This window comes from Mytilus edulis, chromosome 3 (genome assembly GCF_963676685.1).
Source record: "Mytilus edulis chromosome 3, xbMytEdul2.2, whole genome shotgun sequence".
NCBI classification, from domain to species: domain Eukaryota; kingdom Metazoa; phylum Mollusca; class Bivalvia; order Mytilida; family Mytilidae; genus Mytilus; species Mytilus edulis.
This window is the reverse complement of record NC_092346.1, coordinates 52565454-52637542: the sequence shown is the minus strand read 5'-3', so window position 1 is coordinate 52637542 and position 72089 is coordinate 52565454. Positions and strand designations below refer to the sequence as shown.

The 72089-nt window shown below is 32.2% G+C and overlaps 1 protein-coding gene across 1 annotated transcript; it reads right to left on the bottom strand.

The window, feature by feature from the left end:
• Positions 1-20893: 20893 nt before the first annotated feature.
• On the bottom strand, positions 20894-60062 carry LOC139516793 (peroxisomal ATPase PEX1-like). Its single transcript, XM_071307100.1, has 20 exons — positions 59887-60062; positions 57927-58061; positions 54380-54463; positions 52541-52652; positions 49446-50491; positions 48738-48861; positions 47569-47794; positions 45222-45457; positions 42418-42588; positions 41854-42008; positions 41162-41339; positions 40617-40801; positions 34630-34764; positions 33827-33891; positions 32365-32424; positions 32140-32222; positions 31785-31888; positions 30371-30745; positions 29808-29998; positions 20894-22482 (listed from the first exon to the last, which is right to left on the bottom strand). Exons 1-20 carry the CDS (start codon positions 59983-59985, stop codon positions 22389-22391), a joined length of 3858 nt encoding a protein of 1285 aa, XP_071163201.1. The 5' UTR covers positions 59986-60062; the 3' UTR covers positions 20894-22388.
• Positions 60063-72089: the final 12027 nt, after the last annotated feature.

Genomic DNA, 72089 nt, shown 5'->3' with positions numbered 1-72089 from the left:
GTGGTCGTTACAGACAAACGTTCACGTAAATTGTCCCAGTCAATGGATGAATTTAATGTGTCAATCAATGGCCACAGCCACACTGTTTTGAATTTCATTCTAACACTACAGAAATGCCAGGCTCTGAGGCCAGGCTCACATATTCATTCGCGCCAATTCATAAATGAATGCACCGCGGCGACCGTGATTTAATTCATGCAACAGAACAACTATCGCAACGATTTATACAGGTAAAACAGTTTTACTTTTTAGTTCATGTTATTTCATTTTTCTTAATAAAAATATAGATGGTAAAGACAAGATCCCGATAAAAAAAACTTAAAGGCAATTATTTTTTATTATTATCAATTTCAACAGCTCGAATATCGGCTTCTTCTAGCGATCTTGCTTGATATTCCTGCTGATAAAGTCAATATAAACAAATAATGCCATTGTTATATTTAATATATCTTTACTTTTCCGGGTCAGGCTGATCCCCGGTTACGGAATATAAGGCATAAGGTATAGAGCATAACATCCCGTTTTAAAAACTTTTATTTTATGACTTTACTTTTTGAAATTTGTACCATCATTATATAAGGTTAGACATTCAATCCTGATTTGTAAAGCTAAAGAAAAATTCTGACATGAAGATAAAGTTGTCTATAAAATAAATCATATCTAACAGAAATTTTGGAATATTCACAAAAACAATTTCGTAATTTTTTATTCATATAAATGTACAAATGTTGATAATCTAATTCATTAATGTTATTTTCTTGCTTTTATAAAATGCCTTTAAACCTTTTCAATTTGATGTTCAGAAATGTTTCCGCTTTGACATGTAACAAGCGCCTGAATCACAATGCGCCAGTAGTCATGTCAATGCGTTTATTTAGGTAATTGCGAATAATTGAAGACTCTGTCAAAATAGTTCCGTTGGAATTACAATAAATATTTGTGGGTTGAACACCCAATTGAATTGCAAAAGCAATAAGATAAAATTAGCCGATACATTTAAGCGCAGACAGTTAAAAATTGAATGGCAATAAGTTAGACCAAATTGAATTAACTATACCATTATATACCATAAAATGTTGGCTTCATTAGTATGCACAAACCCATCACTTCGTTTTCCATCTATTATAGAATAATTCCGGATCATTCGAGAGTTTTGAAAAGTAATCTGCGTCTTTACATGATTGACTTTGTTTCCCAACAATGATTGGTTGGTGGTGTTAGCCGGAAGGACAAGTGCCGCAAATATGGCGGATAATAATTTCATTGCAGCTATTCACCTCGAAGTCAGATTATAATTGCTGGGTTTGTTAAAATGGGTGTAATTGAGTTTCCCTTCTCAAGATGAAAACATAATTCTCAATAGAAACTATTTTACAGTAAATTAAAGATAATTTGTATGAAAGGTTCCCCAAAGATTGTTGAGGTTAATTATATAATGGTTCGTCGTTGCCCTTAGCGTTTATTGTTAATCAGAGAGAGAAATTGTATCAGCATATATTATGCTTGGTTTGATCTTCTTTCTTCGATTTCTGAGTTTTGTAACTGGTATAAATTCTTTCGGAACTATTTTGAATCTTAATTTAATTTCATTAGTCCTGGAAGAAAATTAAAGAGTTAGTAGGTATTCAGTTTTCTAAAATCTGTGTTTCAAGTTGCACAATGAATTGATGTCAACGTTGACAAAATTTAAGATTGCAAAATACAATAGACATAAACAATACTTTCATATATTGACGAACATCATTATAAAGCCATTATTATTTATTGTTGATGCAAAACTACGGGGAATTAAACATAAATGTTTACAAACTTTACAGAAATAACAAAATCATCAAAGACGGTTATAAATAATCATCATTTCTTTAATAAGGTGACTGATATCTGTGATATGTCCTCTTTGATATTATCTAAGTACAATGTGTTGATGGTAATAATATTGCTAGTTACAACTTGTGCTCATTTTGCTCAATTTACTCACCAGGTCAGCTTAGACAAAAATGTGTACCCGATGAGTCGTATAGACAAAACGCGTATTTGGCTTACCATATTTAATAACCCAGGTATCTTTAATTTGCACTCTATTTAAGTCTGTTGTGTCCCGGTGTGCTGTCGTAAATTCTTTGATGGTGTCCGTTGTATTCTGCGGATTACATGTTGTAATGTACTATGATATTTTTTTATTTATGTCTTTCTCTGCTGAGTGTTCTTCCGTTTATTTGTACTGAATTCCTGTCATGTATATTTACAGTGTTGTCATTTTATTGGTAGTTTAACATTGCCATATAAGCGGGAGGTTTGGCTATCCATAACACTAGGTTCAACCATGGAAGTATTAATTCCATTTTACTTCCATGGTTCAACCCAGCATTTTTTTCTCAAAATGTCCTGTCATAAGACAGGAATATTGCAGTTGTTATCTAAAGGTCCGTTTCTGGTATGTAGGCGTTGTTTTTGTTACAGTTCAGTGTTTTTGTTGATGTGTTGTTTTCCTCTTATAGTTGATGTGTTTCCTTCGGTTTTAATTTGTTAGCCGGATTTGTTTTTGATTAATCGATTTATAACTATTGAACAGCGGTATACTTCTGTTGCATTTATTTGATGAGTTTGTACAATTTACAATACCGGGTAATCCGTACACAATAATAAAGAATTCAGAAATCGAGAGGTAAGGCGGTGCGATGTTCATACGTTGATCTTTTGTTTTATTTGTCGTTGAAATGTTCATGTACCGTAGGTTTTCCTAAGTTGTTACAATTTGATCCAGACTATGCAATACCTGATAAATTTGAATGAGGGAACTTTCCATATATATTTACCTGAGAAGTTTGATTCAGGGTACCCGAATAGTAATAGTTTTATTTGGGCGGAATTAACTATAAGTCATTGAATAGTTACAATTTGTTTTAGGGCACTTTATCATTGGTTTAACGGAGTAGTAACAATTTGATAACGGCGACATTAACCTTTGTTTTCCTGATAGAGTAAACACAGGTTGATTCCGGCGACTTTACCGTAGGCTTTTCTGAGTATAGTTAGTTTAATTTATAGGTTTTCCTAAGCAGTTAAAGTTGGATTCCAGGGACTTTACTCGAGAAGTTACAGTTTGGTTAATGTAACTACCATTGTTTTACCTGAGTAAGTGTCAACAGCACGCCTTCAACAGTGAGAGAGAAAAAAACATACCGTATAGTATACCCCGACATGAACAATACGAAACAATTCAATTCAGAAAACTAACGACCTTATTTATAACAAAACGACTTACGAAAAACAAATATGACAGCCACGAACCACATACTCTTGACTTTGGGAAAGGTAAATAAAGAATGTGGTGGGGTTAAACATGTTTGCGAGCGCCAAACCCTTCCCTAGCATGTTACAGTGATGTAACAGCACACTATAAGAACATAGTTACAAAAATCAGTCATTAAAGACTGACCTCATCAGATCGATACAAAGCAGAAAAGTATCAAACAAAAACGTTCACCGAACGTGGCAGGGTATTTATCAATTCCTTATCCGTAACAATAAAAAGACATTACGTACAGATCTGAGTGTAATCACAGTTACTGGCAGATATAGTCCAAAGCCAGTTATAACTCATGAAACACTCATGTATCTCAGATTAAAATAAAGATCAGTACACATCAAACATCCAATGGATTTAGTGTAAAGACGTCATTAACAGTCAGAGAAAAAAAATAACTTGTGTACGTATATATTCTAATTGGTATGCCTTAGTAAGACGTACTCGTAATTCAAAAAGAGGATGGCTCATGAGGAACGAAAACAGGCGTAATATTTACATAGGACAAACATGAAATGATATTCTGCACATATCGAATTGATAGCATCTATATCCCGCATTTATCCTCTATGGCTTCCTATTATTTTCAGATCATGGACTTTAGGAGATACCGAAAAGATAATTATTTTCACTGATTTTTAATATTTTTCTCATTGAGGCCACTGATCTTTATTATTTTTGTAAGATTTGTTTAAATTGCAAGAGATTGCTAACAAACATAGTAAGCATAACTTATTTGTATCATGCTGAAAGCAAGTAGTATCGAAACCGTTTATTCTATATAGTGACTCTGTTTCGTGGCTTTAAAATCACAGCAGTCATAACAAAAAAAGTTTATCAGAAAACTTTCAATAATATATTGTATTTATGTCATATCATAATATTATTCACCACAAATTTTGAACAAGGCTCAAGCAAAATTTTGATTGATGAATTGACAGAATATTCCACGAACAATAATCAACACGGTTGTCGTGCAGAACATCTATGGTGACGTACCTAATGAGATAAATAAAGAGGCAGGATATAGTATGAAATTCAAAACAGTGTAGCTGTGGCCATTGATTGACACATTAAAATCATTCATTGACTGGGACAATTTAGGTGAACGTTTGTATGTAACGACCAATGCTCACTATGTACTTTTTAAAGACACTTAAACTATGGGGTCACCAAAGGTTCTCAACACCTAAATAAAGTAATTCGAAAAATTAATCAGAAATAACACGATATTTTGATTTATATCAATTATATAAATCAAAACACAAAGGTTATTCCTGATTAATTTTTCGAATTGTTTTATAATTAAAGGCGTTAAGAAACCTTTGTTGACCCCACAGTTTAAATGTCTATCGTAGGTACGTCATGAACAGTGGTTGTTACAGACAAACGTTCACGTAAATTGTCCCAGTCAATGGATGATTTTGATGGGTCAATCAATGGCCACAGCTACACTGTTTTGAATTTCATACTAAGCAGATTAGGTAGTCTTTGAAGTTTGGATGTTTTTTAAACTTAAGAAAATATGAAAAGCATCTAACGTCAAACTGGTCGTAATTATGAAGAAGAGAAAAGTAAACACTGCTTGTAACTTTTGGTGGAAGCTAATCATTTTAACATAAGTCCTCCAAAAGTGATGTGTATGTATTATAAAAAAAACGAGTTAATAAGTTTAATTTAAGAGTGCTAAATTGTGCGTCAGTTGACAACTGTTTAATATGAATAACGAAATACTGTGAAATTATTTTCGTTTGTGCATTTCTTTGAACTAAACATCTAGAGAGCGTTGATAAATGTATATTTCTGATCAGATGAATATGAAACAAGTGCATGTTAAAATATGACAATATTAATGTGTAATATAAAATATAAAGAAATAATAATAACACTTCAAAAAGGATGTGATTACTTTTTAATTAAATATTCGGAGTATTTTTTAACACTTGTCAGTTCACATCCATTTTTCAACCGTTTTTGAGGATGCTAGTCAAAAACTGAATCTTCTTTTGAAATATGTTTCTTTGTATATTTTTTTGTGTAAACAATGTTTATTGTCGTTCAAATAGGTACAGATATTTAAATTGCCACGTAACTGAAGAATCAGGCAAATCGGCAACGGCAAATGTTAAGAAAATTTAAAGTGAAAACCGGTGTCTGTTTTTCTTCTTCTCTTTATTATGTAAAATATACGTATATTCTATTGACTTACATTTTTTTTCTGAAAAAGACTTTTAAATTTAAAAGTTACAATTTAAAATTGAATTTGCAAAGGACATAAAATTTGAATCAGTGAAACATGGAGGTCAGCAAATTTACATAAATGCAATTACTGTCAATGCTTGTCATTTCGTGCATATATAAATAGATTTCGAAAGAAAATTGAAATTTTTGCATGACAAATTGTTGCTAAAGAGAATTCATTTACAGAATGGAAAAGAATTCATAGAAATTTTATCTTTCAAAGAACTAAAATTTCCTTTCAAATTGTGTTGCTTTTACGTTTAATTTAAAGAACATAAAACATAAAGTAACTCTTTATTGAATCAAAACAGCCAAGCATCTTCTTCAATTACTGACAAATTGGTCCATTTCTATCGTTTATGTTCTTTTCAAACTTGTCTTTACTACGAATAAAAGAGTCAATTTGTTTGTTACAAAATTATTCGGTATACAATATACATCTAATTTGTTCTAAGTTTCGCATTTAGACGATAAATGAAACACGATTCCAACATTCAAATGCATTCATGACAAAGAAAAGAAATGAACAGCGTTGTCAATTCAAATTTCATTTTGGTCATAATCTGTGTTTTTCTCGTGTTTAATAAGTCTAATAGTAAATCCCAAATTCAGTAAATTGAATTGGCATAAATGGAACATTCAGAAATCTATTCAGACTCTCCGCAAGATTTCTAAAGATTCATTAGAGTCAGAAGAATATTGGATGAATTCTTTTCTTTGCAAGGAGAAAGAAAAGAGCGATAATTGAATGTTTCTATAGCTTATCTTGTGAACTTTGTCAGGCAAATAAAAGGGGTCCATAATCATTTAAATACTTCGTAAGGACCATGTCAATTTGTTCTCAAGATTTCTTAAAACCTCATAAAAGAAATGTTCGTTTCTAATGAATAGAAAATGACATCCATTGTCGATTTCATTAAGACTTCACTTGATATTGATGAGGCTGGGAATTGTGGTTTTTTTCAGCAAATGATTCTTAAGAGCCTTCTCTACTTTTACTAGCTCTTCTAATTAACCTTTTCTGACATTTATAGAGTATTTTTATAAATTGGCAAATAATTTATCAATAAATTTCTTACAAGCACGTCTAGCAAGAAGAACATTTGAATAGGAAGTGGTTGGACTAATTGTCTGAATAATATGGGCGCTGTCATCGGTATTATGTTTGGAAAAATACAAATCATCTGGTATCTTTTAATTCTTCATTCAACTTGGCTTGGAAAGAACATCGCATACGCTCTTTTATTAGATAAATGCTACTGGTGTAAATCAGCCTATTACTTCAAATTTAATTATTTAATTATTTAACAAAATCAAAATGCATGTCTTTTTACTAGTATATCCAAAGTCTCGCCGTATAAAAGCTATCGGCAGCAGTATTTTTGCGCCAATTACTGTTTTTTTAGGGGTATCATTTGCGCCAAATTTTGTTTTTCAAATGTATCAATTGCGCCAATATTCGAAACTCATTTTCGCCAATTTACCTGTACACATATCTATCATAAATATTAATGATTGTTATGTATTTATTCTTATTTTTGGCTTGAAAAGTATCATATGTTCGGAGATATTTCCCCATGAAGATGAACATCTGCAGAGAAATGACTAAAAAATGCATTAGACAGTCAATGTACAGAGAGAGATTAAAACTTATTGCTTTGCTGTATATTTAATAAAGATATATACCAATAGAGAAGAAAATGGAAGCATTTTTTTTTTACTGTTTTATGCATTTCAACCTTCAATGTTTGTGTTTTTTGGACAATAAAGTGAAGTTACAAGCTACTACATACATTAATTTGGGAAGTACCCATGCAGCAGCAGTGAGAAGAAAATATGTTTCAGAAAAGGAAACATTTGCCGTGAAAACTGCCGGTTCCAGTCCGAATAAAGGAGTAGGGAAGTCATTTTTCTCTTAATTGGCGCAACCGTATGTTTTATTTTTGGCGCAAATGATACCATGTAATTTTAAAACATGTGACGCAAACGTAGCATTGGAAAAAAAAAGTTTTGGCGCAAAAGGATCTCTCCCAAGCTATCATGGCACGATAGTAAGATAACACATTTGAAAATATATTCATGAGCATAATCATAGAGTTTTATGACATTTTGTAAGCAAAAAGAGTATGTGTGGAGTTGGTAAATTGACATATGGGGCATATGAATGTTTAAAAATATTTTTCTTTTATTTTTCAACTTTCCAAGGTGTATCAAATATAATAACCGGCAAAAGAAGAACAAATCGAAGGAATGCACTTTTAAAGTTGCAAAAATGTCAATAATTATACCTTTTTTCGAAACTCTGTGTTGCAAAGTTATTTTTAAATGACATACAAGTGAAATTTTATTTAGAACAGAAAAGAAAATGACGAGGAGTCACCGAACCTTTTTCATTTCATCTTTATATTCTATTCTACATGCTCCAGTTGTATGCCAAATTTTATGAAAATCCACGAGGTCGACCATTACTTACCTGTTAGAAAACATTATTGAAGAGGTAGTTCATATTTCCTCTGAATTTATTTTAAGCTAGGTCAAATTGAAACAAACTCTTTACTCTTATTTAGATTAACAGTAGCAAAGCTTCGTGTTGAAAGACTACACAAATCTTGGTATCATCAACTTTTGGATTTTTACCCGCGGGGACTTACCTCTTTGCTCCAAAAATTGTATAGTATTGCTTGTCTCAAGATTAAAGTATTTTTTAAATCATTAAATGAAAAACTAACATTCAGCTATGTTTTATACTTGGAATTTAAAGAACTGTTGACCAGAATTCAGCCGGCGACAATCGTTTTGATTTTCTAATTCCTAAAAGTGAAGATCCCTTTCGTCATGAAACACCTCGCCAATACTAAATTTCCTGAAATCGCTAGAACAAAAACAGGTGCTCTGAAAGTAATGTTCACTCTTTTGTTACGATTATTTAGGTCGGTCATGAATTTGTTAAATAGTGTCCTGAATTTTGTTAATTAGAAAACGGTGCTTGAATCCAGTGCCTACTATAAAGCAATGTAATAACACGTTCCAATTACTGGTATAAATATTATGTCATTTTGTTTGTATTCATTTTTGTAATGATGAATACATTTTGAGTTGTCAAATATTAGAATTTAATGTTACACATACTTTGTCCAACGCAAATTACCGGTAAATATTATGTCATATGAAAAGTTTTGAGTCGTTTATGTTTGTTTATTTTTCTTTTTTGTAATGAATAAATTTTAAATTTCTAAATATAAAAATAAATATAACACACACTTTATGACTCTTAATTTGTTAAAAGCAAATTGAGCACTTCTTTGGAAAAAAAAGTCTTTTATGAAAGCAGGACACCGGATAATATCTCAGCAATTCCGGAAATAACAATAGAAAGAAAATTGTTTTAACGAAATAATATACAATATGCTATGCAACAACTTTCGATGGGAAAATTGTTTGAGCTTTTTAGATGATACAATGGAGCATTCATATTATTGGTAAAAACGTGGGAAAACATCTTTAACTAAAGAAAATTGGCGATCTAACAGTGTGAGTTCATTTAGATGTTTTATAATTGTTTATTCATTTAAAAAGTAAACGTTGTCGCTGGGAAATTCCAGGAAACAAAGTCTCAAACATTATATAGGAAAATACATAACGAAATAATTTAAAATGCTACAGTCTTAAATAAACCGACAATAGTTTTTGTCAAAAAACACTTAAGTTTATTATGCGTCTTGGACCCATAAACAAGCGGGTTATATTAGAACATAATCTACTTGGTTGGATAGAACATCTTTCTAATATCTTATACTCGGTACAGGCATTTTCTTATGTAGAAAATGGTGGATTAAACCTGCTTCCAAAGCTAGCTTAACCTCTCACTTGTACGGCAGTGGCACCAAATTCCATTATATTGACAACGAGGTATGAAAAATCCAAAAACAGACATATTTTTGACACATTCTCCATTTTTATTCCCAATTTTATAATAGGTAAAAATGTCAAAAACATCAGTCAACATTGTGTTATAATCTTAATCACTAAAAGAACAAACAAATATGTAACAAAGAAGCACACAAAGGCATATAGACAAAGCATGATAAGCAAAAATGAAAGACAAGAATACAAAAATTTACAATAGATTACACAATGACGAGATGTATAAGTACAGAGCCACGTCGTATGTATCAAAGAAACACAAAAGCATATAAACCAATCACATAAGCAAAAATGAAAGACAAAAATACAAAAAGTATCATAGAACAATAACACAATGACGGAATGTATAAGTACATAGCCACGTCATACGTATCAAAGAAACACATAAGGCATGTAAACCAAGCACATAAGCAAAAATGAAAGACAAAAATACAAAATAACATCATAGAACAATAACACAATGACGGGATGTACAAGTACTGAGCCACGTCATATGTATCAAAGAAACACAAAAAGTCATAAAGACAAAGCACAAAGCAAAAATGAAACGGACAAGAATACAAAATCATCATATAGAACAATAACACAATGACGGGATAACTAAGTACAGAGTACCGGTAAATGGATATCACAAAAAAAACCAGACTAAACAGTAAAAAGTAATAAACTCATTTTGTCCTTAGCTCTTATATCAGCGGCCTTGCACTCGCAAAGCAGTATCATAAACAATATACAGGAAACCACAATACACAATAGTGTCTATTTTGTTAAGAATTTATTTTTCATTTTATGATAATTTCAATGCAGAATATTTATTTTTTTAGTCCAGGGGGGCTTCCCACAAACTACTACTTAGATAATACTGCTCAATTTATTTCAAATATACTCTGTACTCTGTTGCTATACCTGACAGTGATATCCTATTCCAATACACTTCTTTTAACACATTCTCTATTGTTTTTGATATATATCAATTATGTCAAATACTGATTCATATAATGCCTCCTTTCTGTCTCATGCTCATCAAAATTATTAATTAATCTGTTACGCAAAAACTGTGAAATATATAGTAAAAGTACAATTATTTTAATTGGTAGAAGTTTAAGCTGGCTGATTGGCTTTTCCCAAGCAAAAGTCTGAGGAGTCTCTAGATAATTTCCTTTTCTTTTATAAAATTTCTTTCTTGCAGATGAAAAAACCTAGACTGGTTAAAGGATCTCTAAAGTTTTTTATTGGAATAAGTATTTCATCGAAATAGTTTAAAACAAATCGAATAATTTCGTGAATTTCAAGTTCTATTCTTGCGGAAATTTGAAATCCCTCGCGAACTCTAAGTTGGAGTTGGAAACAAAGAACGATTTTGTGTTTAATGTCGGCTATTGTTTATCATGCATATTTAAACATGTCAATGTTATTCATATGGTGACTGACAGTCTTTAGTTAAATACCAAAAGAGCCGAATACATATAGGAAACCAAATAAGCAGACCGAAGCAACAATGATCATATGCCTTTCAAGCTTCAACATCTTCAATATTCGCAACAAAGTCGCTGTGCTCTTTTCTAGTCTCTTCGAGATACTGGGATTCAAAGTAGCAGGTAGTACTGTAAATAAAGGCAACAGTAGTATACCGCTGTTGAAAAGTCATAAATCGATTGAAAGAAAACAAATCCGGGTTACAATCTAGAACCGATGGGAACACATCATCTACAAGAGGAAAACAACGAAACAACAGAAACACTAAAGTTCAACAAAAAAGAAACGACAATGCAACACACATAGAAACGAACTATTAAATAACAACTGCTATTGGGAAAAAATATAAAAAGGTAAACCTAATCTTTTGTTTTAAACTTCCGATTTAAATTGGTTTTAAAAGTTTGTGCTAGTGTTTCTTGCCTTTCTTTGTTCTATTTGCTGTTGTCTGAGGCTGTTGTAGTCTGTAACAATCTGTCTTTATGATTTAGTGTGTTAGCTTGTATTGTCATCTTCTTCACTTTGCGCTTGTGGAACTTAAGATGTCGCTGATTTAAGTTTTTAAAATGGAATTCTTTTGGGTTAATTACGTATTCTATGAATATATAAATTCAACTTTTAGAGAAGCTAATTTTGAAATTATTCCATAAACATATTGACATCTCTTTCACATTCCACTGCAATTGAAATTCAGTTATAATAGTTACCATTGAGGCATTCAATAAGCCCATTTCTTAAATTACAGATTTTGAGGCAAAGACTTTGACATTCTATTATCTTAATTGGAATGCTTCTATTGGAAAGTGTAGATGTGTTATGAATCATGCTGGCGGGAAACTACGCGTATAATTGATCATCATTCTCTGGAACAATATTTCCGGTTCGTTTCTGGTGTCAATTTCCTTTATTGAATCTTAATCATCAAGACGCTTGGTCCATAGTCCTGAGATGTTTTAAATCTTTGGACGTAATGAGTCGTAATCAGAAGTCATAGAAGAGCGAAATGGATTTTGTAGGTTAAAACATTTCCAAATAAAAAGTAATTCAAATATGAATAAAGATGTTTTGTACAATTTCTCTCAGCGCTTTGAATTACTTAAATTGGTTCCAGAAAATGCTTTATTGCGTTGGGACAGTCCACCGTTGGGAATAAGTTTTGTTCGTTTAGAAATCAGTATGCTTTTTGTCGGACATTGCATAGGCGGATAGTGAATTATTTGTGCATTTGTCCACTTGTCCATACTTAACAATCTAATGAACCTGTGTGTCATTATGTGACATTATGTGTTAAATGAGTGTTTAATTTACTTTATGTCAAGTATAGATCTCTACATACAATCTATTTGTATTGATGCCTGTGCTTTTTGGTGATTTATTGGTGTTTAGTGATCCCCAACTATGTCTATGCATAATAATAGTCTGCATATTTGCAATTTACGACCTTCTACTTAACATCTCCGCTTTTTTTCTAAACATTATTTTACAATCAGTTGAAAGTTAGTTGCCTTATATTGAATCATTCTGACACCATTTAGCATATCACCAGTAATATGCTTGTATGAGCAGTTAATTAGTATTTTGATAAGCGTAATTTATGGAATTTTACTATTTTTTGGAGTAATTTTGAAGAGGTCAAAATTGTCAAATTCAATTGAAGTTATCGGTCATTTCCTTCATGTAGACTTAGCCAATGTTTTGTGCAACATTTTTTTTTAAAGTTGCTGTAGAGTTCCTTACTTATATGAGGGGGAGGACAGGGGTACCCTTCTCCCTTCTCCCACTCCTCTTCTCCTTTCTCCTACCCCCGTTCTCCTTTCTCCCATTAGAATAAAAATCTCCTTTTGAGATATTTTTTCTTGAAATATTAGATCATTTTTTAAAAGGAGAGATATTTTATTTTTTCTCCTTTCTCCAACTTTTTCTCCTTTTTCCCAGCCTTCCTCTCCTTTCTCTTATCCCCTTTCTCCTTTCTCCTACCCCCTTTCTTCCTGTCTCCCTTACCCCTGTCCTCCCCCTCTTATATAGAAGTTTAGTGGTTTTCAAATATTGTTGTTTCACTGAAGAGAAATTATTTCCAGAAAAGCCTACCTGATTCATCAAATAATAGTAGTGAATTATGTTATTTTTGCAAATAGATGACCATAGATCAAGATTCTGTTGTCCGAATAATTGCATCCCGATCCTATTGAATACGAATACGGTCAATGCGTAGAACAGGCCACAGACCACAATTAATTCCTCTATCAGTTCTTTATAACTTTTTGTCTCATTAAAAAAAATTGCACCGAATCTTTTTGTCAAATGTTTTGTGTGTGTAATGTATAGTACTAGTCCAAAAATATATCCAAAATTCAGAAAGATTGCAGTCACACATCTTACAAATTTAGCCAATACACATCCATACCCCTATTGACAAGTCAAGAGATGTTCCGAAAACTGTAAATATTACCTTTTTGCACTTGGCCTAATCACTCATTCCAAATCAAAATCAGTTAAAATACAACATCTAAAAATTTATTTCACCTTTCTTCTTTCATTTCCACCAAAAAAAATCTAAGAAATGAGTGAGGAAGGGAAAGAAAAAAAATGAAGAAAAAATACACTCTAATTAAAAGGAACTATACCAACGAAAAGCGGGGTCATTAATTGTGGTCTTGGGTCTATTACAGCTGGAATACTACTACATGTTGTCGATCTCTTTTTGTTTTAATTATGTTGTCCTATTGCCGTTTACTTCACACTTCCTTTCGTTTATATTTTTCTGAGAAGTAAGACAGTATGGAGGTTTCGTATATTAAAGCGGAAAATAAAGACCAAATCGGTTGAAAATATAGAATTAAAGATGGCATGGAAATTGGTTTATGCCTTTACAAAATTTGCAATTGCTAATACTTAGAAGTTCCTTTTTTAAATGCAAAGAAAAATCTTTTTTAAATGCAAAGAAAAATCAGATTTTTTTTGGGGGGGAATAAAATATCACTTACCTACGACATAACCCTTATTTGCTGCTCTTATTCTTTCGCTGATTTAGTCATAGTTGATATCAGATGCATTTGTCTTGTTTATCGGTCTTTTCTGGTTTGAAGGATACAAATATGCACTCATTGAAGTCTTCAATCTTACGTACTAACATGCTATTCAGACACATATTTCAGTTCCTTGTGTATCTCTATTAATTTGGATTCGTAAATATAGTTTTCAAGATTTTTATTTTTTGTGGGTCAGTGTTGTTCTTCAATCTGTGCTTTATACTTATTGTAGTTATCAAAACATTTTAATCAGATTTGGCTGCGAAATTGAATATTTAAATGCTTATAACAGTTAAAAGTTGTTTTGTTTTAAATTGGCTTGATGGTTTGAAGATTTTTCAATAAATGCCTGCCGAAAATAAAGAACTCTATCACATAAATTATTAAAACTTATTAAAACATTTATATTAGTGTTATACTAAATGTTTACATTTGCCGGATCACATTATCAAGTTGAGTAAAATTTAAACGAAATAATCTCTGACAACTTTTTTTTCCACATGTTTAAGCCGGCCAGTGTACCAGGAATAATTTATCTAACTAATTTTTTACCATCATTTTGTAAACAGAAATAGCATTGTTAGCTGGGATAAAAATAAAACTATACCAATCTTAAATAAAGCACTGGCTGGGGATAAAAGCCAGATTTTGATGACTATATTATTGTCTTGTATTATTTCATAATAATGAGTACCGAAAAGATATTTTTGATACATTGAATTTATGATTGCATAATATTTTACCGCATTTACAAAGACATGCGGTTCCTCTCAATTTAAGATATGTTTATGAATGAATGGCTTGATTATTAGTAGTTTTTCTCTTTAGCATTAATTTACCAATCATCACATAAGTGAACAACAGTTTTCATACTTATAATCAAAGAAGTCTTGCTTATGTAAAGGCTAATTTGATTTACTTGAACCCACAAGTAGATATTTAAACACATCAAATTTGCTTTTATCGGCTTTTTATTTTGAGATAATTGCATAAAAGTATATGTGTACGTTATGCCTTATTGAAGCTAATAGAGTCATTGAGATGTCCCGTGGATTGGTTCCGATAGATTTTCCGTTCTTGCACGCATTTGTCCTTTTATCAATGGGATTTCCTTCTTGATAACCAAGTGTCCTAAACAAATGGGCAAGGAAATTATAAAGTTGAATGAGCATGAGAAAAGCTTAAGTCAATTGTATATACTATTTGATAGAACCGTACTGTGATGTAATTCATTATTTCTTCACAGGTGCATTATCTATAATAATTGGGTATTCTAATTAACTTAAGTCTAGTGATCTGCAAATGCATTACTTTATTTATGTATCAAGAAAATGCTGCATACAAGAATATAAAACAATCCTAAGAAACCAAAATTATAATAGAAAAAAAGGATATTGAGTTTCCATTCATGACACAAAATAAGTGCATGTACACCAAAAAATACAAATAAGCAAAGGCACAGTGATTTTATTGCTCTTCATCTAAAAGCCTTCAACATGGAACAAAAATTCACCTCATCGTAAGGTTAGACAATTAGCAGTACCGCATACATTAGGATCGATGTGATATGCTGTTTAGTATAGAAAAAAAATTAAATGTGCAGCCATAGGTGCCTCTTTTATCGTAAAATTGTGTTAAGGGTATCCTGTGCAAAAACAAAATATAGAAACATAGAAAGTCAAATTAATGCTATCTATACTAGCGTTAACTTTTAATTCATAGTCTGAAGTTTTTTTCCTGTTTTGATACGATTAAAACCTGTGGATTTGAAAAAATACATGTAAATCACATTTTCTGTCCAGTTTTCATACATTCCAATGGCTTTGTTTGTTGATGTTTATTTCATAAGTGTAGAATAAGTACCCGTTGTCATATATCATATATGAGTTTATGTTTGCTTTGTTTGGCCTATGTTTTGGTTCATAACGACCATGGATATTATTCAGTTTCTAGCCAGCTTTTTTGTGTATTCTGCTGGCATTTAAAATACAATGAATGGTCAAAAATCATGTTTTAGTTTTGTTGACATAATTTTGCCTTTAGAAAAGTCGGGACAGTTTCGCGAAAATATAGTTTTCTGTCAGCTATCATGTTAGATACTAGAATGAAATTCAAAACAGTGTGGCTGTGGCCATTGATTGACACATTAAATTCATCCATTGACTGGGACAATTTACGTGAACGTTTGTCTGTAACGATCACTGTTCACGACGTACCTACGATAGACATTTAAACTGTGGGGTCACCAAAGGTTTCTTAACGCCTTTAGTTATAAAATAATTCGAAAAATTAATCAGGAATAACCTTTATGTTTTGATTTATATAATTGATATAAATCGATATAAATCAAAACATCGTTTATTTCTGATTAATTTTTCGAATTACTTTATTAAGGTGTTGAGAACCTTTGGTGACCCCATAGTTTAAGTGTCTTTAAAAAGTTTATAGTGAGCAGTGGTCGTTACATACAAACGTTCACCTAAATCGTCCCAGTCAATGGATGAACTTAATGTGTCAATCAATGGCCACAACCACACTGTTTTGAATTTCATTCTATGCTGATTTCTGTGATTTAATAATTGTGTAAAGAGTAGTTTCATATCCTACATGAGCAAAGCAGCTTTGACCTGATCATAATCTAGGTGTGTAGTGCCACAGTTTAGTTTTTTTATGTATTGTTGTATGGATGTGTTTGTATTTTACTCGTCTTTCGTTTTGGGCAATGGCGTTTCCCTTTGACCTATTGGGAGTTGAGTGACCCTTTAGCACCTGCGTCTCTTTCTAATAGCCAGTTTTTCGCCCATGCTATATTTTCGGTGGAAAAAACTAGATCGAACCCCCATAAAAAAAAAACCCGCAGAATTCTACGTTTGATTGTTTGCAAACAGTAAGTGGGTCCGAGATCTGTAAACATGTAAAAGATCATATTAATAGTAAAAAGAGTATTTTACACGATAGGTGTTGCTATCCTTGGATCTCTACATTAAAGGTTTGCTGAAAGGTGCCAATGTCATTATTCAAGTCGTCATTTGGAAATCCTTTGTTCGATCGTTTTTACTTTTAGCTACATGAAGAATAACTATAAGTTTATTGATTCTAATTTGTTTTTATATGAATTACTGAGACAAAAAGAAATATAAAACATGAGTTCAAGCTAAAACTAAAATAATTCGGTCTTTTCCGTTTCTGTTATAAACAGGATTGTCTTGTCACAGTCTACCAAGAAAGTATATGCGCTACGGAACTAACTTCTTTATGTTGGTGGAATCCTTGTATTTTGCATTCAGATGTTAACGAACTACCCTTTTCATCCTTATTTCAACCAAAAATAATTAAGACTGGATGTATTTATCTAATGTGTTTAGAAGACTGAAAAGAAATATATTTGTACGAGGCTTAACAATGCTAGACAAATTGATGTACAGCAGAAAGTCGTTTGATAATTAGAATTGTATTCAGGCTATAGTCATTGATCTATAGAGAGTGTCTTAGAAACACCTGATTCTCTTCAGAGTATCAAAATGCGTTTCCTAATTTGTTTCATTAATAGTTTTGTCTCTATCCCCTTTCAATTTGTAATAAAAGCCAGCACAATACGGATTGCCTTAGGTTTCTCCGGTATTTGCATCCGAGGTTTTAAGTCGCATTTAGCCAAAGAAATTATTTTCTTTTTTCACTCCGTATTTCATTTCCGCACATCAGATGGGGTTTAGTATAAGTAAAAGGATTAATGATCGAATTGTATCTAATAGAAATTTGATGCCATATTACAACATTTCTATGTGAATAACAATCGTACGACCAGACCAAAACGAAGTCTCACAATGGTCTTTAGATGGTTCTATTTAATCCGAATTTGTTTAGGGATAGAATATTCTTATTTTCCAAAGAGTCGAATAATAAGAAACTGATTGTTTTATTTAATAACAGGTCCTTTTTCTTGTGAATTAATCAGTTTTGTATTAAATCTCCAGCTTCCTCTATTTTTAATCAGTGGAAGACAATCGTGTTCTTTTTAATTTAGATGTGATAGAATTTTATGATAGAAAGAAAGTCTTACAAGTAAAGGGAAGATAATACAGCATCTAATCACATTATAATCTATGGTTTCCTGAACAAATATCTTTTGATAAATACTTTGTCTTTTCTAAGTTTTCTTGTTGAGGCAAAAGAAAATTGGAGAACGGTTTAACTTTACAATACCATTGTTGTTAATAAGAAAGAGCTGTTATAGTTTAATTCTGATTTATACAAAAAGCTATTATTTACTGTAAAATGGTTATCTTCATGATTAGGAAGAATGCTTATAAGTGTAAGATAAGCATGCAAAGTTTAATTATTTTTACAAATAAGATAATTAAAAATGTTAAATCCATTATCAAATTCTAGAAGAAAACCAAACAATTATTTATACGACACATATTTGATTTTACAATAAATTAAGGCTCAGAAAACACAGATTAACCATGTTAACACGACTTATAGTCTTGTATAAGGGTTGAAGTCCGTCTGTAAGAAAACGGTGATTTAAATTGTAAACTAAAGTAAGAGGGAAAATCCAAACAGAATGAATACCAAAAACAAAAAAGAGTCGGTTGCTAATAAGACGGGTTAAGTCATCTTAGTCAGCCCAATATAAACATACAAAGTTAACAAAAGGTAAAACAATACTAGCACAAGGCACATTATTCCTTATACATGTAGGTAGAAAATTTTAAGTATTTCAAAAGATTCAAAGTTTTGTAAACAGTTAAAAAAAGTATTCTGATTACAGAATAGTTTAAAAATAATTTTAAATGAATGAACGTATTGAATTTTTTTTTTTTTATCTTTGATGTCCTTTAAATTCACGAGAATTGAAATAAGTTTGATACCAGCATTTTCTTTTTAATTTTGTTGAACTTTTGGAAACTGGCTTGGCTTTTGGAACATGCGATGTATGAGCATTATATTTGACCGATGGTCACGATTAGAAGGTTTACTATTTGTATATTTTAGCAAAATATATTTTCAACATTTTTCTAATTTAAAGTAGCGCATAATCATCGGCTCAAACATTTATTAGCATGTTTATATCTTTCTGGACGAAAAATAATAAATTTCGGATAAAACAAACGCCGAATGCAACGACCATCCAACCAAGACATTCATGCTTTACATTGCAAGGGAATGTTATCCCTCATTATTTTACGGTATTATTAACAAGTTAGGTTGTATAATACTAACTTTGGTTATCACAAATCTATAATCAGACACTGCTACAGTATGTGAGAATACGGATAAGTAACACAATAGTAGGTTTTGAAAAATATAAAATCATTTGTGTAACGTCCAGTCATAAATATTTCAAGCGTATTCTGTACAAGAATAGATACAAAAGCTAACCAATTAGCAAGTTTATGAAAAGTTGAGCCGATTTTTTTTAGCAGATTATGATGACTGGCAGTGAACAAGAGATGCATAGAATCCAAACTTTTCCTGAACTATTGTTCTAATTTGTTTCAATGGGAGATAATCCAAATATATTATTTGCCCTGATGTTCTTGAAAATAATAGTATTGTCCTCTTTTCATAAATGACTAGTATTTGGATTGCTTCAGATCAAAGTTAAAATTCAATTAAGCTAAATATATTCTTGGTTTCAGCTTAAGTAGAGCCCAATAGAAGCAGTAGAAATATCGAGAGTCCAAAGAGATACATCTTCCATATGCCAAATTTTGAAATTTATTTTACAACTTTTTAATGTAAAAGGAAAATCATGATCTTGAAATCCAATTTTATTCATAATTGAAGATCAACATACATACAATAGCACAATGAAAAAGATTCAGAAACTAGAGGATACACAAGAGTATAGCAACTTTGCATTGTTTTGTCAACTGAAAATTCCTTTTAGGACCAATAACATGCCAAATCTACCCAGTACACAGCACTGTTTTTCGGAGATATGATATCTTCATGAACTTTGATACTTGGTTCAGGATATACATTGGAATATCTTAAACTAAAATCAGTAAAAGCAAATTTTGTCTACAGGTATCTTCAGATTATTTCACTTAACTTTCTATTTCCTGGACTACAATAGAAAGAACGAAACAGAAACAATCAAGTCATTGATATGGAGTGCAGATGTGTCTAAATTCACCTATTCTACTTCAGGCCTCACAGGCATAAAACTTTCGAGCATGATTTTTGTACTCAGACTCGGAAATCAACCAATCAAATTGCTGGATTTCATGTTTCTAGCATGATGTTTGTGCTCAGAGCACTGAGCAAAGTTTTATGCCTTCAAGAGCAGGAATTGCTCCTAGAACTGAATGTTGTAGTAAAAAAACATATCAATGAATGTTTAAATTAAGGAATAGATACATAATACATAATGCCATCAACATTGTATATAACAAAGCAAGTGAGACTGTATATAGTGTATTTACTCTTTGTTCTAATGTAATACATTTTTTGTAACTGTTTTCTCCTTGTTTTGTCTAGGAACAATAGCATCATACACTTCTTTCACATTATTACACTTGGTTGAACCAGAGACAAATAATACAATTGTATTTATATATGACTCTGGTTGAACCATGACAGCCAAATCTGATTTAGGGAGCTACCATTTGATTTTTAGGGGGGGGGGGGGCTAGGATGAAATTTGAAAAAAATAGGCAGGACAGGAGTTTTGAGTAAAAAAAAAAGGCGGGATGAGACACTTGCAAAAAAGAAAGTCAGGACCACAATTTAGGTAAAAAAAAGTCAGGATAATCTAAAAAAAAAATATGCAGGACCAAACAGAGTGAAAAAGAAAAAGGCAGGACAGAGATTACAGCTAAAAAAAATGCAGGACAAAATTTTTCATCCTAGAAAAATAGGTTATACATCTCTGTTTCTACTGCTATAAATAATTAATGACCAAAGATTGTGTTTTAACCAATTTTATTATCAAAATTATGTATCAAAAGTATTCAAACTTAAAAATTAAAATAATCAACATTGATAAATAAAATGCAATACAACAATTTTAAATAAACATCTTCTGATTATTAGAAAGGAATCATAAACAATAAATGCTGTATTTCTTAAAACGCTGACTAAGGGTAATTGATAATGTGGATTTCATTCTATTATTTCATAGTTATAGATTTTTCAATCTAAATTTCATAAATTGAATATACATGGCACTCATCCCTCTCCTTCAGCTAAAAATAGTATTTTGTAAGTTGAAAACTGTAGACACATACCAAGATTGCTAATGAAGATCATAAGCACATCTTACTTCTATGCTCAATGGTTGGATTTCTTTAGAATCGGGCCTAAAATTTACAGAAAAAATGCAAAGCAATCAGAGCTTATATTAAAGACTAGGATTTTTTTTGTACTAAAAACAAAATATCTGTTTTATTAAACATAGATTATTCAGTACAAAACAATTTTGAATGGTGAGGGTTTGGGGCTTGATGCCTAATTGTAAAATGCACATTTCTTGAAATTTATATGAAAGTGAGGTCTACAAGCATGACCCAGGACATACACTGTCCACACTGTATTAATAAATTTTAATACCATTAACACAAAATGTTAAATATAATTTTTAAAGTTATATTCAAGAGAGATGTGAATGATCATAATGCACATATGTACCAAAATTAGTTTTCCAAAAATAACTAAGCACATTTTTAACAATTGTTTGAGTTAAATACATGACATAATTAGTTTCCACAAAAAAACTTTCGTTCACATATTCAATGTACATTGTTTATCCATAATAATTCTAAAAATAAATAATCTGCATTTCTCAATTTCTCATTGCTATCAATTCCATAATGCTCCAATGATTTGACATGAACATGACAGTCACAGTCATAAGATATCTGATTTCCAATAGTCTAGCTACTGTGGATTCATTTATTTTCATGGATATCAATTTTTGTGGATTGAGGGAAACTTGCATTTTTGTGGATATTAAATTTTTTCGTGGTTTAGTAATCTCTGTATACAAAGCCTATATAAAATTTGTAATTCGTTGAACATTTGTATTTCAGGGTTCATCTGTACCCAAAAAACCTGTGAACACTGGTATCCAGCAAAAAATAATAAATCCAAAGTATTCTATTGATTTTGTAGATATTGACACTAAAGTTTTAAGAAAAACTAACAGACAGGTGCTTATAGGCAAAAATAAAGAAACAATCAGTAGGTACAACAATGAAAGTTTTCTACCATTTACTTTTGACTTAGTTAGCTCTTGAAACAGCCTTGAGTATATTTAACAATATATTTGTTCCTGGTTAGCTGTTCTCATAACAAAGATTTTGTTCTCATGCAGCACCAAAGAAGTTGCACTTGTCATGCACATCATAAAGAGATATCTTTTTATAATCTTCTTTTTCATAAAACATTTGTTCAAACAGTTCTCATGCACATGTTTGCTTTTGTCCAACTGCTCCAACAGCATCCATAAGACTTTGAGCAAAATTACCCCCTCTTGACGAAACAAAGTTCTCATAACTGAAAATAAAGAAAGACCAAAATTTATATTAATACATTTTGAATATTCATACAACTTTTAAATTTAACTGCACAACAGCATTAAATCCTCAGCAATCTTAAGCAATCCTAATAACTAGAGGCTCTAAAGAGCCTGTGTCGCTCACCTTTGTCTATGTGAATATTAAACAAAAGACACGGATGGATTCATGACAAAATTGTGTTTTGGTGATGGTGATGTGTTTGTAGATCTTACTTTACTGCACGTTCTTGCTGCTTACAATTATCTCTATTATATCTATAATGAACTTGGCCCAGTAGTTATGGTGATGTTAGTAAAAATTTACAAATTTTATGAAAATTGAAAAAAATTGACTATAAAGGGCAATAACTTCTTAAGGGGTCAATTGACCATTTTGGTCATGTTGACTTATTTTTAGGTCTTACTTTACTGTACATTATTGCTGTTTACAGTTTATCTCTAGATCTATCTATAATAGTATAATAACCAAAAACGGCAAAATTTCTTTAAAATTACCAATTCAGGGGCAGCAACCTAACAACAGGTTGACCTGATAAACAATTTTACCCAGTAAGATTTGCTCTAAATGCTTTGGTTTTTAAGATATAAGCCAAAAACTGCATTTTACCCCTATGTTCTATTTTTAGCCATGGCGGCCATCTTGGTTGGTTGACTGGGTCACCGCACACATTTTTTAAACTAGATACCCTAATGATGATTGTGGTTAAGTTTGGTTACATTTGGCCCAGTAGTTTCAGAGGAGAAGATTTATGTAAAAGCTAACGACGACGGACGCAAAGTGATGAGAAAAGCTCACTTAGCCCTTCTCGCCAAGTAAGCTAAAAATGTATATTAATAGAAACATGATAGAATCCATCAATAAAAAAGTCTTTTAAATCTGAGACTACTATAACACAGTATGTTATAATAGTCTCAGTTTAAATCCAATGAATTTAATCTTACTAAAAATTCTTTAAAAAAATAATTGGTAGTTAAAAGATTTTAAAATGATTTCTTCATTTGCAGAAATATAAACAAGTGTTTGTGGTATTGAAGCAAAAACATTAGAACCATTTAAAATTTTATCTTTTTTGCTATAAATGCTTTGAGATCAAGATCTTAACATTGCCTTTTCCAATATTTTTTCCATTCAGTTTTCTCAATAAAACAGTTGGATTTGTTTATTCAGACAAGAAGTAATCTTTTTTAATAATTCTTCAATTTTTTGGTCAATCAAACATTTTTTCCGCATTTCTATTGTTAAATTGACCTCTCTTCGACATCCCTCTTCACAAATTACAAGCCACTAATTCCACATTGTCATCTGATGTTGAATTTTGTTGTTTTCACAACAGATTAAGTCAATGGTATATTGTGTTAGGACAATGAGAGGCGACACAGAAGATGACATCAAATTAGATTTCATTCTTTGAGATGACACTTAACTCACAGGCAGCTTTGTTCCTTGATGAATGGTTTTGGCAGAACAGATGAACTCAGGATATTGTTTAACATATTATACCATCGGAATATAAAGAAATTTGTATGATTATATTATGTTTTCAGACTTTTTCTTATTTTGGTATTTGTCCAACCAAACAAATATGATTGCTATTCTGTTCATCTGCTCTTAGGTTAGGTTGTTGTCTCTTTGACACAATACCTGTTTCCATTTTCAATTACATTTTATTCTAAATTGTTCATCATTTATAATGTCTTGTCATTCTTTTCTATTTTTTCTTATTTTTTTTCTTATGTTCAATTAAATAAAATTTATAATGTCTTGTCCTTCTTTTCTATTGTTCTCCCTTTTTCCAATTTTCATATGTTTAATTACTAAAAAACATTTATAACACTAGGTACATTCAATATTGTTTTAAAATTGTATTGACTTCATTAAAATAATATTTTTTTAGATTAAGTCTAGATGCAAATAAATGCAATCAAACAATTTTTGTTTATTGAGAAATTTTAGGTAAATGTGAAAATTATCTGTTGACAGTGGTTTCTCCTTATGATAAAATAAATGGTGATTGCTTTTCCAACTTTTATTTTCCTTACTAATCTATGAATCCTATAACATTTTCTCATGCAATAAACTTCCAGTATTTATTTAATTTATCCTAAAACTTTCTATTTTCCCCCATATTATTTTAAAGATACAACAGCATCTGATTATTCTGAAATTTTTCTATACTCACATATTTTTATTTTCACATCTACAGCATTTAAAAATGTAAAAATAAGGAGACTTTCTGGGTCTATTTCTCGAGGTCTATTTCTAAAGAACAACACTCAGAGTTGATGATTTTAATTTTCTAACTTCCACATATCTACGACAAATTATTTAAATGTATATAAAATCATTTCATTGTAAGTATAAGAAGAAAACTCCTCTGAAATCCCTCTTCCTATAGCTTTAACAGTGATAAGTTACTGTTGAATACATGTAGATGTGTATATATGTTATTTGTTACTCTGACAATAAGTAGTGCGAAAGTATATAGTAAATTGGTATAACTCCCACCAAATAAGAAACTTTATAAAAAATAAAAAGTTATTTGTCCAAATAAAAGATGATAAATTTGACATCCATGTCACAAGTACACGTTGTGAAAAACTAACAACTAAACATGCTATTAAAATTCAATTAAATATTCAATGCAAAATGGGCTTTAGACCATACACAAGCAAAAAATTAATTTCATTTTTGACATTTTGCATAAAAATCAATTGTTTTGAATAGCAAACTGCATATTTCGTTATCCATGCAACACCCAAGTCTCCCGTTACTCAAAAAGAACATCTCAAATTATAGTTTATCACAAAATCCTTATTCAGTGTATCTTGCATTGCTTTTGTTATTCTTTTGAATATCACTACAATGGAGTAACAGAAAAATTTGTTTGGTCATTAACTACTTAAATACAAGTTGACAAAGCTTATTTCGATTAATTTTTTCTGGCTGGCTTTCTATATAACAAGGCAAACATTGGCGAGGTCTTGCAATTGGTAACCAGTAATCAGAGAAACACACCGGCTTTATTTAATTTTTGGCTTAACAAAGCCCTGTTGTGATTTTGAATTCAACGTCTATTGTGTAACATTGAATGCAAGCGTTTTAGCATTTGTTTGGCAATGCTTGCTATCAATAGAATTTTACAGTTAATTTTTGACTCTATTTGACATCCCTATTCACCATCACTCCAGGGTGTCAATATTTACCAAAAGCTAATCAAAAGAACTGAATTAAATTCTTTTGTGTTCATTTTTTCAAATAAGTTTAGACAAAATATAAACCTATTCATTGCGGAATACACATTGATATTACAGAAAATTAGCCCTATTTGTGAAATTTATCCATTCAAGCTAATCAGATATAAATCTTTAGAAAGAATAAAATTCACATTGTTAGCTTTGGTGATCAAATAGAATTCTACCAATTTTGACAAATTGATTTTTTAAATGAGTATTACAAATCTTTTATATTTATCAATGGTTTGTGAAATGCATCACTCCAACTTTATAATTAGTTTCAATAGTGATTATGTCAAGTCAAATTGAGTATCTGTTTTGGTGGAAAAAAATAACCCTTAATTTCACAACTGGAAACCGCCTGATCAAAAGAGTCTCAAACAAATTTGTTATATAAGCTACTTTAGAGTACAAGAAATTTCTGAGGAATACATGTTTTTTGTAACTTCATCATGATAAAGATACAAAGATAGATGTATCCTGATTCACAGTTTCAATTTATTTTTTAAATTTATAGACATGACATTCTTAAAAATACATAAAAACTTTAAGGCATGTTTTAGGCTTTATTCAAATTTAGTCAGCACATACTGAATGCTAATATAATAAGTGATTATGTGAAACCACAAAGTGAAGTGACACTTACATGAAATATTTAAGACACAAGTTTATTTCACAGAAAGTAATGAAGTACATTTAAACTTTAGCTAAAAATTTTGGAACACAATTGTAATTGAATTGAACGTGAATAACAGATATGTTGGGTAAAGAATTTTCTGAATTTGAAACTGTAAATACACACACCAAGAAGATATTTTGTTTAATTGATTGTTAAAATTTATTGCCACTTTCAATACTATTGGCTACAGCGTGGCTGTCAATTTTAATTTAGAGAGGAAGCTGGAGTGACCACAGAGGACAACATTACCTTTTTTAACATTCGATTTGTAAAAATTTTAATGTTACTGAACATCTTTATTAGTTATGAAACAACTAACAAGCTATCATTTGAACTTGGAATTATTTTACTTATGGAATTTTTTAATTCTTCTGCTTGAAATTTTTAATAAATTCCATGTTTATACTGTACTTTAATGTTCTCAACACTTTCTATTACAAAGAAGATAGTATATTTTCAATAGAATGAACTGTGCCGCACACTATGCTATCTATACTAAATACATTGTATGGAAAGTGTCATGAACGGCTCAAAACATTATAAAACCAAATAAACAAGGAATATATTAAAAATTTCAAGCACAAGAAACTATGCAAATTCCATAATCAAAAATAATTCCAAGTTCAAATAATAGCCTGTTAACTGCAATTGCAAAAAAAGTTCACAGAATTTGGTCATTTTGCATTTAAAGTTTTTTTTCTAATATAGCTACAAAGTTTTTGCAAAAACAGTAATTACAAGATATTAAATTGAAATGTTAAGGATTTAAGATGGATGTAGAATTTACCGGTACTTAAATTGAAAATATTTTATCAAAAACAAGATATTTTAATACTATATTCGTATTCAAATATGAATCTGACAATACAAATGTATTGAAATGGATAACAACTGATTCAGCAGCTGTTGATCATGATTTAAAACAACAGGATTTAATAAAAGAGAACCATCAATAAGTACAGAACAATACAATAACTAATTAAGGGAGTTCGCTTCTCAGTTTCAAAGTAATTAACTTTTCAAAACACTACCGGTAGTTTATGTAGATAGGGGATTTATAAAGGAATCCAAAGAGCAAAAAAATTATATAGGTCACCGTGCTTGTTTTCGAGATATTCGCCATTGAATTGTTGGCGGGAAAATATTCCCTCTGGACTTTTCATTGCTTTATCATTGACAAGTTAAAGTTCTCAAAAACTGTTAAAAAGTAATTAAAATTTTATAAGACTTTTACAGATGGCTTATCATTATACATGTAAAAGATTTACAAAAAGAAAAATGGGGGTCACTGGGCAAATTTGTTCAAGGCATTCAAATGGATAAAACAAGAGGATTCCGAAAATCTGACAAAAAATCTAAAACATGACAAGCCAGCTTCCTTAAATGCTTATGAGGAACAATTTTGAAAGGTGGTAAGAAACTGCAGTTTAAAAAGAAACATGACATCCTCAAACCCATATTTTTATAGAAGAGTTTAGTCTTGTATAGCTGCTATGACTAAACTTTGATATATAATACCATTTTGCATCTTCATTATGAACATTTTCTGGACACAATTAGATACATGATCCAACTGATATAATCTGAAACCCAAATTTGCTCAAATTTCTACATACAACTCCTGTAACTTCACCTTGATTTTTTTGTCCAGATTATTTGTCTCAATTATAAATTACAAACAAAACTGGCATAAACAGACTATTATTTTACTGACAAAATATAGTAAAAATGTATTGTAATAACTAATTAGAGTCAAGACACTAGGAAAGCTGTAATTGACTACTCATTTGAATATGACAGACATCAGCAAGAGCAAGAATTATAAAGGCAACTGCTGACCACAAACTCATTACAACTGTAAAGGATGGCAACACAATATAAATCCTGACCATATAATAGTGCAAACGGACATTTGTTAGCTAATTTGATGATGAGCAACAGACAAAGGCTGGTTATGGAATAATAACAACAGATATACATGTATATTAAATATTGAATGGTAAAGACAACCACATATCTGCTATCAAAAGGAGATAACAGTCGATTAGCAGTTGCTAGATAGTGACAACAGCCAAATGTTGAACTGGGATTAAAGCCATAAGCTAACTATCAAATGTTGACAAGTTATGACTGAACTGGTGGTAACAGCTTTATGTCAACTATTGGCTCAAATGACAAACAATGACTTATGGAAACATGCTTCCATATTGGTATTTTTCAAGTAGGTTTTTTCTCCATATGATTTTGATTTTGAATAAAACAACATATTCACCTGTGGAAAACGTTGATTCGAAAGGTTTCATATGTAACATTGTGATCAGATTTTTGATGTACGTGCAGAAGCTAAAAAGTCACATTATGGTAAATAATTTTCATTATACACATGGTTTTCTCTATGAATATGGAATAAAACAATTTCTTTCTATAGTTTCTGTAAATGTACGGTACGGAAAAACTGATATTCACATCGGACATTGGCCGCAGTGAATGTCATTTTTTTTTTACTTTAAAAGACAATAAAAACCTCATATTTACCTCACCAAAAGACAGAAGTTGTAAAATATAATAAGAAAGTAGCAATATTGCAATAAAAAAAAGGCTCATAACTGCAGAGTACATGTAAAAAACAAAACAAGCAACAAGTAATGTGTCTCTAAACAAGTGACAACAGACACACACAAGAACTACAATACTGATAAAATTTTACTACACAGAAGATTATAAAAAATAATCATAAACAAAAATTAATTGAAAGAACTATCAGTATTCAAGTAATGAATATGAATAACTTGGAATATGATTAAATTTGACCATTGAATTATGCACATTGAAGCAATGATGATAAAACAGTAGCTTCCTTAAATACTTTGTGTTTAAAGAAATATATTTCTATCCTTGTATCATTGTAATATTGATCTTACAAAGATGTCTATTCTTGAAAGAAGAAAAAATCATGTGCAAAGGGACCAAACTTGATTTTCTCATCTGCACAACAAATTGATTACTGTGCAAAGGGACATAACTTAGTTTTTTTTCTCTACTTATGTCTGAAAAAAGAAATTTATTGGAATATTTTTTAAAACAGTTACTAGTATATAGAATATATCAGATTATGTTCAATTTTCAATTCATAAGTAATCTGAACTTTAAAATCTCTTGGACAGGTCAACACTTGATAAAAAAAAGTATATTAATCTTTAAAATCCTTTACAGTCAATAATAAAGGCAAACTTCAGTTAGAAAACAGAAACAAAAGTCAGCTAGAATAAACGTGAAATAAAGTATTCATCAAAATTAAATTGATTAACAGTCTTTGGCTGTTGATATGATACTTTTTTGAAAAGTACATTTGTTGTTTCAATCATTAATATTTAGCCTTTTCACACTTACATGTGTTGGTATTTAAGTCTCTCTTCAGCAGGCACTGATGGTCTTGTCTTATCTAGAGCTTTTTGTATATCATCCTGCGATATCAGAATAGCTTGACCTTTTGAGGTGGCCACTGGTGAAAACAGACTTTCAGCAGTTGTAACTTTCTCTGTGTTTTTGTGGACCTTCAATCTGTTTCTTATCTGCTGAACCTGAAATTTATCCAAAAATCAAAAGTTACAAAACTATTAAAATATTTTCCCATAATCCTGCCAGTGCACTATGATTTAATGTTATATGAATAAAAAGCAATACAAGATTTAATACCCCAGAACTTTTATTCACTAATATTTTTTTCTAAAAAAAAATGAAAGTTTTTAAGTTATAACAGGAAAGTTAACCTATCCATTATACTTCACCAACGAAATCAATAATCAAACTGGCCCTGCTTTTCAGAACAGTAAGTATCTCAAGTAAAATGTGGTCAATTCGCACATCAAAAAAAATAATCCCTCTAAATAAATGAAGAATATATCCATGTAAGTAATCCTTCTTAGTTTTTACTGAAATCAATATTTAATAACCTGTTGTGTTAAAAGATCATCCATTTCTTCTGATAACTCTGTAGCTCCTTCAGTCAGGTTCTTCATATAAATGAAGTCAGATTTAAATTGTTTCTGCTCTCGTTCCAGTTCTGCTGCTTTTGATAGAACACCATAACTACTGCTTCTTCTCCTTGTTCTAAGATAACTAGGACTCTTTTGAGGTGAAAAGTCAAATTTATCTCTCTTTACTTGACCAGTTACATGATGAATAGCTTCTAACTGAGCATTATAGAGAAGTGCCTTGAAATCAGCACCAGTAAAGTTTTCACATTTCTCTGCAAAACTGTCTAAGTCTACATCAAATCCTAATTCTATTTTCCTTGTTAAAGCTGTAAGTATGGCTTTCCTTTCATTCTGTAATATAAAAAAATATCTGAACCTTGTAATGTCCCTGTTTGAAAATCTGTTATTACTGTTTTTTATTGAATAAAATAACACAATTAAAAAGAAATTGTAAAAATACTATTTAATGAGTACCAATATTAAATTACTATATTAAAAACTGTAAAAACTGTATTTATCATTCTGTATTTTTGTTGTAATTTATTGTTTTCCTACGAATTCTTGTTAGACAGTAAGTCGAAATGAACTGTTTTCTTTCTGTTACCATGTATCTGAGACTTTCTGGCAACACATTTTAAGACAGACTGAAGTGCAGTGGAAGTTTTAAAATTGCTACTTATAAATATATTTTATTTAATTTCGAACTTTACCTTTAGTTTTAAATAGAAAACTCTACAAACTTCTATCTACAACAAGATGTGTCTGATCGACATGAATGGTCCAACTTGCAAAAAAAGCTTAAAGCCAATTTTCAGGGATAGAAATTTTCAAAGTCCAAACCCTGTAATTTTGGCAAAGATCAGTGGTGTGTAACCAAACATAAACTAAATCTGTAACTCATCATAGTAGAATCTCATACTAAAATAAGCTAAATATATGAAATCCTGTAGAAAAAAGTCTGTAAAATCACAAAAATACTAAACTTCGAGGAAAATTCTATCTCAAAGTCCCTAATCACATGGGAAAATCAAATGACAAATCAGGGGTATTCCAGAGGATATTCCGTGGAACACACAAATCAAATGCTACAGTGTTCTGTGCAGCAAAAGCGGACCTTGGTAACCCGGGCGTGTATCTGTTATTTTCACATAGTTTTCAAAGTCAGTAATTTTAACAAAAATCAAGGCAGCAGAAACAAATGTTAGCATGAAGTCTTATTCGTCATAGTAGACTTGCATACTAGAAATAAGCTCAATATGTGAAGCTGTTTAAAAAAAAGTCTGTATAACTGTTCCTTGAGGAATGACTGAATGACAGATAAGGGTAACACTTTATGGCCAAGAACTAAGTCGTGTTGGCCATAAAAAATTGTTAACATTAATTTTCTTACAAGGTCTGGTAAGTTGCAACGTAAACATTTATCTAATCTGCCAGGTCTGAGTAAAGCTGGATCTATAAGGTCTGGCCGACTGGTGGCAGCTAAAACATACACACCTACAAAAATAAAACAGAAAATTAAAATTCTTGTTTAAACTACAGTAGATAATTATTTTATCTAATGAAGGATTTTTTCTATTGATACATATTTGTTTTTGTTCTTTCTGTGTGGTGTTCTGAGGGCTGTTGCTAGTCTATTAATTATTTTCAATTTGGTCAAGATTTTCTATTTGACTTGTGCCTTGAAAATTATCCCCTTTGGGAAATAAAATAATGTTTGTATTATATTGACTTTTTTTTCTTGTTACCTTGAAGTCCTTCCACGCCATCTAATTGTGTCAGTAACTGGTTAACTACTCGATCTGTTACCCCTGTGTTGTCATGGCCACGTCTGAAAAATAGAAACTGATACTACAAAAAAGCTTTCCAATTAAAACGGAAATAATATTCAAGTATTGGAAGAAGAAAAAACAGGCAAATTTTATAGAATATTATTATTTGGACAGGTTAACAATATAATAACAAAGTCTTACCTAGGAGCAATCGAGTCAAATTCATCAAAGAAAAGGATACATGGTCTGGCACTCTGGGCTCTGAAAAGTACAGCATATAAATCATTTTTAAATTTTTTTTTCCCTCTTTCAAAGAATGATATGCCATTTTTTCAGATACTTTTAAAAATTTGTATGTTAGACATTTCAAGATTTAGGTTTCTAAAATAATGTTTAAAAATATGCTATTATTTAAAACAGAAAGTGGACTGTTGATTATAAAAGCTTACAAGAAACTATATAGAGGAAATTAAATATTCAATCTTATACACATTCTAATGGTCTAATGAACTTTAAAAAATTAAATTTACCTATTATGGTCCAATATCCAAAATCTAAATCCATGGCCATGATTGATTCAGCATATCAAAGAATCGCAAAAAATTAAATTTTTGATGAAATCAAACAAAGTTTAATGTTGGACCCTTTTGACCTCAATGTGGACCAAATTGATAACAGGACCCAAAAATCTAAATACATGGTTAGATTTAGCATACAAAAGAACCCCATACATTCTAAGTTTTATTTTGGACCCTTTGTACCATAATGTAGACCAATTTGAAAACGGGGCCCAAAATTAAAAATCTAAATGTATGGTTAGATTTGGCATATCAAAGAACTTCAATATTTCAATTTTTGATGAAATCAAACAAAGTTAATCAAACAAAGTTTAATTTTGGACCCTTTGAACTTCATGTGGACTAATTTAAAAGCGAGGACCAAATTCCTATAACTTAGAACATGGTTAGATTAAGCATATTTAAGGACCCCAAGAATTCAAGAATAAAACCCCATTGAAATTGGTCAAGAAATAAGCAATTTAAACAAAGTATTAGAAAAGTATTGTTTTTGGCCCCTTTTCGGCCCCTAATTCCTAAACAGTTTGGGCCATAACCCCCAAAATCAATCCCAACCTTCCCTTTTTTAAATGGAAACTGGTGGTACAATTTCAGAAAGATCCATACACTTACACACAAGTTATTGTCTCAAAACTAGAAAAATACTTATTTTGACTTTGGCCCCTTGTTCCTAAACTGTTGGGACCAAAAACCCCAAAGTCAATCCCAACCTTCCTTTAGTGGTTATAAACCTTATGATAAAATTTTATTGATTTCAATTTACTTATACTAAAGTTATTATCAGGAAACCATCTGTCTTGGGACACTACGTGATACCAATATACGACCAAATTTTTTTAAATTTTTGCAGTCGTATAAAAACCTTACTTGATATTTGTTACAGATTAATCTTGGGAACAAACAAAACTGCAAACCATATTTTTTACAAAGTCTGTATTGGGTTTTATCTTAATGTCATTGCTTAACATGCTAACCCTTATATCATAATATATTGTGTTTATAATGTAACTTTTTAGGCTTACAATTTATATTTTGAACAAAGGATGGTAGATTTAACTTTCCATGTAAGCTTTAACAATAAGTACCTTAGAAATGTATCTCTAACAGCCTGTTCACTAGCACCAATGTATTTATTGAGCAGTTCTGGACCCTGTAAAATATAAATAAAAGTATGAGCATAAAGCATAGTTTTTCTTAGAATTAACCAGTGAAATATCAGTAATCATTGCAAACCAACATATTTCTGTTTTATATAAATGTTTCATTTGTGCCATTTTAAAGCAATATATAGTGATGTATACTAAATGTTTGACTTCTGACCTTTCATTCCAAATATCTTATTAATTTCTCTGCTAATGTAAAATCAAAAAGTTAAAAAATCAGAGAATACATAGTTAAGTATATACCTTAGACAACAGTGTTCTTATAGTAAAAAATCTTGATCAAAACTATTGAAGTTGTTGTGAATCAGCATTCTGTGCCATTCCAGCATGTCACGATTGTGTTTCTTTTCTTTACTTGTCGGGGTACTTCACAACATTTTTTATTCCATTAAACATAAGCAAGATTTTTATTTCTCAACAACAACATCTCTGCTTTTAAAATGACAACTGATAATCATAATGCAGCAGAGCTCTTGGGATTATATTGGTGTCTCAGATGGGTTGATACAGATGTGATATTGTAAGAGCTTTATGGTATTCTCTATTTATCAAAACAACATGTACTCCCTGTTTACACCAGGCTGTCTTACTTTCTCTTTAAGTAATCTGTTAAACTATTTGAAAAACACACTGAATGAAAATCCTCAAATTAAGTACAGTTATGCATTAAGTTAGAATTAATGCAATGAAACATATTCCTTTTCAACTGTATTGAATAGCCATACCTTTATGCTAATAAAGTTGAGTCCACATTCTTTGGCAACAACTCCAGCGAGAAGGGTTTTGCCTGTTCCAGGGGCACCATATAACAGAAGACCTGATCTTAGTCTCAGCGGACAATTGCTGAATAACTTAGGATACTAAAAAAATTCAGGTATTTTTATCATTTAAAATAAAAAAAATAGAGTAAAAATGCTTAAGGTTGCACTTTGTAAATACAGCTGTTTCTCGAACCACGCCTCTTTTTATGAGATGTATTATATTCATAGATAATTAATTTTGTTTACATACTCACAGTGTAGATACTATTCTGTACGCTATCCGGAAGTCGCGATTTTCGAAGCCAGAACTTTTTGGATCACATTTTAAATTTGATGGGTATACTGAATTAAACGGTAAGTTGATCATCTGTACATTGCTTAATGATTAATTCAGCCGACATCGATATTCTCAAATGGTTTAGAATTAAATTCCGCACATTCAATATTCGTGTCTTTGCCTTAATCAAGAGATTTTCAAGTGCATCACTAAGAAATATCAGTCGGCGAACCTAAAAACAATCTTTTTGCCCTCTAAGTGTACAAATTAACGTTAAAACCAGACTTAATTAACTCAATGAAGTATATTTCAAGTGGTGGTAAAAGTTTCAACCAGATCTTTGAAGCCAGAAATAAGAAAATTACACTTGTTTGAATTTCTCACTGTACGATCAGTCTCGCTTGTTTATTTTAAAACTGTATGATCAGTCTTTATGTCACTGTATTCTAGTGGTGATTTTAAAGTTATTTACGATACATTAGAAGGTGGCATTTTTCAAAATAACACAAATATATATTTCAATACATTCACATCCTGAAAACTTATGAAACATGTTTTAGCTTGATAGGGTGTACTCGACTTACTACATTAAGTATAAGGATGTTTAAATGTTGCTAAAATAAGAGGAAGGTTTGATGTATACTAGTATATAAGTTTCAGAAATGTCCTCCGTTATACTTAAAATTGTACAAACACACAGATTTAGTTGTTATATAAAAATGCATGTATTTACACACATTCGAGGCCGTACTGTAGCCTATAATTGATCACAGTTCCTTCACTTTGTTTAAGATGTAGAGCTATATAAAAAAAGATGTGGTATGATTGCCAATGAGACAACTATCCACAAAAGACCAAAATGACACAGACATTAACAACTATAGGTCACCGTACGGCCTTCAACAATGAGTAAAGCCCATACCGCATAGTGAGCTATAAAAGGCCCCGATAAGACAATGTAAAACAATTCAAACGAGAAAACTGTCTTTTTGACACTCAATTGTACACCACTTTGTCAAGCAGGGGGTTATAGTGATAAAGAAGTCCGTCTATCCGTTCGTCCGTTGGAACGGTACAATATGTTTCGTCGGTTTTGTAAGCGCATCTCCTCATAAACGACTTAATATACATTGGGGGTTCCGGCCATTTTTAAATGGAGAGGGGTCCAATCCAGGAGAAAAGGGGATTCCAAATATATTTTCCCATACAAATGAATTGATAGTTAAAAAAGGGTTTCAAACTGCCGGATCCCCTTTTTTTGAATCCGTCACTGATATAACTATTAATTAATCTTATTTGGATTCCTTATCATAAATGATAATGACTGTATTGTGTACCGTCTATTTCAAATTTTAGTAAAAATCTTTTATGGGGTTACTTTATATAAGATACGGACTTGAACATTACATTATATGGGAGCACCCATCAGTTATTTCCAACACCTCCTAAACCAATCATTAAAGTTTTCTGAAATTGCTCCATTTTTACTCGATTAATGCATTAAGGACCTTCTATTTCTGTAAACTTACCAAAATTATATCACATGAATTATCTCCCTATGCAAAGCTGTCTTTATCCATTTTTTGTTATATTAAAAGACAAGCTTGATTTATGTTATCATCAATTGGTCAACGGCGGACGGTGTAAATAATCTTTAATCAAAGCGCTGTAAGCACTGTAGGCAGTTAACCAAAAACCAGGGCAAACATAACAAGAGGCTGTCACAACGACAGCAAACCGGATTTATTAACATTTATTTGTCTCCTGGCAATATCACAAGAACCATAACTGATGAACGGTGAAAGTGAAAATCGTCAATATCAAATTTGACCTGCATTTTATCATCAGTATCAACATATTAAAATTTGAAAGAGCTTAGGTTGAATGATTCATGAGTAAATGCAACAACATGAATGGAAACGCCATTTTTTGATCTTTTAAGAACCATAACTCCTGGACGGTAAAAGTCAAAATCGACATTATTGAACTTGACCTCCATTTTGTCATCAGTAACAACATATTAAAATTTGAAAAGCTTTGGTTGAACAGTTCATGAGTAAATGCAACAACATGACTGGAAACGCCATTTTTCAATCTTTCAAGAACCATAACTCCTGAACGGTAAAAGTCAAAATCGTCATTCTTGAACTTGACCTCCATTTTGTCATCAGTAACAACATATTAAAATTTGAGAAGCTTTGATTGAACAGTTCATGCGTAAATGCACGGACACGACTGGAAACGCCATTTTTCAATCTTTCAAGAACCATAACTCCTGAACGGTAAAAGTCAAAATCGTCATTCTTGATCTTGACCTCCATTTTTTCATCAGTAACAACATAATAAAATTGGGAAGCTTTGGTTGAACAGTTCATGCGTAAATGCACGGACACAACTGGAAACGCCATTTTTCAATCTTTCAAGAACCATAACTCCTTAACAGTAAAAGTCAAAATCGTCATTCTTGAACTTGACCATCATTTTGTTGTCAGTAACAACATATTAAAATTTTAAAGGCTTTGGATGCACGGTTCATGAGAAAATGCATCTCAATCTTTTACAAGTTCTCAAAACACACACAAGAGGGTGTGGGGTGACCCTAGGGACTACCCCTATTTTTCATTTGATTTTTTATATTGCCCCATACATGAATATATAGGGTTTATGGGTGGGGATCTCGACCGTTATCAAGTTTTCAAACAGGAGGGGGTGGGGGACCCCAGTGACTTCCCCTATATTTCATTTGATTTGTATATTGTCCAATACATGAATATGTAGGGTTGAGGGGTGGAGATCTCATCTGTTTCTAAGTTATCAAACAGGAGTGGGTAGGGTGACCCTAAGGACTCTCCCTATATTTCATTTGATTAGTTCTCATACATGAATATATATGGTTTAATTTAAAGGTGGGGATCTCGACTGTTTCCAATTTCTCAATCAGGTGACTGCAGGGACTCCCCCTGTATTTCATTTAATTTAGAGTTGGGGATCCCAACTGTTTCAAAATTCTTAAACATGAGGGGTAGGGTGACCACAGGGACTTCCCCTATATTTCATTTGATTTGTTATATAGTCTTATACATGAGTATATATCATTTATATGGTTATGGGGTGATGATCTCGAATTTTTCCAAGTTCTCAAACAGGAGGGTGTACAGTGACCATAGGGACCCCCTTATAATTCATTTGATTTGTAATATTGTCCCATACATAAATATATATTGTTTAAGATTGTGGATCTCGACCGTTATAAATTCTCAAACAGAAAGGGGTAGTCAGAGTGGCCCAACGAACTCCACCTATATTTCATATGATTTGTTATATTGTCCCATACATGAATATATATGGTTTAGGGGTGGGGATCTTGACCATTACCAAGTTTTTGTCATTTTGGTCTCTTGTGGATAGTTGTCTCATTGGCAATCATACCACATCTTTTTTTTTATGTATAAGAAACTTCCAGCTATTTTAACTGACCTATCAAAATTGAGAAGAAAAAAATATCCCTTGAAATTGCAGTAATATGTTTAACTTGAAAAGCATTTAACATTCATTACCAACATTTATCACTGATAAAAAAAAAATTATACTGTTACCAGGAACATATATATTGTTAGATACTGTTCCCAGCTGTCACATTGTATTGGATTTTGACATTAAAATTGGTGTACAAAATATTGTCTGCTTTTTCTTTCTTTTACATATATCTTTTGGTTTTAAATTCTAGTGTTTATATTTATTTACCAGGCATAGATGTATTTTGTCACCTGTCTGGATTTTTTAGTTGATAGCCAAAACCCGGGATTACCCTTATCCGCTTCCGGAATCGGATCAGATATTGTAATCTCGCGGCAGCCATTTTGTTTTCAATGTTGTTTTTGACAGATAGTGAGATACGATTTTACTCGGATTTACACATTATTTATCGGCGATTTTCTGTATAAAGCTAGCGGTTGAACAAATTGAACATCGCTGTCATGAATGGTAATGATGAAAATAAGTTTGAGATCGTTTATTAGGAAACTTCGGTAAAAATGTTTGCAAAGTTATTTTTTTTATTTTCTTTCAAGGTCCGTCGGGCGTAGCTAGTAACCAAGTAGAAAGTCCGACTGCAAAAGTGGAAGGTCGCAGACCTCGGACCACCGCTAATTTGAACCCCTGCGTCCAAATTGAAAAGATACGAAAATCCGTCTTCTAATTCAAAATTGCCGCCAACAGCGTGATCAGTTGAACTTATATTAATAGACTACTGACGTATATATACGTAGTTGACTACGTATTGACGACAAACAATATTCCTACGACTTTTGTAATTTGGGAAATCTTAACTACTTGTCTTTAGAGATTTTCGGCGATTAAATATTTCATACATTTGTTCTTTGACATCTTAGCCAAAAGCTCAGGGGATAATAAACTACATAAGGATTCCTAATGTGCTCTACTTCCTATGTGCAACTTCAAAACTTTTGGGAAAATCGACGATCATTTAAGGTTTTTCTGATCATATTTTTTGTAATCCAGAATGAAAAGTATGAAAAAACTGTCCAATAAGTTATAAATAATATAGTAGCCAGCTAGATGATAACAATGGCACATATTTCAGCATTTATTGGGTAGCACAAAAATCCAGGGCGCTCGCATAAGGCAGCTTAACTGCCTAAAAATGTAATAGCTAAACAGATAATTGTAACGATACACTATTACAAAGTCCACAAGCGAATCATGTATTACTTTTTAGGCATTTGATTTTAAATAAGACTGACGGAACAAAAATACAATTATTTTGCCGTCTAAAAAATTCATCAGAAATATATTTGTATTGTCTGATGAAAGTAATTACATGTTATAGTTCCCTGGATAGTTCATAATATAACATATACACGTATATACCTTCAAATTGCTGTTGTTTTTTCTTCAAAATCACGACTGGTCATACAGTAAAAAAATCTGAAATCGCTTCTAGAATACAGTCAGTTTTAGACTGATTGTACAGTAATTTATTTTGGGATCCTAAAGGAAAACATATTTTTTATGGGAAATACGAATATTCTACTTAAATACGAAAAGAATATTGAAACAGTATATATTTAACTGTAAACTGATGCACATATTTGAAATAAAAGATTATTTGCTTTGTACTACGAGAGCAAAATTGTCCATCGATTTCACTTTTTTCTACCAAGTTGATGTGATGCACACGTATATTTTATATTCTAATGCATGTTTTTGTTACAGTTACTCATATTTATGATGCTATATATACCTTGAAGATGTTCAAAACACTTTGTAGATATAGGAGTAAACAAATGATGAGAAAAGTTACCGTAGGCAAAACCGTCCTGTTAGCCAGTTGGAAATCATCGCTTCGAAAATCGCGACTTCCGGATAGCGTACAGAATAGTATCTACACTGTGATACTGGCTGCCTTCTATTTTGCTTGCAAATTATACAATTTTCCATTTAGGTTTCTGATTTTTGAATTTCCAAACTTTTGGCTTTGAACATGCTTGATAAACCTTATTCTGGAAACATGTCAGGCACTCAGAAATCACCAATATTCTCTTTTGAAATCAATTATGAACCTAATAGGAAAATACTGAATAAGTCTAAAACTCAGGATTTAATTTTTGCTGCAGGTAGAAACATGATTTTTTTTCAATTGTCAAACACACACCTTGCTTGGCCATTGTAATGTCTCTACTAATATATTTCTTATATCCTCCAGACCTCCAACATCATCCCAACCTAGCTCCCCTGCTGTATGTAATGACACATTCCTTATTGATGCAGGAGTAAAACCTTCTATTGCAGCTTTGAACTCTTCAGTGTAGAGGGTTATTCCATGTTCTGTATCTCCACCTTGTTAAACATAAGTAAACTTGAAATAAACATATGATGACTTTAAGTACAAAGTTAATTTTTCAAAATATTCAGTTGAAAACTTGAAACACTTTTTTGTTGTGGAAGACTTTATGCTGACCTCAAAATGTCTTTTGTAACAAACTTAGTTATTTTTTTCTTATTTTATGAGAACAAGGAAACAATAAATTACAGTATTCAATTAACAAAGCAATGTCAGTTGTTTTGATAGATATCTAAACCATGCCACTGTTTAACTCAAAACAGCTACTTTCTGTACTTACACATTTAAAAGATAAAACAAACCACAATTATCTTTCTTTTTCAACAAATGTTAGTGAAAAAGAAATATTTATTTACCATAACCATATTTCAACCAATGAGCATGCAATGCCCTGCTGACTAAGTTCATGAGGTCACTTGCTACATATCCTTCTGTACGGCACTGTAACCAGTCAAGGTCAACCTTGTCCAAGGTGACTGCATTAATAACTGGTCGGGATTTGATAATAGAGGTGATAATCTTCCTTCTTCTTATCTACAATATATAAATCAAAATCTACATAATTTACGAGTATCATTTTTTAAGTATCACAGGTTAACCAATGAAATTTAAAGATACATGTATCTGGTAATTGCAGTTATAACTCTTAAACATTTTTTTTTAAATTTTTAAATGTAGATGCTGCATAATGTAAATTTGCTATTCCACAAATGCAAACAATAACTTATCTTATTTGCAATAAACATTGAAAACTGTATAGACAGAATAAACTATAAGTGGCTAGCAAAATTAAGACATAAGTGGAATTCCTTATTTACAGTTTTTTTATAATTTTCTATGGCTAAATCATAAGCCATGTACCAGTAATTTTTTACAATCTTCAAAATCGTTTTGTGGCCAAAACATGTAAAATTTGTATCGGTTTTTGCTTTCATATCAATGACTGAGCGTATACAGAACATGCATCTAATAGATTTTCATTATCTGTACATTATATATTACCTTATCTGTACATTATATATTACCTTATCTATACATTATATGTTACCTTATCTGGGGGATTAATGGCAAGAGTGGTCTGTACAAAATGAGTTCCTCTAGAGTTAACCAATAATGAATTGATAGAAGTTCTAGCAACAGTAGTGGCAATCACAGCAATTCTTGTCCCATCACATATTTCTCTCCGCAGTAGATCCCGTAATACTATAATGTAATTAGAAAGTAGCAATAAAATTGGCTAAATATTCTAATATTTTTACAATTCAAAATTGTTCCGATCTATTATCAAGTACTAACACGAATTTACACCATCTATCTGAATTCAATTTGTATTACACTTATCAATACAATGCATTACTAAATATGTCTTAGACCTCATCAGGAAAAAATGAATGTCACTATTTATGTTTTGTGTTTTTAGAATTGAAATAACTGAGTTTGTGACAAGATAAACAGAATTTACTTTCATCAATATTCTGGTTAAAGAAACAATGTTTCAGCACATGTACTTATATTATTCAGATGTACTTTATTTTACTCCTTGCTACAGAAAAACTTATAATTATGTATTTAAATAGTACAACACAGTGCAAAGTTTATATAATTTCACTACCTTCAGCTACCCTAGATCCATAAATAGCTTCACCACTCATTTCAGCCTCGGGTCCAGATGGGGCTGGCACCACATGTTCTAAATCATCCAATAATATCACAGAGGGTTGGCGCCAGGCAGCTTCATCAAAAGCCATTTGTAATATCTTTAGAATGGTATCTGGTCTTTTACCTATTCAAATGTATAAATAGTACATAACCTGTACAAAAAATCTCTTTAGTAGTATTATTGAGGTATAAAAGCAATAGTTGTACATTTTGTGTGAAGCAAGGGAATGAAATATGTATTCATTCAATGCTTCTTTAACCAAATAAAACAAGTAAAACCAGGTGCTCCGCAGGGCGCAGCTTTATACGACCGCAGAGGTCGAACCCTGAACAGTTGGGGCAAGTATGGACAAAACATTCAAGCGTGATACAGCTCTGAATTTGGATTGTGATCAAATTTTGACATGACATGGTTTTTTTTTACACAAAACAAATGTCAAGATTTTACAAATCAATTAAAGATTTCTTCTTCAAACTTTTTAAATCTAAAATTAAATAGTTGACACAGCATAGGTTTCTGACACAGAATGAATGTGGTCTAATGAACTTAAAAGGTTTTTTTTGCCTTTGAGCAATTCACTATGCTGTTGAATATTAATCCTCTATTTATGAAATCTGAAATGAGAAAAATTTAAACATTTAACCCCCCCCCCCCCCATCCCCCCCCCCCCCCCCCCCCCCCCATTTTTTTTAACATCCCCGTTTCCCTTTTTCCAAAACTGATATCAATTCAAATTTCTAATGGAGTTTGCAACAATAACTACTCTTTTAAATACATCATAAAATATTAAAATGTAAAATAAAGTGCTTGTTATCACTGAATGGTAAAGATTGGTTGGTAGTAAAAGTGAATATACATTGTTTATTGTATAAAACAATAAAAAAAAACTTCATCAGCAACATTTTATATTGGCAAATTTCCAATGAAGTTATTTACATAAAGTTATTGGCAAATAAAAATAGAAAATGACATCATAGTCATGTCTGGCAAATTTCCAACATATATTATCAACTACTATTCTATACAAAGAAAGATAACTCCAATTGAAAATTAATTGCTATTGCACAATATTGTGCAATTAGATATTTCTTGCTATTGTGCAATACTGTGCAATTGAAAATTTCTTGCTATTGCACAATACTTGATATGGAATCCTGATTTGGACCAACTTGAAAACTGGGCCCATAATCAAAAATCAAAGTACATATTTAGATAAAGCATATCAAATAAGCCCAAGAATTTAATTTTTGTTAAAATCAAACTTAGTTTAATTTTGGACCCTTTAGACCTTAATGTAGACCAATTTGAAAACTGGACCAAAAATTAAGAATCTACATACACAGTTAGATTTGGCATATCAAAGAACCCATTTATTCAATTTTTGATGAAATCAAACAAAGTTTAATTTTGGACCCCCATTTGGACCAACTTGAAAACTAGGCCAATAATTAAAAATCTAAGTACATTTTTAAATTCAGCATATCAAAGAACCCCAAGGATTCAATTTTTGTTAAAATCAAACTAAGTTTAATTTTGGACCCTTTGGACCTTAATGTAGACCAATTTGAAAACTGGACCAAAAATTAAGAATCTACATACATAGTTAGATTCGGCATATCAAAGAACCCCAATTATTCAATTTTTGATGAAATCACACAAAGTTCAATTTTGGACCCTTTGGGCCCCTTATTCCTAAACTGTTAAGACCAAAACTCCCAAAAACAAACCCAACCTTCCTTTTATGGTCATAAACCGTGTGTTAAAATTTCATAGATTTCTATTTACTTATACTAAAGTTATGGTGCAAAAACCAAAAATAATGCTTATTTGGGCCCCTTTTTGGCCCTTTATTCATAAACTGTTGTGACCTCAACTCCAAAAATCAATCCCAACCTTCCTTTTGTGGTCATAAACCTTGTGTTAAAATTTCATTGATTTCTATTTACTTATACTAAAGTTATTGTGTGAAAACCAAGAATAATGCTTATTTGGGCCCTTTTTTGGCCCTTAATTCCTAAACTGTTGGAACCAAAACTCCCAAAATCAATCCCAACCTTCCTTTTGTGGTCATAGACCTTGTGTCAAAATTTCATAGATTTCTATTCACTTAAACTAAAGTTATAGTGCGAAAACCAAGAAAATGCTTATTTGGGCCCTTTTTGGCCCCTAATTCCTAAACTGTTGGGACCAAAACTCCCAAAATCAATCCCAACCTTCCTTTTGTGGTCATAAACCTTGTGTTAAAATTTCATTGATTTCCATTCACTTTTACTAAAGTTAGAGTGCGAAAACTAAAAGTATTCGGACGACGACGACGCAGACGACAACGCCAACGTGATAGCAATATACGACCATTTTTGCGGTCGTATAAAAATATTTCATATCATTATTAAACAATAATTTTTATTCACTTGTAAAAACTTGTGATAGCTGAACATGGACTGGCAGATTGATAATATCATGTCCAGCAGGCTAAGGATACATAAAAGTGAGGTTCATGTCTCAGCCAGTCAGCCCATAAAAGGAAAAGATAATTCTAAGTTAAAAATAATTTTACTCAATGTTCCTTGTAAATACCAATTTTTTCATTTTTTAAACTATTAATGTTTACAATCTGGACAGGGTATACCAAGAAACAGCAAATACAATAAATAGGTAGTGCTCAGCCTTTCTGGTATCAATATGGACTGTTACCATGTGACTATGATTATGCTAACTCAAAACTATTTTCTACAAAATAAGTCCTGTTAACCTACCTCGTAGTGGTTTGCAATCAATATTTAAAATATAGGCTAAGTTTGGTATCTCTGCCTGCTCCCTACATAATGCATGAGCAAACATGGTCTTCCCAGATCCCTTTGGTCCAGTAATCAGGATCATTCCATTTCTAAGACCAGGGGTAATCTTCCTAAACATGGAATCTCCCAGTGGTTTGGATGACAGGCAAATCTCTACTGAAATGATTGCCTCCTCAGCTAGTTCTTCTACTCCACTTTAAAAAAAAAGTATGCAATTTTATTAAAAAGTACAATGCAAAATCAGCATTAGCAGTCACAATCAACCTAGTAAGTGCAATTTTACTTAAGTTAAGTGGGACAGACAAAGGAAAAAACAGACAGACAGACAGACAGACGTTTGGGTTGTTGTCTCTTTGACACATTCCCCATTTCCATTATCAAATTGATAAATATTTGTCAGAAATTTTACTGTCATTTTTGATCAGAGTGCACACATATCTGACAAGGCAGTTAGTTTTTAACTAAAACATTTGTGAAATTTTTTTCAGAACCCTGAGTCTTGCTTACAAGTGACTGCTGCTGCCAATGTTATAATGTTATGTTTACTGACAAATTAGTAGGTTCATTTATTTGTAAAATACGGAAGAATGAAAAAAGTCTATAAAAAAAGACTCAGAGTGCTTTCTCTTAATTGCCTTTTTTTCTAATCTGTGCCAATCTTCACAAAATAGCCCAGTGTGCCTGTTAAGGAAAAAGACCAGTCAAATCATCTTAACCAGTGGTTTTCTTCGTCAGATGAAAAATACAGCAAATTTTTACATATTCAGAAATATTCTAGACAATTTTTTTCAAAATATTTAACTTGTCTGGAAAATAAAACAATTTTGAACCATTATGTTGAGCTAAAAGGCATACTTTTTGTCGTCATTTTGTGCAAATTAGAAAAAACAAGTGAAACTGCGAGCTACTGCTCACTGATGATACCCCCGCCGCAAGTGGATAATATTAATAGTGTAAAAATATGCAAGTGTTCGGTAAACAGGAAGTTGTCGAGTGATGAATCTGAAAACGCATCACACGGTATAGCTGACTTATAAAAATCCTGAAACCAAATTTCAGAAATCCTTGTATTGTAGTTCCTGAGAAAAATGTGACGAAAATTTTTAACTTGGCTATCATGTGTAAAATCATACAAGTGTTCGGTAAACAGGAAGTAGTCGAGTGATGAATCTGAAAACGCATCACACGGTATAGCTGACTTATATAAATCCTGAAACCAAATTTCAGAAATCCTTGTATTGTAGTTCCTGAGAAAAATGTGACGAAAATTTTCAACTTGGCTATCATGTGTAAAATCATACAAGTGTTCGGTAAACAGGAAGTAGTCGAGTGATGAATCTGAAAACGCATCACACGGTATAGCTGACTTACATAAATGTTGAAACCAAATTTCAGAAATCCTTGTATTGTAGTTCCTGAGAAAAATGTGACGAAAATTTTCAACTTGGCTATCATGTGTAAAATCATACAAGTGTTCGGTAAACAGGAAGTTGTCGAGTGATGAATCTGAAAACGCATCACACGGTATAGTTGACTTATAAAAATCCTGAAACCAAATTTCAGAAATCCTTGTATTGTAGTTCCTGAGAAAAATGTGACGACAATTTTCAACTTGGCTATCATGTGTAAAATCATACAAGTGTTCGGTAAACAGGAAGTAGTCGAGTGATGAATCTGAAAACGCATCACACGGTATAGCTGACTTATATAAATCCTGAAACCAAATTTCAGAAATCCTTGTATTGTAGTTCCTGAGAAAAATGTGACGAAAATTTTCAACTTGGCTATCATGTGTAAAATCATACAAGTGTTCGGTAAACAGGAAGTTGTCGAGTGATGAATCTGAAAACGCATCACACGGTATAGCTGACTTATATAAATCCTGAAACCAAATTTCAGAAATCCTTGTATTGTAGTTCCTGAGAAAAATGTGACGAAAATTTTCAACTTGGCTATCATGTGTAAAATCAGACAAGTGTTCGGTAAACAGGAAGTTGTTAAGCGATGAATCTGAAAACGCATCACACGGTGTGGCTGACATATATAAATGTTGATACCAAATTACAGAAAGGGTGGATGTGACGAAAGTTTCATGGGACGGACTGACTGACGGACTGATGGACGGACGGACTGACAGACAGAGGTAAAACAGTATACCCCCCCTTTTTTAAAGCGGGGGTATAATAATTATATTCATTCAAAACTATATGTGCTGATGGTTAGTGCATCCTCTCTTTTTAGGGCAAATACAAAATTTACATGTAACCCTCTATAGTGAACAAATATTTTGAAATAATAAACATACCCCATGTCCTCAAACTTCTCCTTTGGAAAACATGGATCAATACTTTTGACATCCATATAAGACAACATAGGAAGAATCGGCCATTTTGAATTTTCTATGCTTGTAGGAGTTTTTATAAAGAAAGACAAGTCCTCTAGATTATCACTATGTAACAAACTGTATACAGCACCTTCTCTTTCATTTAACTTCTGTTCATGATATAATACCTGCATGTCTATACTTGTATCTGCAAAAAAAATTAGTTATATCAATCATAGAAGCTTCAAATTAATGAGGAAATGTCCAGAGGCAATCTGCTGCATTAGCATAGCTGTACTTGGTGGGAGCAAAGTCATCCCAAGGTTAATTCATTAAGATTCTAAAAAAAAAGCATTTCAAATCACTACAAAATAGGCTTTTTTGAATCTGAATAGTTATTCGGTTGCTATAAAAAGTACATTGTATGTTAAAAGAATATGGTTACCCTTTTGGGGTACTTTTTTTTTACTGGGTCTGAATAAAGTTTGTTTTGCCAAAAGCTTCAGTTTTTATGTTCTGTGTGTGTACTTTTCTCTTAATATTTTCTACTTCACCCTGCCATAACATAGTTATGTATTTTTTTCTCATCATTTGTCCATACAAAACCCCCTCCCCCTCACAGAACAAGCAAAAAGATGTCTGGTTTTTTATTAATCAATAGGACAAGGAAAAACATGTTCCGTTTCTTATTAATTAACAGGACAAGCAAAAAGATATGCTCGGTTCCATATCAATCATTGGACAAGCAAAACAATATGTTTGGTTCCTTATCAATCTTTGGATAAGCGAAACAATATGTTTGGTTCCTTATCAATCTTTGGACAAGCAAAACAATATGTTTGGTTCCATATCAATCTTTGGACAAGTAAAACAATATGTTTGGTTCCTTATCAATCATTGGACAAGCAAAATAATATGTTTGGTTCCTTATCAATCAAGGCATATAAAGCCTTCAAATTGATTTGTACTGCTAGAACTGCAACTTTATAGAAATATCATTGATCTGTCACAAGAGTTATCAAACTGACTTAGGCAGAAAACTTTACAGTTGTAGATGCATTCTTCTCTGCAGGTGTTTCTGCTAGATCTAGCTTTTCAAGACTTTTGTCGCAGGATAGATAAAATAACATCTGTTTGTACTAAGATCTTACCTTTAAAAGCATGCATATTTATCATGACCCCTGGAAACATTACAAAAGGAACATTATTGGAACTTGTTTCCTTTACCCACTTCTTAAAAGTTTCTTGTACTTGGTAATTTCCAAAATTTCTTGGCTGTAAATAAAAGTGAAAAATCTAAAGTAAACCCCATTATGACAGATGTAAAAGTAAGCAAACTAAGCAAGAATCTTTCATTTAATCAATCAAATCAAATTCAGTTACATGATTAAATAAACGCTGAACTACTTCAATGATAACTGCAAGACAAGACAGACAAGACATCTTAACTAAAAACAAACATGTTAAATACCTAATGTTATTAATGTCTCAAAACTTGAGCAATGTTTCACCAAATGTGATTATAACAGGAAATAATGCATAATGCAAATGTAACAAATGGGAGACAACTTATTTATATCAAATATTGAATATGTTGCAATATGGGGCCTTATTTATCATAATTCTTTTTTACTGTATCTTGTTAAATATTGAAATACCATACAGGTTTACTATTGTGAACACTGGTGTATAGTTTAACACAACATTCATATACTGTTGACTTCATTTTTAAGTCATAAGGAATCTTAATGAATCATCTTCCTTTGAAGTAAATCCACAAAGATCACCATCAATCATTTTTCATGAAGCACAATTAAAAATGATTTTTAACCTAATCACTCTATATATTGTATACATACAAGACTAGTAACAGGTTGGAGATCAAATGCTAGTGCTGGATATGGTTTTTCATCTATACTCTGTAACCAAATCTGTCTTGTCACATCTAACTTCATCAAACGACGTAATAAATCTGGAACAATCACATGACCTCTCAAGCATGGCTGTTCCTCTAACATATGTGATATCAAATCAACATACTCTGGCTCAGAATGCAGACCTTTCTTGGTCAATATCACAACACGAACAATACAATTCAGCTGTTTATCCTTTTTGTCACTTCTATTAGATTTTATAGAGTCTGATGACTGGTCTAATTTATCTTGCTTTTCTTTTTTCTGCTTTGCCAATTCATCTTCTGCTCTAGCATAAATATCTTTAGGTGAATCCAGCCTAGTCAATTTTGCATAGAACATATCAGGCAGCCTAATGTTTTTACTATTAATCTGTTGTTGTATGTCTTCACTGTTTACAAATACAATGTTTGGTTGTTTTAGATAAAGTTTGGAACGAAAGTTGTCCTCTGAAACACCATCAATTTCTGATTCTATTGATGACAATTCATCATTGGAGTCAAAATCTACTTTTAAAGATTGCACTCTAAATTTAAAATTCAAGCCTCCAAAACATGTACTTCTGGTGAAACTTTCCTCCCTTTCAGGAGAATATGAAGGAGTCCTAGAAACACTCCCACAATCCTCATCACTATCAACTGATGTCTGTGGAACATAGAAATGAGACCCACCATCAAAACCACCAGTTGCAGACAGAAAACCAGTAACGATTCTAAATGGATTCCAACTTGATCTTTTCTTTGGTCTAATTTCATTTGGCATAATATTGTTAGTACTAAAGCTTGTAGGACGTGACTGCACAGAGGTAGCTTTTCTAGGAACAATTGGTGAGGTGTTCCTTCTAATGGGTGATAATGACTTTCTGACTGAATCTTTTGAGATACTTGATTGGTTAAGATTTTGCCCAGTAGAATTACTCCTTACTTTAGGAGATATTTGGACTTCTGTATCATCATTCAAAATCACACATTTTTCATCTGGTTCTGTTGAGCCTGATTAATAAACAATTTTGTTGATATTCATGGTTATATTTTACCATAATTAATAATGTTAAAGAATAACATTTACCTTATAAGTAAGTATACTTTTATATTTGGATTAGTGTCACATTGTTTCTTTTTAAATTGACATTACCTTTCAATGTAATTACTCAAATTGCTTAAAGATCATTTAGACAGTGATTAGATCATATTAAGTGACAGACAGGTTTTAAAATCCTCTTTTAATGTATTGAAAATTTAAACAAGAGTGCACACGCTGAAATGTCTCGCCTTCTTTAATAATCATTGATATTATGTTGATAGTCCTAAATATAAAGCTTTATTACAACTGTCACATAAACTTAACATGAACCAAGAAAACTAGAAAACTAAACATTGACCAATGAATCATGAAAATGAGTTCAAGGTCAGATGAACCATGCCAGGCAGGCATGTACAGTTAACAATTTTTCCATACAATATAAAGTCGACCTATTGCTTACAGTTTAAGAAAAACAGACCAAAACACAAAAACTTAACACTGAGCGATGAACCAGGAAAATAAGGTCTAGGTCAACTAAAACCTGCGTGACTGACATATAGATCATGAAATATTTCAATACACCAAATATAGTTGACCTATTGCATATAGTATTGGAAAAAATTACCAAAACTCAAAAACTTAACTTTGACCACTGAACCATGAATATGAGGTCAAGGTCAGATGACATCTGCCAGCTAGAAATGTACACCTTACAATGATTCCATACACTAAATATAGTAGACCTATTGCATACAGTATAGGAAAAACAAACCAAAACACAAAAAATCAACTATAACCACTAAACTATGAAAATGATGTCAAGGTCAGATGACACCTGCCAGTTGGACATGTGCACCTTACAGTCCTTCCATACACCGAATATACCAGACCTATTACTTATAGTATCTGAGATATTAACTTGACCACCAAAAATTAACCTTGTTCACTGATCCATGAAATGAGGTCTTGTTCAAGTGAAAACTGTCTGACAGACATGAAGACTTTGCAAGGTACGCACATACCAAATATTGTTAACCTATTACTTATAATAAGAGAGAATTTAACATTACAAAAAAATCTTCACTTTTTTTCAAGTAGTCACTGAACCATGAAAATGAGGTCAAGGACATTGGACATGTGACTGACAGAAACTTCGTAACATGAAGGACCTCATGAAGCATCTATATACAAAGTATGAAGCATCCAGGTCTTCCACCTTCTAAAATATAAAGCTTTTAAGAAATTAGCTGACGCTGCTGCCACCGTAGGCCCTGCCACTATCGCTGGATAACTATCCCTATGTCAAGCTTTCTGCGACAAAAGTCGAAGGCTCTACAAAAACAATTTCTTACATTAGTACATGTAGCATGTCCCCATAACAACATTTTGAGGACATTTACTTTTCATATTGTTTTTATTTCTTACAAAGTTACCACAAAGTGTTTGTTATTTTCATATATAAATGTATTAAGGTAGATAGGGTGTCTTCCTCCATCTTGGATTTTGAAATACTAGAAAACAAGGTCTAGATCTTTGATGAAATGTGCAAATTTTTAAAAGATTCTATGGATTATAATTTAGACACCCCATCTACCTTAAAGAGGACTAATGCTTGTTAAATATGTTATTTTTGACATTGGATAACAATTAGATATCTGATATTAGATACCTGTGTGGACAATGAAACTTACATGATGAAGAAAATAAAAAAAAAAGTAATGTTTCTTAGTTGTTGCATTATATTTCATGTTTTTTATGTACTCAGTTCTCTTGTTTAACATTGTCCTTTTTTTATTTAACACCTTCCTCAATAGACAAAACTATTCTAAAGAGTCTCCTCACTGCACATGTTATGTACCTTATTAAATTCCAATCAAACAAACTACAATTGCAATACTTACTTCTTTTCATTAGTTACTATCCAATATTTCAATTTTTCATTTTACCTTTTTCAAACTTATTTTCATAAACTTTTCATTAGCAAGCAAATTAAATCAAAATGTCTTAACTTAACTTACTTATTTTCAAAAACAATACAATTTTCTCTACCCAGAAAGGAAAGACTTGTCCCTTCCATACAACTCTAATCTGGTTCATCAAGTTTGTTTCAACAAACCCAGAATGAGGCTCCTGAATAATGTAAAACTACTTGTTACAAATGTGCAATATTTGAATGACATTAGATTTATATAAGTGAGACCCTTATTTCTATAAGGTTTAAATGAAACATTCCATATGAAAAAAATAAAAAGAACCTATAACAGCATGCATATTGGAAACATGGTTACAACCTTGAAAAAAAGAAAAATCTTTATATTATATCTGGATTGTTATTTTTCAAGTAATATTCAGCATGGCAACTGTGGCTTTTTTTTCCTGAAGTCATGTTTTTGTCTGCATTTTATGTTCTATTGGAGAAATTTGCGTGCTGCGAGTGCTCTGTTATATTTCGCATATGATCTTAATTAGCTATTGATTGGCACTTTCCAATTGTGTATACTGAAGGAAATGTTCTAAATCCTTACTGTGCAGTGGCAGTAAAATTACTGACAATTTATCATGGTGCTTCTCAGGTTTAAAGGGATAATTCGCAATTTTTCAATTTTCATCTTATTATGTTCATAATACCATAAAAAACATATTCACCAAGTTTTATTTTGATATGAAAACTACCGTAATAAAGAAGAAAATTGGGAATTATTAATTTTATTTCTTCAAACTTCCTGACTTATGTGACGTAGTTTAAGTCTTTTTGCATGCAATTAATCTCATTTAAGTCTTGTTCGCTAACCATCTAATAACGCGATTTAAAGCCAACGACGACTTTTGGTGTAGCTATTAACCAACTAAAAGTAGGTGATAGCCATGCAACTTTTAAAATTAGATTGTAGGATTCATGTGTGGATTTTTGATACAAATTTTAGTAATAAAAGTAAATCATACAATAGAACATTTTTATGATTTTAAAAAAAAAATACTTTAGACAAACATATGAAACTGACATGATCGATAGTGTATTGAAAATACATATTTGTATTCTGACCTTTTTGCTTCAGTCCAGCAAACATTTTTTGCTCAGTTTTATTGTCGAAATATAATGTGTATTGTTATGTGACTCTTGATGAATGTTGAATGCGTGGTTAAACTTAAGGTAATTAAAAGATTAGCATTATGTAACTCTAATCTTTGGATCTTCATTCAGTGAATTCTAGCCGTCACGGTTCACCGTTCCAGGTGTGATCAACATTTCGTTTGAATGATAAACGAGCATGATAGTTTTAGACACAGAAATGTAAAAAAAGAATTAAAACTAATTAACGGGAGTAATAAGGACGCACAATAACTGGATAGCCGTTGTATATATTTTTATATATTGCATAAGCTCACTTTTAAATGAATTATGACTTCTGATTACTTTTGTAACGATGAATGATACTGAGTTAATTTAATTGAATAAATTTATAAATAATAATAGCCTTCTAAACACGAGTGTATGGACTAAAAATTGTACTATTTTAAATTAGAATGGGTAACCTTTAATATTTGGAACAAATCATTACCAATTGCAATCAAATAATTATTTCCATCCAAAGCGATCTTTATTGACATATTCAGGAATTAATTTTCTCATCAAAATATTTTAAATCTCACAACGGCTATTTGAAAAATCCGATGTTTAAAAAATTGACAGGAAATTTAAGGACCTTCTTTGAATGGAATCGTAAAATAACGAATAGCTAACGAAAAATAATGCAAACCCACAGGCATTTAACTAGTCTACTGTCTGCAAGTCTAGATGAAGCCAATAAACAGAAAATCAGAAAATTCAATAAAGATATCTAGATGAATATACAAACCAATATCTCCCAATCATCAACTGACTGTGGTTCTATAAAAACTCTCTGTGATTTTGACACTGCACTAATAGGTCTAACCAATACCTGGAAAAAAAAAGTTTTCACTTTCAATTTATTCTTACTAAATACAAAAAAAATAATGAAATTAGTGTATAATCTTGTACTGACAACATAAAGATTAAACATTAAACATAAAAACTGATTACATAAAATCATAACCATTATACTAGAAACATTTTTGTTGCATGCTATACTAGAAACATTTTTTCTGCATGATATAACTGACATATCACTGTATTTATACTTACCTCACAAACCACTTCTTAACAGAACTAACAAAACTCATTATTCAACTGCATAAAAGGTCCATAATATATGTAGGACCAACAAAAAAGTTAAACAATGGCTGTATTTTGGAAGGACAAAATGAGAGAATAGTTTAAAAATATGTGCCATAAAAAGAACTATGAGGGATGAAGAATACATCAAAATAGAAAGAATCAAATTTGGTCATCTTTGTTTCATGATAGTGAACATGGTGATTCTTGAAAAATGAATAAAATGGGAATGATCCACAAGTTATGGTATAGAAGCAAATGTAGAGAAAGAGGATGCCGTTCCTATACAATTATATGCAGGTTTGTTTACAAAGTGTGAGATTTTTTATCAACATATTTAACTACTGTGGATTCATTTTTTTTTTTATGGTTAACCAATTTTTGGATTTAGGAAAACTTGCACTTTAGTAGATGTTAATTTCATGGTTTTGCCAATGTCTGCATTAAAGCTGTTAGAAATTTTGTAATTCACTGTACACTTAAATTTTGTAGTTCGCACTCGCCTTATAATTACAGCCCCTCTGGTCATGTTAACTTATAACTGGGGATTTTAACATAATTCAACATGAAAATCTCTGAAAGGTGATTTCTCATGGTCCTAAGTTTAGAGAACCCCAACACATCAATTGGAACCATAACTTCAAAATAATTATGGATTCCATTGAGGACTACGCCAGAGCATGAGCTAAGCGAGAAGAAGTTGAACTGGACACTTTGTCAGAATGGGTAAAAACTATCAGGTCTCTGATAAAACGTCGCATTCACAAGTTGAAAAACTGTGTGAACGATCGACCAAAGTCCGTTTTCAGAGACAAAGAGGTCATGAAATGTCTATCATCTCTTCATGATAAGTATGTTGTTATTCCTGCAGACAAAGCTTCAAATAATATTGTCTTTGTATGTAAATCGTATTACTACGAATGTCTTGTAAAAGAATCGAGTATAAAGGAGCACTCAGGTAATCCCACATACAAAGACATATCATTTGACAAGGATGAGATTTTAGCAAATCATAAGTCCTTCATGGCTTCAATAAACATTACATTGAACATCAAATCGAAGGACTTACCTTGTTTGTATTGGATACCAAAGCTTCATAAAATTCCGTACAAACAACAGTATATTGCTGGCTCATCTTCATGTTCCACTAAAGAATTGTCCATTAGATTGACTAAAATTCTGTCCGCAGTGAAAGAGGGTCTTCAGTAATACTGTGAAACTGTTTACTCGCTTAGTGGTATTAACCATATGTTGATTCTTAAAAATTCTAAAGAACTTCTAGACAATTTTAAATCTCAGTCTTTTTCTGAAATTAGTTCTATCAAAACTTTTGATTTTTTAACCCTGTTTACCACCATTCCCCATGTGAAATTGAAAAATCGCCTAAAAAGAAATCATCCACAATGCCTTTCAACATAAAAATGGTAGCATACGCTATAAATTTATTACTTTGGGATTTCATAAGGCATATTTCGTTAATAGTGACAAACAAAAAGGTAAAACATGCTACACAGAAGAACAAGTGGTCAGCTTGCTGGAGTTTCTTATCGACAACATATTTGTTGAGTTTGGAGGTAGACTTTTCCAACAAATTGTCGGCATTCCTATGGGAACAAACTGTGTGCCTCTTCTTGCCGACCTCTTCTTATTTTCATATGAATCGGAGTTCCTCCAGACACTTGCCAAAAACAAGAGGATCAAAGAAGCGAGATTATTTAATTTCACTTTCAGATATATTGATGATGTTCTTTCCATAAACAATCCAAACTTTTCTGATTGGGTTCCATCAATATATCCCCCAGAACTAGAAATTAAAGAAACAACAGACACGGATTCCTCTGCTTCATTTTAAGACTTATTCAGTACCAGAATCTATGACAAACAAGACAATTTTGATTTTGAAATAATAAATTTCCCCCACCTTAGTAGCAATATACCAACTTGACCTGCATATGGGATATATATTTCCCAACTTATTAGATATTCAAGAGCTTGCAGCTCCTACTCAGACTTTGTAAAACGTCATCAGTGTCTGAGTAGAAAGTTGATGAACCAGGGGTATGTCAAAGAACGTCTCGTCCTTTTTCAAAAAAAGTTCATCGGAAGATACCAAGACCTTGTTGATAAATATTCCGTATCAACTTCACAAATAATACATGATGGTCTTAATGTATAGATTCTGAGTACTGATGTTGTTTATCATCTTAACAATGTGTTTTATTGTTCTTTCATTTGTATTTGTTCTATTAATAATATTACTTTTTCTGTTGGATTGTTTTAGGTAATATTTGACTTGGCTCGGTACTTACAAAATGTATACATCCCGTCAATGTGTTTGTATTGTCTTTCATTTTTTGGTGGTGTGTTTTGTATATGCAACTTTTTGTGTTTCTTTGGTTCATATAACGTGACTCTGTACTTTATAAGATCCCGTCAGTATGAAATGGTTCTATTTCATGTCATTATGATATATTTCTATTATGAATTACAAAATGCGTTGAACCATAAACGTCAAAATCATTCAATCGCGTAGTGGAATTAGCTATTTGTGGATTCTTATAAATTCTATATATAACTTTTGGACTATTTTAAATCTCAGTCTATTTCTGAAATTTATTCTTTCATACTTTTGATTTTTAACCCTGTATGCTAACATTGCCTATGTGAAATTTTAAAATTGTTTGTATGTACATTGAACGACAAATATATGTGACGTATAAAATTTTCTGACGTCAGACACACAAATCAATGAATGTGTTTGTAGATAGATGTTTTTGTGTTCTGTTAAATTGTTCCTTTAAAAATTGTTACAAGATGATGACTGCTGTTCCCATATTTTGACTATTTTATTTATTGTGTCTGTTTAGTTAACGCATCATTGTAAATATAACAGAATTTGATGAGACTGTAATCAAAGTGAGAGGGTTAGCGCTATAGAACCAGGTTTAATCCACCATTTTCTACATTTGAAAATGCCTGTACCAAGTCAGGAATATGACAGTTCTTGTCCATTTGTTTTTGATGGGTTTTGTATTTTAATTTTGCCATGTCATTATGGACTTTCCAAATTAATTTTCCTCTACATGTAAGTTTAGTATTTTTGTGATTTTACTTTTTGTTCCCACGAATACCACGAAAATGGGTATCCAACTAATAATAATGAATCCAGAGACAAAACAATTGTCCTAAACTCTTTCTAAGAAAATTACTTCTGGATCCTTCATTCCAAGTCTGTCAGCATATATTCCATTCACTTGAAGTTCTGCATCTCTGTATCCTGATTCTCCAGTAGCAGTAAAATAAGCATGTTCATCCCTACCAAACTGTACTTCATACACCTGTATCTACAAAATGGTATCAAAAATATATATCAATAACTAGTTTCAATAGTTTGTTCCATATATACATTTTTTTATACTTTTTCAGCATATGGTCTAGATAAGATAAACAAAAAGGGATGGAATGGCCTGTTACACAAAAGGTATCTAACATGTCCAACTATCCAATATGTCTGATGTTTGCTTCCAATAATTTAATGCATCCAATTTTCATTCCTTTAAGAAATGCATCTTGAACTTACAATAAGGTGTGTGCTTTTACTACTTGTTGAAAGCCTGGCTGTGACTTCAAAAGGAAGATCAGCAATAGACCACTTTTGCAGTTGTAAATTTTATGCATCATTTACCCGATAGTTGGGATCGCCTATAGATAATACCTACATGTATATATAGTCATTTAGCCTTCTATAGTATATAAGTATAATCACTATATACAGGTAAAAAAATGTTTTACCACCTATATGTATATATTTATTGACAGTTTGATGGCAAATATATTGATAATTTAGATATATTTACATATTTTTTTCTTTTTGGTTTATCCTCTTATTTGATATATAAAAAGAGCGATGCAAGTAATCGTAAAATATGGGCTTGATATGAAACCCTTAAAGCAACAGAAACAGGTTCAACAGTTCAATTGTAAATGTGAAAGAGTAATGATATTTAAGCACTATCCATTTCTTTTGTCATTTTGTGAAGTTTCTGAATCTTTTGAAAATCAAAAACTCCAGAAAGATAAGTTTTTTGGACAGAAAAAGTTTTGCAAATGGCGCCAGTATGTTCCTTTATTGAACTGACCCTTCCGATATTTTACTTCGTTAATTGAATTAACAATCACATTATTAGATTTGTACAGAATAATACCGGATGTTTAAAAATTCAAAAAAACAATAGCACTGCTATACACCTTATCGCTAATCCCGGCTGACCCAGCCGCTTGATCTTTTGACACATACAACAATCACTTTTCCATTGTGGCTTCAGATATTTTGTTTATGACGTCAAAATTTTACCGGAACCTGTGTGATATCCAGTAATGGCGGACAAATAGCGATAAGGTGTATTAGAAACTGCTGCGGTCTGCCCAATAGCACAGTGCTGAAATACAATGGTGCCGAATACTGCAACGCTAATATGGCCTGGGATAACACCTGTAACCTTTCAATTATCAATATTTCTGTTTCTTTTTAGAAAGATTCTGAATTTAGAGTATGAGGTCCGAGACCACAATTGTCGTCCCTTGATTTTCGTTGTCCACAAATATAGTCCCTAGTGTTGACAGTGGGTTACTTGCCATTAATTTATATACTCCTTCCAAATTTATTTCTCCATGTTTAATGCCTCAAATTGCAAAAAGGGGGGTAAAATTACACTGTAAAAAAATTTGGGTCCAGAATTTTAAAGGAAAGTAGTGATTTGGTCCAGCTGAAAAAGGTTAAAAATTAGCACTTTGGAAGCTGTCAAAAGATTTCAAGACGCCCTAAACATAAAATTGTCCATGTTTTGAGTTAGAGCTGATGAAGTTTTCTATAATTTTGATATAATTTGTCCCAAAAGTAGTACAACACACTGTAACAATTTCATTGAGAAAGCAAAGGTGGGAGTAATTTTCATTTATGTTCTAAAAGAAATGCACTAGTCACCACGAAATAATTGCGGTCTCGAACCATGAGCGTCGTGATGGGGTAATTTTGGAACGAAAAACTGAAAAATAAAATGCATGATGACGGTAAAGGAGAAAAGAAGAAGCAACATTATTTTAAACATGCATTTTAAAAGTGAAACTGAAACAGAAAGTAGAAATATTACAAAGCTTCGTCTTTTTTACCCCTTCAGCGGCTAACGATGTTTTGCACAACTCTTTTGGTAAGACAATAAAGCAGTTCTTTTCAGCTTTGTGGGACACTCTGGTCACTGTGCAGCTCATTTCAAGTAGTGTAGTTTTTCAAGATAAAAATAGCTGACCATCCTTTCACTTCCGGTCCAGTGGAGTGAATAAAAGATGGATTGATTTGTCAAAAGACCAAATGTTAAATGAAAAATAAATATCACCATGAAGTACGGATATAGAAGCAAATCATTGTTCTTCTTGTAGAGGATAATAGTTGGCTTCGGGTCGAGTAGTTTTGAGACCATAACAATATATACTATATTGAAGTAAGGAAAAGGAGAATTTTAAATGAATTTCAAACTTTGGACTTTCATTAGATAAAGCAAGCCAAAGTCACTTTAACGGTGGACAAAAAAGCTATTTCTTAAGGTAGCACAATACAAAGATTTTTTTACTTCCAATCACTAACCTTTGAAATGCTGTAACTTTCTTATAAATGCATAGAAAATGATAAAAGAGGTATATATAGATAGATAAAAGATTAATCTTTTAAATGAATGCAATATTTTTATTATGCAATCATTGTGTAATCAATTATTATGTAATTAGTGTCAAAATTTGGGTAAGCTCACTTGAATGAATTTAGCTCTATCATTTCTTTAACTATACAGAAAATTTTAACGAAATCTTAATCAACACATTGTGGGCTTCAAAAGGGTGTCTCAGATTGTTTCTGCCATTCTCTCATAAATCTCTTATTAGTGTAAACATCCTAACCAATAAAAGAAGATAATGTTTAATTATGTGTAAAATTTGTTCTATACATTCTATCTGAAATCTGAGACACCCTTTTGTAGATAATGGCCATAGGAACAACATATAATAAAATCAATCCTCTAGGGATACCTATGCAGAAGCTAATTTCATTTGAAAGTGGAAATTTGGTGAAAAATATTTTAGGCACAGTTAACATTATAATTGGTTACATAATTGTTGCATAATACTAACATTGCATTTATTTCAAAGAGTAATCTGTTAGCTATCCAAAAATACCACTTTTATAAATTTTCAAGCTTTATTAAGAAAGTTACAGCATTTTAAAACTTTGGAGTTGGAGTTATAAAATCTTTGTATTGTGCTACCTTAACATCAAAACTATTTACTTTTTTATAATTTTCTAATATAAAAAAATACAATCATATTTTTGGTGTTAAAAAAAGATTATTTTTTCATATTAGTAAGTATTTTGTTAATATTAGAAAATTAATTTTTAATATTAAAATGTGATTTTCAGTTAAATATTATAATATAAATAAATTTGGTGTATTTACTGTCTTCTGATTGGTTAAAATTTTTAGTTCTATTTTCAATGTTGTCAATTTTTATGGCGACACGCCCACTCCGCTGACGTTGTGTACTCATACGCCAACAAGTGTGTACGTTGCTATTGTTAATATAAATAATATAAAAAGTTCTTTGAGCTTTATTTTTGATAGAAATTTATTTATAATGAATGGCAATAATTTATTTTGAATTTATTGAACCATAAAATTAATTTTTGACTCTTCACATTTTACATAATCCGCTTCGCGGATTATTCAATGTGAAGAGTCAAAAATTAATTTTATGGTTCAATAAATTAAAAATTAATAATAGCCATTCATTAAATGAATTCTTAATGTTTGAAAACGATTTTCATTATAAAAAAAAGTTCTTTTGTTCACTTTGTCACTGATAAAGCAGATGTGACTTTTGAATTTCATTTCAGTGGAAGCATTTGACTCTTAGGTAGAGTAATCCAAATGCATCTTTGAAAACTGCACATGACCATGCAATATTCTCCTTCTTTTGTGCGTATCGTCCCTTATTCTTGATAGTGCAGACAATATGTCTTAATTAATTCATGTGATTTTTAAAATCTCCGCTAGATCTAGATTCCGAACCCCAACCGACCCGTGACTTTCACGCAAAACCTCAAAATAAAGTTCATTCGGAAATGACATGGTTATGTCGTTTTTTTAACCCTGCACCAACCAAATTTTCATTTGTACTTATATTTGTCCCTCCTCCACCAAACAGTCCCCAACCAGTCAAATAATCACACCTCCTGATGTAGTGATGATACTTCCAAGATATGTAAATTTTAAGACATCTTCTATTTCAGCATCTCTCTCACTTTGATTTTGATAAGTTGGTTTTAATTTCGTTTACCCTCATTGATTTTGTCTTTTTTGCATTTATGTATAGTCCTACTTGTTTTGCAGTTGTATCAAGGTTGGTTGCTTGGTTTTGTGAGTCTTCATGGCGATGGGTAAGCAGGCAGATATCGTCTGCAAAGTCAATGTCTTCTAGGCATGACTGTAATGTCCACGGAATTGTAGTTATGACATAAAGAACATATACGATATCATCTGTGAAATGGATATTCCATAACGGTCAACCAACTCGTGATGGCGTCCATAAAATTTACCAAGGAATTATTACAACTTCACCATTTGGAACTCTTGGTTTAATTGCTTCCTTGTGAGGAGCGACCCTCTTTCAATGATTTCATGATAGAAAATACAGGCCCGGGAGTATCGTATCAATTATGAGATATATACCCCGTATGCAGGCGCTGCTGGAATGTTGCTACATAGAAATGGAAAGGTTCACAATTGGGAAGCTGAAATAATCTCTTTTGTCGTAAAGTTTTGTTTTCAACCGACCCGCATTGTCAATTTCTAGATGTTAGTCAAGATATGAGGCAGACTTAACTGTATCTTGTATCCTTTATCTCTAGTTTGATGGGATAGATGCGGTCAACATAGTCATCAAATTTTGAATTATTTAGTGAGAAAACATCATCTATATAGCGGAAAGTAAAGTTATAGGATAATGCTAACTTCTTATCTTTCTTCATAAGAAATCTCTGTATGAAGTCGGCCTCATGATAATAAAGGAACAAGTCGGCAAGAAGAGGGGCACAATTGGTTCCCATTGGAATGCCGACTGTCTGTTGAAAAAAAACACGTCCTCCAAAAGTAACAAATATGTTGTAAATCAAGAAATCCAATATCTTGACAATGTCAGTTATTTCTTTAAACTTTGTAGGATGATGATGTGACATAGGACTTTGCTAGGAATTGAAAGCAACATTATACCTTTCCAGTTGCTACAGATTGATTTAGCCTTTCTTTGGTAGTTTAATAAAGATATCTTTACGCCAGTCATCAGGTATATGTTCGTCATTCCATATTCTGTTAAGTAGTTGTGAAGTTTATCAATACATAGGTAATTCATTACCTTAATAGCTTTAGGGGGTATGCTGTCAATTCCTCCTTCTTTTCCATGTTTCAGTTGTTTTATTGCAGCATTTATAAAACAATAAAGCGTTATTCAGGACCTGTCTCCCTTCTATGTTAGATGGGTCTGTTTGGCACTTTTTTAAAATGTTCTTTTCATCGTTTAACTAAGGATTTTCTAATCCCAGGAATAGATTCCCTTAGCCGTATTTAGCACAACTTTTTGGAATTTTGGGTCTTGAATGCTCGTCAACTTTGTACTTGTTTGGCTTAATAACTCTTTTTATCTAAGCGTCATTGATGAGTCTTATGTAGACAAAACGCGCGTCTGACGTATTAAATTACCGGTATAATCCTGATACCTTTGATAACTATTTACACCACTAGGTAGATGCAACTGCTGGTGGACGTGTCGTCCCCGAGGGTATCACCAGCCCAGTAGCAAGCACTTCGGTGTTGACATAAATATCAATTATTTGGTCATTTTATAAATTTCCTGATTAAAAAAGTATAAATTTTTCGAATACTTAGGACTTTCTTATCCCAGGCTTAGATTACCTTAGCCGTATTTGGCACAATTTTTAGGAATTTGGGTCATCAATGCTCTTCAACTTTGCACTTGTTATATCTGGTTTTTGGGGAGCTAAATTTTCATCTTTATTGGTCCTTCAACTATAGATGATGGTCTGATGCTGCATCTGCTCCTGGTTTTGCCCTAACATCTTGCATATTTGAGAGATGGTTATTTGGTCTATTTGGTTTCCTGCATTTCCTGCTGGTGACACCCACGTTACCTTATGGCAATTCTCGTGTTTGAAAAGTGTTCCTCCTATGACAAGGCGTCATATCATAGCACATTTCTGCACATTTTCATTTCATTTTTTCCTATTCCATGAGGACCAATGTCTCACTCCCATCCCTTTCTTTCTGATCCAACCGAAGCATTTAGGTCACCTATGATTACCAATAGGTACCTTTTTAGCACCTTTTATATATGGTTGTTCGTAATGAGTGGTAGAAATCTTCTTTTTCACTGTCTTCTGCATCATTGATTGGGACATTTACTTGTATCAGGGTGGTTTTTGGAAACGTGAGTTATATAAAGCATGTTGTGATAATTCTTGGTGATACGGGCTTCCACTCCAGAAGAGCTGTTTTAGAGTCTTTTTGTTATAAGAAATCCAACTCCCTTTCCATGTGGGTCATTCTGTTTGGTGTTTCTGTAATATATAATTGTGTGGCCTGTATTCAAATTTGTCATGCCTGATGTGTGTTCCATCTTATAAACTCATCATAGATACCTGGATTAAGTTTATATTTACGCCAGACGCGCGTTTCGTCTACAAAAGACTCATCAGTTACGCTCGAATCCAAAAAGTTAAAAAGGCATTGAGGACCAAAATTCCTTACAGCTAAGGTAGTCTATTCTTGCGGTAAAAAGCCTTAGTATTCAAAAGTTTGTAAACACAATTTATAAATATGTCAATTATAGTTCATGTCAGCAGTGAAGTATATATAATATAAATTTGTTTATTAAAGTGTTACATATTGAAGTGCTGACTACTGGGATGGTTATACCCTCGTGGAATTAAAACCCCACCATGAGTGGTATCAATTAATTGGTTGTAAATAAAGGCAACAGTCTTTTGTAGACGAAACGCGTCTGGCGTATATACTAAATTTAGTCCTGGTATCTATGATGAGTTTATATACCGCTGTTTGAAATTTATAAATCGATTGAGAAAAAAATACAAATCCGGGTTACAAGCTGTAAATAAACTCATCATAGATAAATTCGCTTAGTCCTAGAATATCAATCTTGTATCTAGCGATCTTGTTTGCTACTTATGAACATTTACCACTTTGGTATAGTATTCTTACATTACATGTGCCTATTCTGGTGATGAGTTTGTTTGAAAGCAACTTCATCGGCCTTCGCGTCAGATGCTGTTTTCGTTTAAAAACATGTTCTTCCGAAACGTGCGTCTGGTGCAAATTTCAATCCTGATATCTATAATGAGTTGATTTTCCTCCAGTCATTTGACGAGAAGAAGTTGCTTTTGTGATCGTTTCTGTATTCAAGATTTTTGTCAAAGGCAGGGTGATTTACCCTACGATTATCCACCTAGACTCGGAGGACCGGCATCTTTTCTGTAGGGGTTTACATCCCTTAGTCGATTGCTATTGCCAGCGAGATCTATCTACCCGGATCGTCTGTCTGGGTTTACTTCCATAGCCTTTGATTAAAAAATGCAATCACAAGGCAGTGATACTATGTGACTCATAGCTGGGGCAAGGATGATGAGTGCTAGGGCATGTCCACACGCCAGTTTGCCTACACACTGCATCGCGGTGGCCCTTGCTGCTCCGAGATCCTCTACAGATGACGCCTAGGGTAATATAACATAGTTGACTGTGTGCTGTCGCGAGAAATCTTTGATAGTGTAGAGGCTTTGTACTGACAGGAACTGGAGATCTACACACTCGACTTTCTTTTCACCCACACGTGAGTTAGCCAGTGGCAATGATAGTGGTATCCCCCAAACCCACACACACACACATATACACACACACACATATACACACACACACATATACACACACACACACGAGACGCATATGGAACCCATGTAACAAAACCACCAGCACACTTTGATATTAAATTTAGGGGAAATCAAATCTAATCGATAGCTATTTCTAGATACCAGGTGACCCTGCTGGTCATAACATAATAAACTCGTGATAGATACCAGGATAAAAAAAAAAGTATATATACGCAAGGCGCGCGTTTCGTCTACAAAAGACTCATCAGTGACTTACATAACATAATAATAACAAAATGTTTTTTAGGACCACTGAGACACATATACACGTGTACTAATTAGCACAATACATAACTATAACAAATGTATTAATGAAAATCAATGATTTTAGCAATTAAATATAGAACAATTTTTACATAATTATATAATTGAGAATATAATTACAATATTTTAACTTGAAATCTAAACATTTGCTAATCTTAAATAAAAACTTATCCCTTTCATTTTTTCACCACTTGAAAATGTAACAGTAAAGCAATATTCGGGAATTTTCTTACTTTTTTATTAAATGATAACAGATAACAAATATTGAATGAAATTCGTTTCCTATTGACACAAGAAGCATAGATGACACGGGTTTTCCATATCTGCAAATTCCAAACCACCGTCTCGTTTCCATTAAATGTAAAGGGTTGTAGCATCTTAGTTTAGTATTTTGTTTAACGATCTTCAAACGAGAAGATGGTCCAGGTAGTTCAAACTACTATATACTTGTCAAAACCACGGTTGTGACTTCGAACCACGCACGTTGCAGGTGCGTTCGACTCCAATCTCAAATGACTAGGATTGCCAGATTTCCCGCCGATGGTCTGTGGTTCTCTCCTGGCTTTCCGACTTCCTCTATCAATAAAAACTGACCGCCATGAAATAGACAATATTGCTGAAAGTGGCAAAAAACATCTATACAACTTGACGATGGGAATATGGTGATTTGGAAAGATGTATGTTGACCAAACCGAAAAGAAATTGTAACAAATTGCGAAGATAAAGGTTTAAAAAGGAGAGGGGGTTATACATGCCGGCGGTTGCAAATAAAACGAAGCCCAATCGTATGAAAAGACTAAAGAGAAATATGTATATATTAATTGGAGATTTATTTCATCTAAAAGAGGATCAAACAAAACATAGATAACGTTCATCGACAGGCTAGTGAGTGAACATTTAGAAACATCGGGTAACTAGATATTGATTTTGATAAGTTCAAAAGCGCAGCGTTAGCAGTAGGTTTTTAACATTCCACTCCAACAGCGGCATGCACAAAACAAAGCTAGTATCAATGTTAAGAATGAGATTAACCGGTATTTAGTGATCGGCAGTGTTTAAGCCCTACTCCATAATTTGGTGGATCAGAAATCAACAAAACCAGTGACTACGTTTATGGTTTGAACAGACGAACTCAATTTCATTAGGAACAATTGATAAGTTCAAAAAGAAGAATGAATATGTCAATGTGAATGTGTGAGGGTATGAAGACAGTTGAATAGAAATGTAAACTGAAAGTATATTCGTGGAGAAAACCAAGGAACACAATTACGAAGCATGACGGACCCATCTTTCTTACTAACACTGAAAAATCAGAATATCTGTTGGGTGTACTAACTTGTTGTCGCAGATATTGAATCTCAACTTACTTGTAAAATTGTAATAGACCACAATAATTAACTGATTAAGTCTTTTTTTTTTTTAGTATTGGAGTCAGAAGAAGCCGTTGAAACATTCAAAGAAATCTCGTGCACCATCTACGCGTACTTTGAAAGATTCATGAATAACATCGACACATGCCAATACGATCCATCAAAGGCATACACGACTTTACATACAATCGTGTTTCTGCTATTACTTCAGTACACACACGGGGTCAACATTGCACCGGTCCTCTACCAAGTAATCAAGGTAGCTAAGTAATTCATAAAGCTTGTTGATTATGAGGTAGATGCCATCACCAAGATATACCGAGACAAGAAAGAGATAACGATGACCGATGAAGACAGGGAATGTTTTGAATCTAGCATTTTTGCATTTGCTGAAAAGTGCTGGATAAGGACAAGGTTCGCGATCACGACTACCTCACGGGGAAATATTTTGGCGCTGCACAGAACAGTTGTAACTTGCATTACAAACTAACACGGTTTTCCCCATCGTGTTCCACAACTTGAGTTGATACACCTCTTCGTGGCAGAGTTGGGGTTTGAGCCCAAATGCATACTTTAACCCGATGAGATGTACATTAGCTTTCCAAGAAGGCACAGGTCATGAAAATCAGCTTCATCGATTCAATCCTCTTTATGCGATACTTGCTGGTTACTTTTGCAAAATTACTGACGAAGGTTCAGTTTAAGACATTGACACGCTACAATTTGTTGGCGCGTACGTGAGAGTACCACTATGATTACGCATAAAGTCAGAAGAGATTGAAAGAAAATGAATAATCAACCAAACAAGAATTGTATGGTCTTAACGGTGAGGGCATTTATGGTGAAGACTACACTCATACATAAATTGTCACATCCAAGTATAAGATCATGCTTGATATTCACAACTAAAACTCTAACTGATGTGATGCTATTTAAAGACAATTTAGCATACTTCGAGACTATGTTCATGGAGGACTACAAGCAAGATTCTATGTTGTACACTACATACCACCAGTATTAGCCAACGACTCGACTCATAGCTCAAAATCAAAGGGTTCGATTTGGAACTGTTTTCCGAACACGAAAAAAAAACACATTAAAAATGAGTCATCGCACAACTTTAATATAAAAAAAAAACCATTTAAGTGCATGGTACCAGTGAAGATCATCGAAGACATGCTTATCAGCTTCGATGCTCACGAGTATGAATACATGGTTGATAAATAAAGGCAACGATAGTATAACGCTATTCAACAGTTATCAATCGATTAAGCGAGAAAAAAATCCGGTTCAAAAACCGAATGCGATTTCGAGTACCAGCAGGAAAAAAAAATATGATTATCCGATTGTGCCTGAGAATGTGGAGATTAACAAGGTGCTAAAACTAATACCGACGCTGAACAACCGCATTTTGACAAAATTCATTTATGTAGACAGAATTCATTTTTGTAGACAGAATTCATTTTTGTAGACAGAATTCATTTTTGTAGACAGAATTCATTTTTGTAAACAAAATTCATTTTGTAGACAAAATTCATTTTTGTAGACAAAATTCATTTTTGTAGACAAAATTCATTTTTGTAGACAAAAATCTACTTTTTTTCCCTATTATGGAAATTAAAACACAAAAGTTTGAAGACAAAATTCAATCTCGTGAAGAAAAATTCAAAATGGTAAAGATAAAATTCAATCTTGTGAAGCTAAATTTCTATTTTGTGAAGCAAAATTTCTTTTTTGTGAAGGTAAATTTCTTTTTTGTGAAGCTAAATTTCTACTCTGTGAAGACAAAAGTCAGTTTTGTGAAGACAAAAGTCAATTTTGTGAAGAAAAAGTCAATTTTGTGTCACAAATGACAATTTTGTGTCACAAATGACAATTTTGTGTCACAAATGACTATTTTGTGTCACAAATGATCACAAATGATACGTTTGTGACAGTAAAGTTTTTCCTCAGTAAAGTTACTGAGGAAAAATCTAAGCGAGCACAAACAACTGATTATATGGTAGAATCAACTTTCAAAAAGTAAATTAGCTGTATCAATTTAGATCAATTCATTTCATTATTATAGATAGTGAACATCCTTGTGAAATAATTGCTCAACAAAGTGGGCTATACCAACGGTGGTAAGATGAACAATGACAGAAATATGCCAAAAAATTTATTCGTGACGGTCGTGTGTAGGTCTTTGGGAAATATCTTCATCAACCAATCTACCGACTCTTGCAAATAGCTTACTGCGTTGGAAAAAAGTGTGAGAGGTGTTCTCTGGAACACTTCTAGAGAGTGCAGAAAAAAGACTATGAAGTTTTATTTGGCACAACTTTTTGGAACTTTGGATCCTCAATGCTCTTCAACTTTTTACTTGTTTGGCTTTATAAATATTTTGATATGAGCGTCACTGATGAGTCTTATGTAGACGAAACGCGCGTCTGGCGTACTTAATTATAATCCTGGTACCTTTGATAACTATTTAAAACTCTGGGTCGATGCCACTGCTGGTGGACGTATCGTCCCCGAGGGTATCAACAGCCCAGTAGTCAACACTCCGGTGTTGACATGAATATCAATAATGTAGTCATTTTTATAAATTTCCTGTTTACAAAACTTTGAATTTTTCGAAAAACTAAGGATTTTCTTATCCCAGGTATAGATTTCCTTGGCCGTATTTGGCACAACTTTTTGGAATTTTGGATCCTCAATGCTCTTCAACTTTTTGCTTGTTTGGCTTTATAAATATTTTGATATGAGCGTCACTGGTGAGTCTTATGTAGACGAAACGCGCGTCTGGCGTACTAAGTTATAATCCTGGTACCTTTGATAACTATTTAAGGAAAAGCTTGAAAACTGAGATGATGTTTGCTTCGTTTACATTGCTCGAGATTTTTTGAAGATAAACACACGTGGTACGAGCGATTGCAGGTGTAAGTGAAGACACGAGTGGGAACGCGTCGAAAAATAGACAAGCAACTGCTTTGCCTGAATTGATGATGATGAATACGGGGCAAGTCATTTGGGTCAGATGAAACCTGAAAAAAAGTAGATCAAAGACGAACAAAGGTAACCAGTACACCGACCCATGTTGACATAACCGAAATTAATGCTTCCGACACTTAAACGCAGTCCGTAGAACTCATTCAAATTTAGAATGTATTTAAAAGACGACCAGATGAATTCAGCGTCAGCCGAATGATGACCATTGTTGTAGTAAACTGCATGCAAAAGCCATAATATAAACCCATGGGTGTTTTTCAATTGCTGTCAAAACGCTAGGGCAGTCTCAAACGCGATAAAACGCTATGGTGCTTTATCATGTAACCGCTATCAAAGAGTAAGAAGTGTTTTCTCAAACGCTATCAGATGCTAGGTGAACGAGTATGTTGTGTGCATTCCTACTAGGGTAGAGGAGTTCGAGCACAATGTTTCGGCAAACACAGAAGCCTTTGTGCTGGTAATCTCTGTTAGAATTCGTCATTTGAGTTTTAGTATTCAAAAGATGTTCCATGATTATGGAATGGATAACAATCTGTTACAAAGAATCAACGAAAATACAGCTCCTAAGTATGGATTATCTTTCGTCGTGTCAAAAGGATAAAAGGCAACAGTAGTATACCGCTGTTCGAAACTCATAAATCGTTAGAAAAAAACAAATCCGGGTTACAAACTAAAACTGAGGGAAACGCATTAAATATAAAAGGAGAACAACGACACAACAATAAAATGTAACACACACAGAAACGAACTACGCATCGGACAAAATCCGATGAGAATAACAAATTTAACATCCAAAACTAAATTCATTAATTTGGGATAGAAAAGTACCGTGACACGTCTTATAGTAATGTGAATTCGCACTCAAATATAAGAGGAAACAAACGACACAACAGAAACACAACGTTAAAATGTAACACACACAGAAACGAACTATAATATAATAATGGCCATATTCCTGACTTGGTACAGGACATTTTTTAAAAGAAAAAAAATGGTGGGTTGAACCTGGTTTTGTGGCATGCCAAACCTCCCGCTTTAATGGCAATGTTAAATATAATATTAAAATGACAACATAACATTACAGGACTACAATGCAAATAAATAGGAGAACATATTGGACAAAGAAACACACGAATAATAGCTAACAAAAGGCAACAGGTTTAAATTTTAATACGCCAGAAGTGCGTTTCGTCCAGACAAAACTAACTTGTGACACCCAGATACAAAAGTTTGAAAGCCAAAACAAGTACAAAGCTAAACAGCACTGAGAACCAAAAGTTCTAAAAAGTTGTCCCCAATACGGCTAGGATTTTCTGCTTGTGATAAAAACATCCTTATTATTTAGAATAATTTATACTTTTGCAAACAGTAAATTTTATAAAATTACTATATATTAGATATACATGAAATAACTAAAGTATTAACTAATTACAGAAAAAAACCGGATACATTACACAAACCAACATAATCTAACACAAAAAAATACACACTCGAGTAAGTCAAAGCCTAAACGCAAAAAGTGACGTCAATGACTAATACTATTTCTCAAAACTAATAGAAACTCGTTTAAATCCAATCCGTTATCCGAAAGATAGACAGAGTTTCGAAATAGCTCTAGTGAAGATGGCCGATATTTAGTACTCTTCTCGACTAATAATGCAGGGGATTCAACCTTTCATTTGTCTAAC

What these genes read in the sequence shown, in the direction of transcription:
- LOC139516793 (XM_071307100.1), bottom strand. Translation starts at nt 59,985, where the DNA reads ATGAGCTGCACAGTGACCAGAGTGTCCCACAAAGCTGAAAAGAACTGC. An exon ending in CATCGTTAGCCGCTGAAGGG is followed by an intron (nt 58,062 to 59,886) that starts GTAAAAAAGACG and finishes ACCATTTTGTAG; the next exon opens with ATACAGGTGTATGAAGTACA. An exon ending in TTTGACTCGATTGCTCCTAG is followed by an intron (nt 32,223 to 32,364) that starts GTAAGACTTTGT and finishes TCTATTTTTCAG; the next exon opens with ACGTGGCCATGACAACACAG.